The sequence below is a fragment of the Magnolia sinica genome, chromosome 8, assembly GCF_029962835.1.
Source record: "Magnolia sinica isolate HGM2019 chromosome 8, MsV1, whole genome shotgun sequence".
Taxonomy (NCBI): Eukaryota; Viridiplantae; Streptophyta; class Magnoliopsida; order Magnoliales; family Magnoliaceae; genus Magnolia; species Magnolia sinica.
Window position 1 is genome coordinate 40,013,852 of NC_080580.1, and position 72,089 is coordinate 40,085,940.

Genomic DNA, 72,089 nt, shown 5'->3' on the forward strand with positions numbered 1-72,089 from the left:
TTCCTCACTTTCTTCTTCTCTTTTCTCTCTTCTTTCCCTTAGGGTTTGCAAAATTCGTATGGCATATGAGGGAGAGTGTTTAAGGTCCTTATATTGGCCCAGGTTTGATGGGAATGGCCCCAGGGCCAAGGTATACTTAGGTTATATCCAAATACGGACTGTTCCGGTCCAACGAAGCACTTCTGGTGGTCCCTTTTTTACATACGGTCGGACTTAAGCTCCCTGACCATAGATCTAGGTCAGGCTGAGTTTTTGTTCCGATCGGATTTACAGATCAGCCGTGACGAACCAGTTTCAGTTCAACGGTCACGGTCACTCGATCAGGCCACAAGCACATCGACATGTGTGGGACATTTCTCCTGATCCGAGGGTGTATTTGGGTCATATTCTGATGGTTTGAATCCTTATATTTGGCCCGCAAGCGACACGACTCAGATTACTTAAATTCATATTTTTATTTCTAAATATTTTCACGTTTCTCACACTCTTTGCTCCGGGCTCAAGTTGTGCTTTTTTAGACACAATTAAGACTTGATTTTTGAGGGAGTTGTCAAGTCTAGTATTGCGGTCATAACTATATAGTTTTACAGTTATCAAACTTTTGACTTGCGGTCCAGGTCCGATACGAAGTTTCAAGGTGCTTCCGAGAGCAATTGGGTTTTGAGATGGATCCTAAGTTTCAAGATAATGTAGCGTTAATGATTCAACACATTTTAAGTCTTGTAGTTCATATTTAAAGTAGTTCGAGCTAATTCTAGTGATTGTTCAGTTTAACACTTAACTAAATCATGCCCTAATTACGATAGAATAAGGTCTTAGGGCAGTTCTACGTCCCTTTCTGGCACTTTAGTTTGGTATATTATTTTAATTATTATTTTAATATTTTTTTATCAAGTCCACTTCATCCCTACCAAATTTCATTAGATTTCGTGTTGTAGAAAAATTCTAAAAATTCCAAAAGCAGTAGCTGTCCAAACTAATAATTTTCAGATAGTCGTCACAATGACCTATATTTAACTATATAAAGTATTTTATTATATTTTTCAATTATTTTTATATGAAACTAAACTTATCAATATTCAATATAGCTTTTGAATCACCTAAATCGGAGTTATAACGAGGGAGATATGATTTTTTGAATTTGGACATACATTGCAGAATTTTTCTGCCGAAAATGGGTCGTCGGCCCGCTGCGGCCCTACTAGGCCCGCTTGGCGATGAGGCCTTGCCAAACCGGCGAGCCCCTCGCTGGCTGCTGGACTCTAAGGCGATGGCTCACCCCAGGGGCGATGTCCTCCCCCCTCCCTGGGGGTACCGGATACATGTGGGACCCACCTCGGGTCCCCCAGAATTGTGTCGTTTGGGCCCCCGAGTTCGTCGATGCATTATCGGGTCTCATTTATAAACCAGAATGAATTATTTGACATGCAATATATGATTTTGGGGTAGGAGAAACTAATCTATCTAAATAATTTATATGATTTTGGGGTAGCATAATCAAATAATAATAAAGCATAAGTAAATAACAACTTCAAATGTACTAGTCTTAAGTGGTTGATACAAACTTAGTTCTAAGGACAACCTAACACCAAAAACTAAAGGCTTATGATAGGACAACCTTACTAGAACGTTTGTAAGTATCAAAAACCCAAACTAATAAAGAGGTAAAGGAAATGACAAATAAAATAAACTAAGTTATTACAACATTCCCACAAGTGTATAAAATAAATTACACCATTCACTACAAATGTTTAAAATAAATTATAACATTCACGCACATAAGCACATTAAATCATTCACCACAACTCCAAGAATTATAGTGGGTCACTTATGTATAGACCAACTGTTAGAAAAAATCCACACAACTACTCCACTCCTAATATCCACTCCCTCAGGATATTAGCATTCACAATGAAAAAGGTTTTCCAAGGTTTACCTTAAAACCTTCACAATTGTGTCTTTAATTGGGCTTACACAATTCTAAAAACCCCACACTCTAAGATTTTTTGGATTACCTCAGACAAACCAAAAAGAGAATTTTCTAGCACAACCTCAAAAACCAAAAAGAATATACAAAATGTAAATGTACTTATCTGGAAATTCTCCTTTGAAGAAGCCCGGTAGAACTGATCCGATTTAGACGAAGATATTCAATGTCCAGTGTCATAGATGAAAAGGTTCTAGTTGTAAATGATTTTTAATTAAATCAACATGGGCTAGCTTGATTTGATTTTGATCTTAAGAAAGGGGAAAACTCAAATCGCTTCTTAAAGTAAGATTGGAATAAAGATCTTAAAATCAAATAATAAAAGCTAATTAAAGAGAATATTAAATGAGCACAATAGAGTTTTAAAATATCACAAACTTATCTCTTAGAGTGGTGTCTTGATCTTGCTTTTATGAATGAATAATCTCTGAAATTCGTGCTCTATTTATAGGTGAAAATACTATTCACTCGACTGATTTAAGGGTCGGTTCGACTGGTCGAAGGACCAACAAAATTTTAAATTTTCTTGCACGATAAGATAAGGCCGTTACTCGACTGGTCGAGTGGGACCCAAAAATGTTGCTGGACTTTGAGTCTAGCCTGCACAATCAGTCGAGCAGTATCCAGGACTGGTCGAGAGCCCAACAGAAAATTCTAAAAAATAGCAACAAACCTTGGTTTGGTTGACAAAACTCTTAGACTGGTCGAGCCGGTACTTAGACTAGTTGAACAAGGTTTAAGACTAGTCAATAAAAAGACCTATAAACATATGAAACGACCCACGAAGAATATGCAATGAATATGACACAATCTAGGGTCATCCAAACCTGTTTGTGAGTAGGAACACTTGAAACATCATTTGCTTCAAAATCTTGAATACTTGAGATGCTTGAAGTTCGAGTTCAATCTCTTGAACTTGAGCTTGAGTTACAATTGAGTTCTTGAGTCTTTAGCGTACTGTAATTGAACTTCAAACTTGAACTTGATTTCTTGAATTTTAGCTTGAAACCATGAAAACTCTTCGCTTTAACTTGAAGACGTAGGCAAGTTCGATGAAGATCCAGAGAACTTATCTATGAACCTGATCACTTCAACTCAAAGCATGATGCAAATACTAAATGGTTTGACACAACAAAATTTGACAATACAATGGGTGCTAGATTTTCACAATAGCATTTACAACTCCCCTTTTGTCAAATTTAGAACAAAACCAAATAAAGAATTATGCACAATAAAGAATCATGCACCAGTTATATATATGCACAATAAAGAATCATGCATCAATGATCAATGGACACATCTCCCCACATCTCCCTCTCATTCCATTACCCCCCTTCAATACAGGAGAGGTGATTTGCAGATCCTGTAAATATATATATATATATATATATACATACTACACTCCATATTTCACAATCATCACACATCTCTACAATTTCTCCCCCTTTTTGTCACAATAAGACAAAGGAAAGATGTATATAGAGAAGAGAAGTCAATAAAATAAGATAGGAAACATCATCATGATAATCAAAATATCAACTCAAAACACAATATCATGACTAAATACTAAAAAGTAAAAGTATGTCCATGAAATATCCCAACACACATGATCCCAACACAAATCCAAGAGTAGAAAGTATTAATACATGTCCAAAAAAAATACTAATCAGATCCAGAAGGAGCAGGAATAGAAGGATCTATCTGATGAAGTCCCTTGTTAATGCACTTAAGATACTTGCGCATGTATTTAAATTAATTTTTTTGGGACACATGTAGACCCTCTACCTTCTCCTCAAGAGATCGCAAACGTTCATCAAAGTCAGAAGGCTGAAAGTTAGGATCAGCCGTAGAGTCTAACACATCAATCTCATCAAATAAGTCATCCATGTTAACATCATCTAGAGGCAAAGCATCATCCTCTTCAGTTGCTTCAACAGCTCCACCAGCACCCACATCAACTTGGCTAGGAGCCAACCTTAGATTCACCTTATCTATGTTCGAGTTGTTAAAGGGAAGATGGTTAATGAGAGCTTCTCCAATAGGCATAGCCACATACAAGACTATGTATGTCTAGTGCAGTCATAAGATAGGCAAAGAGAATATTACTATGACTCGGATGGAGACGAAACTGAATAATGTTGTAACAAATAAGAGATGGACAACATACAGGAACACCAGTAACAATAGAATGAAGGATGTGAGCCATGAAAGAAGTAAGCTCAGTCTTGTTACCAGACCTAGGATAGACATTAGAAATGAAAATCCGATGGAGAATCTTGCATCTGGGTAGCATATATTTGGAACTGAGCACCATACCTGAGTTCCAATTAGCATCCATGTTGCATAATACTCTAGTAAGCATTCTTTTCTCAGACTCAGATGGTCTTGTTACTAAAGTAGAGATAGAGATACCGTCATCATCAACTGGAAGATCCATCAATCCAAAAATTAAGTGACGGTCCACATCAATTGGACCTTCTCTGGTTGTAATAGTAAACATCAGATTCTTAATAGAAAAGTCACTAATGAAGTAAACATGGCTTGTGCTATGGAACGATATGCCGGACCGCCCCAATGTAAAATGTTAACCTAACCTACAAATTGAAGGATGGGAACAATACCGAAAGGTGCCAAATGATCAGAGTTGACCGTCCGTTCAATAATCACATTGTGTAATCGAATATCCGCACATACTCGGGATCTTTTTCAGGTGACCGAAGATGGCGCACCGTGATTGGAGCAGAATGAGAAGAAGAGAGACCACGAGAGACTCTCTTCTTATTTCTACTATCCATTGCATAAGAAAGACAAGGAATACAAGCAATGCAAGAAAGGAAAGAAGGGTTTCAAGGAAATCATATTTTTAGCTAGAAAACCCAGCAAACCACCATAAACCTTGAAATAAATAAGAAAAATAAGGAAATGAAAGAGAAAAGAACTTAAATCCACAAGGAAATCGAAAAAGATGCACTTACCATGAAGGAATTAAATGTGGGTTCGACTGTTCATGGTAGGGCTGGTTGGAGAAGCTGAAACAAATGAAGAAAAGTGTTTTTGCACAATAAAAAACCCTAAACCCGAGCGAGTTGACTGGTTGAGTACATACTCGACCGGTCATGCCATGATTGGTCAAGTATGTACCCAACTGGTCGTGCACCTCAAAAATTCAGCATATTTTTATAATTAAAAATTAAAAATTTTACAAAAATAAATAAAATAAAAATATGCAATATATTACAAATAAATACATACAAATTAATTCATATTGCACATACCCATATCCATTTTCAACTCAGCAAACCTGTTTCTGTCAAGCGGTTTTGTAAATATGTCTACAAGTTGATTTTCAGTCTGAATATAATCCACAAAAGAAATTTATCTTATATTAATTCACGAATATAATGATACCTAATGTCAATATGCTTAGTTCGTGAATACTGAATTGAATTTTTAGAAATGTTAATTGCGCTAGAATTGTCCCAATACAATGCCATAGAATCTTGCACAAATTCATAATCACTTAACATTCTTTTTATCCACATAAGTTGGGTGCATGCATTACCAGCTGCAATATATTCAGCCTCAGCTATGGAAAGTGATATGGAACTCTGTTTCTTACTACGTCATGAAACTAGGCAGTTCCCGACATAAAAACATCCATCACTGATAGACTTGCGATTATCAATATTACTAGCCCAATCAGCATCCAAATAACCAGCTAATTGAACATTAGTATTGTGAGCATACCAAAGACCAAGTTTGGCCGAACTTGCGACATATCTCAAAATGCACTTTATAGCAATTAGGTGGGACTCTTTATGGTCCGATTGATATCTAGCACAGATTCCTACATTGAATGCAATATCAGGTCGACTTACAGTTTAATATAATAAACTACCTATCATACTGCGATACAACTTAGGATCTACACTCTTACCTGTCAAATCCTTAGAGAGTTTAAGCATCATACTCATAAGAGTATCAAAAATTTTACCACTCTCAAAGCTAAATTTTTTAACTAAATTTAGAGCGTATTTGGTTTGAGAGATAAAGAACCCATCAGGAAGTTGTTTTACTTGTAAACCTAAGAAATAGTTCATGTCTTCAACCATGCTCATTTTAAAATTGGACTTCATTAAATCTGCTAACTCAACAGTCATGACAGAACAGGTAGATCCATAGATAATGTCATCAACATATATCTATACTATCAGTATGTGATCATTGTGTTTCTTAACAAAAAATATCTTATCAACACTCCCCATTATAAAGTTATGACTTAGTAAAAACTTAGTCAATTTCTCATACCATACCCTGGGAGCTTGTTTCAATCCATAGAGTGCCTTTTTCAAGCGATAAACATAATCTGTATGTTTAGGGTCTTCAAAACCTTTATGTTGTTCTACATATGCTTCCTCATGTAGATCACCGTTCAAGAAAGCACTCTTAACATCCATTTGATAAATTTTAAACTTTTTGTAACAAGCAATGGATATAAACAGTCTGATAGATTCAAGACGAGCTACTAAGGTAAAGGTTTGATCATAATCGATGCCTTCTATCTGAGTGTACCCTTGTACAACCAATCTAGCCTTGTTTCTTATAATATTACCAAGTTTATCAGACTTATTTTTAAAGATCTATTTAGTTCCAATTATGTGTTTATCATTAGGTCTAGGAACTGCGTACCATACATCATTTCTTATGAATTGATTAAGTTCATCTTGCATAGCTACAATCCAATTTTCATCAGCAAGAGCTTCTTTTACATTGGCTGATTCAATCTGGGATGTGAAACACACATAATTACAAATATTTTCTAATTATTTACGAGTGTGCACACCAGTGAGAGGATTCCTAAGAATTTGATCAATTGGATGATCTTTAACTGGCTATAGCTCAGTGTCATTTTGATTAGACGAAGAGTCTGGTTTATCAAATAAAGAGACTTCATCATCTTCTGAACTTGAGACAGGTGTATTCAAGTGATAATTTATAACCACATTAATAGATTCTTGAATAACACCGGTCTTCTTGTTAAGAACATGATATGCTCGACTATTTAGAACATATCCTAGGAAAATACCCTCATCACTTTTAGTGTCGAATTTTTCTAGATTTTCCCAGTCACGTAAAATGTAACACTTGCTGCCAAAAACTCAAAAGAATTTAACAGTGGGTTCTTATTGAACCATAGTTCATATGCAGTCTTATTATTAGATTTTCTCATATAAACACGGTTAATTATATAACATGATGTGTTCACAACTTCAGCCTAAATATTTTTAGGAAGTTTCATACTATTTAACATTACATTAGCCATTTCTTGAAGTACTCTATTTTTCCTTTCAAATACTCCTTTCTTTTGAGGTGTCTTGGGTGAAGAATACTCATGTGATATTCCATGATTGCTACAAAACTTCTTAAAATTGCTATTATTGAACTCGGAACCATGATCACTACGAATTTTGGTGACATGTGATTCCTTCTCAGTTTGGATACGCTTGAGTACCCTTTTCATTTCATCGAGAGTCTCAGATTTCTCTCTCATGAAAACTACCCATGTATATCTGGTAAAATCATCTATAATTACTAGAATATACTTCTTACCACCTCGACTCTCTGTTCTAGTTGGTCTAACGAGATCCATATGGAGGAGTTCAATGGGTTTGGATGTGGCACTGGAGTTCACTTTCTTGTGAGCACTCCTAGATTGTTTTCCAATCTGACATTTGCCATAAATTTTATCCAATTTCTTTAACTTGGGTAGACCTCTTATTAATTCACTTTTGCTCAATCTATAAAGATTACCATAGTGTACGTGTCTTAGGCGTTTATGTCATAGTTCGGTCTCATCGGTTTGAACCATGTAACACGATAATTTAGGCAAGCTTGAATCACTGACTATATAGCATTTCTCAGATGTTCTGCGACCAGGTAATATCATATAACCATTCTCATTAGAAATCTCACACCCTTGGTTGGTGAATTTTATGTTATGTTTATTATCACAAATTTGAGAAATGTTTAAGAGATTATGCTTAAGGCCCTCTACAAACAACACATTTTCAAATGGAAGATATTAAAGAGTTGAACCATACCTTGGCCAATAATCCTGCAGTTGCTACCATCACCAAATGTGACTGAGCCATCAGTCATATAAGATTGGTGAACAAATCTTTATCACCTGTCATATGTCTAAAGAAACCACTGTCTAGGTACCACTTTGATTGACTCGAAGCCTTGAAAGTGGTGTGCACAACCAAACAAGCAACCTTATGAACCCATTTCATTACTGTTTTGGGTTTTGGAGTATAGTTGGTCTTTTTATGGTTGTAGTTGTTGTATATTTTACCATTCGAGTTAGATTTTAAAAGTAGATCCACAATTTTCTCAGGTAAGGGGTTATGATTTTGATTTTTATAGTTGATATGGTTGCTTTTAGGTTTCATAGCCTGAAAATTTTTAGAATTTTTTAAACAATTCTAATTCAGACTTTTCCCTTTTGAGTTAGAGGACTCCCCTTTAAGAGGAGTGGACTTACTTTTGGGAGGTGTATTCTTATCATAGCTTAGATCAGATTTATCACCACATTTCCTTGATCCGGTTAGTAGTCTTTCTATTTTAGGATCACCCTGGGCATACCTCCAAGTATCCTTCAAACTTAAGAGAGAAGAGGCTTCTAGTTTTAGTTTTTCATTTTCAGATTTTAGGTTTTCATTTTGAGAAGTTTGAAATCTAAATCATGCTTAGCTTTTTCAAAACAATCTGAAAAATGTGATTTTTCTAAGATTAGATTATCAAAATTTTCTTTTAATTTTAAAAACTTTTCTTCTAGAAGTTTTAATTTTACAGCAATCTTCCAACTTTCCTTGTATAGGGCATCATAGGCATCTTGTAAATCTTCATCATTTTCAGGATTACTTCTCAGATTTTCTTCACTAGTTGAATCACAACTATCTAAGAAAGTGAATTTGGCTAGAGTCCTTAAGGCTTTGACCTCATTAGTAGACTCATGTTCAGAATCATCTGACTCAGAAGAGGCTTCAAAGCAAGACAATTCATCTCATGTGGCTAACATGCCTTTCTTTTTAGATTTGTCCCTTTTTGGACATTTGTTTGCCAGATGCCCGTATTCATGGCAATTGAAACATTGACTATCTTTTATAGATTTCCAATTTTTAGATCTAGTTCTTTTCTTTTTTTGAAGGTTTTTGAAAATCTACCCTCTTTTTACTTTTGAAAATCTTATAAAACTTCTTCGCTAATAATGCCATATCATCTTTAGATTTTTCATAATCAGAATTACTAATATTTTTATGAGAAGTATTTTTAGAAGACTTAAGGGCAATGGACTTACCTTTAGGAGCTTTAAAGTTTAACTCCTAGGTTTGTAAAGAACCAATTAGTTCTTTAACCCTCATATATCTGTATCACGAAATTCCTGACCAGTAGTGACCTTTGAATTGAACCTTTCAGGCAATGAGCGTAGTATCTTTGCACAAACTTTACTTTTTGGGATACTATCACCAAGACCCTACATAGAGTTGACTATGTCATTTAATTTAGTATAGAAGTGCATGAAATTTTTACTCTCTTCCATACGTATCTCCTCAAACCGAGTGGTGAGGATTTGAAGTTTAGATTTCTTGACAATAGTCGTACCCTCATGTGTCATTTCTAGAATATCCCACGCTTGATTTGCAGAATCACAAGATATAATTCTTTTGAATTCATCTAGTGATAGTGCGCTAGTAATTGCATTTAAAGCCTTTGCATTGGCACTACTCTCATTTTTCTAAAGTGTGGTCCAAGAAAAATAAGGCGCAACTTTCATAGATTTGGTTCCATTAGTGCTTAGAACTTCAGCGGTAAGAGAGGTCCATCTAGTCACCGTGGCTTGCCACACGCTCTCATCTATGGACCTTAAAAAGATCCTCATTCTGGCTTTCCAATAGGCATAATTAGAGCCATCAAAAGGTGAAGGCCTAGTGATTGAGAGGCTATCAAAATTTGACATCTTATAAGCTCAAATCGATTAGCTTAGGAATTGAATCGATTAAGCTTTGATACCACTTAAAAAGGCCAAGCTATATGTCCTAGAGGGGGGGGGGGGGGGGGGGGGTGAAAAGGAAAATGCTAAATTTTTTTTTTTTAAATGTGAAATATAAAGAATGATAGCACAATCAAATAATAATAAAGCTCAAGTCAATAACAACCTCAAATGTACTAGTCTTGAGAGGTTGATACAAACTTAGTTCTAAGGACAACCTAACACCAAAAACCAAAAACTTATGGCAGGACAACCTTACTAGAACATTTGTAAGTATCAAAAACCCAAACCAATAAAGAGGCAAAGGAAATGACAAATAAAATAAATTAAGTTATTACAACATTCCCACAAGTGCATAAAATAAATTCCACCATTCACCACAAACGCTTAAAATAAATTACAACATTCATACACATAAGCACATTCAATCATTCACCACAACTCCAAGAATTATAGTGGTTTGCTTATGTATACACCAACTGTTAGAAAACATCCACACAACTACTCCACTCCTAATATCCACTCCCTCAGGATATTAGCATTCACTATGAAAAAGGTTTTTCAAGGTTTACCTTAAAACCTTCATAATTGTGTCTTTGATTGGGCTTACACAAATCCAAAAACCCCACACTCAAAGATTTTCTAGATTACCTCAGACAAACTAAAAAGAGATTTTTCTGGCACAATCTCAAAAACCAAAAAGGATATACAAAATGTAAATATACTTATCTAGAAATTCTCCTTTGAAGAAGGCCGGTAGAACCGATCCGATGTAGATGAAGATGTTCAATGTCTAGTCTAACAGATGAAAAGATTCTAGTTCTAGCTTTTGTTATTTGATTTTGATTTGATTTTGATCCCAAGAGAGGGGAAAACTCAAATCCCTTCTTAAAGTAAGATTGGAATAAAGATCTCAAAATCAAATAACAAAAGCTAATTAAAGAGAATATTAAATGAGCATAATATAGCTTAAAAATATGACAAACTTATCTCTCAGAGTGGTGTCTTGATCTTGCTTTTATGAATGGATAATCTTTAAAATTCGTGCTCTATTTATAGGTGAAAATACTGTTTACTCGACTAGTTTAAGGGTCGGTTTGACTGGTCAAATGACCAACAAAATTTCAAAATTTCTAGCGCGATAAGATAAGGTCATTACTCGACTGGTTAAGTGGCCTGCTCGACCAGTCGAGTGAGACTCAAAAATATTGTTGGACTTTAAGTCGAGCCTGCACAACCGGTCGAGTACTGTTCACTCGATTGGTCGAGCAATATTCAGGACTGGTCGAGAGCCCAACAAAATTCTAAAAAATAGCAACAAACCTTCGACTTGTTGACAAAACTCTTAGACTGGTTGAGTCAGTACTTAGACTAATCGAACAAGGTCTAAGACTAGTCGAGAAATGTAATCATATGAAATGACCCACAAAGAATATGTAATGAATATGACACAATCTAGGGTTAATCTAGGGTCATCCAAACTTGTTTATGAGTAAGAACACTTAAAACATCATTTTCTTCAAAATCTTGAATATTTGAGATGCTTGAAGTTCGAGTTCGATCTCTTGAACTTGAGCTTGAGTCATGCTTGAGTTCTTGAGTCTTTAGCATACTGTAATTAAACTTCAAACTTGAACTTGAGTTCTTGAATTTTATCTTGAAACCATGAACACTCTTCACTTCAACTTGAAGACGTAGGCAAGTTCGATAAAGATCCAAAGAACTTATTTATGAACCTGATCACTTCAACTCAAAGCATGATGCAAATATTAAATGCTTTGGCACAACAAAATTTGATAATGCAATGGGTGCTAGATTTTCACAATAGCATTTACAAGAATAATGTTTAATCAAGAGGGATACACCATCCCATGACCACCATATTTTAACAGGTCTAAGTATGCCTATTAGAAGGTTAGGATGAAGGTCTTTCTAATGTCCCTTGACCATATAGCTTATGCTATTGTCGAACAAGGATGGACGATGTCTATAGAACAAGTCATGATTGTTGGTAGATCCATTAGTGATCCCAAAGATAAATCCAAATGGAGTGCCGATGAAAGAGTGCGATATACCTATAATGACAAATCTCTCAATGTTATTTACTGTGTGGTTTCCCTCGATGAATTTGAATCCATATATACTTGTGAAATGGGGAAGGAAGCGTGGGACATCTTAGAAGTCTCCCACAAAGGAACTAACTCATTAAAAAGATCGAAGCTTCAGCTCTTAATGACCTAATTCGAAACATTAGGATGAAAGAGTCTGAAACTTTCATAAAATTCTACTCTTAACTGGAGGATATTTGCAATTCCATGTGGGGTTTAAGAGAAAGGGTTCCAGAAGGGCGTATATGTAGGAAAGTACTTAGATCCCTACCAGATAGGTTCACTCCCAATATAGCCTCAATAGAAGAGTGTAGGAATATAAATGAAATGAAAGTAGAAAAACTTATATGTTCCCTACAAACTTTTGAACTACACTTTAAGATCTCCTCTAAAGAAAAGAAATTAGCCATCCTCAAAACATCTTATAGGCATTCACAAAAACATAAAGAAATTAAATCTGAAAGTGATAGTGATGAGGAAGATGGTGAGGAATTATCTAAAGCATTTAAGAAATTCCTCAAGCTTTCTAGAGGAAAAAGTTGTGACAAGAAGGACAAGAAGGTGGACAAAGATAAAATCTTTCAAACCACCTAAGCAAGTCCAATGTTATATTGTGAAAGCTATGGACATTGTAAGTGCTTATACTTAAAGCACATTTAGGATTGTCAAATTTCGTAGTCCCGTATAGATCACATGCACTCATGAAGATGTTCTTCGATGACTCATGAAGACTACGTAAAGACTGGATCAACATCTCAAGGAAGACTCATCATCACAAGCTTTAAATTGTCTTAGTTCGTAGTTTGAAGCATCTGTATGTATCAACCATCAGGTGATAAACCTGAGAATGACCCTAGTGTTGAGGGTCAAATATTGCTTATTATCCCCCATTTATTTCTTGATTTTATGGGCATGATAATGCTTAATGTCCTATTTTACTCATATTTGTGTTGCAAGGTGAATTTAAGAGCTTGAATTGGAGAAGATACTAAAAGCATGAATTTGATGCTTAAAAGTCACCAAGGCGAAGAATGGATCTTAGGAGACAAAGATTGAAGATTTCAAGGTCCCAAGATTCAAGAAAACCAAGTGGAGAGAAGAAATGAAGTCAAAATAACAACTGCATCGCTCACATTGATTGTGTCATCGACCACTGTTCAATGACATTGAAGCTACCATTTGATGACATCGAATACGGGTCAATGACATCAAATTTATGGATGAAAATCGAGTTAGTCGCTGGATAAATTGAAGACATTTATCGATGACTCGAGGACTTGTTCGATGACTCGACGATTTGCTCGATGACATCGAAGCTAGGTCTATGACATCAAATTTTATGTGGATTTTCGAAAAAACTCATTGGACATATTAGGCATCATTTTCGATTACTCGAAGTACTCCTCGATGATATCGAAGAATAGTTCGATGACATCGAAGGCATCTTCGATGACATCGAATTTATTGAAGAAATTGAGATAACTTGTTGGACTTTTTTGGACACATTATTGATTCCTTAAACAATTCTCAATGACATTAAAGACTATTTAATGTTATCGAAGGAATCGCGCGGAGTTACGCAGAGTGCGTAAATATGAGGTGGTTTCCGGATTTTTTGAAGTCGGTGTGAAAGGAGGTGTTGCACAACTATAACTAAGAGTCCCCACGGTACTCCTAGGATCATCTAGGGTTTGGAAGAGTAAAGCACAAGGGTGGAGAGCAGTCGCCAAGCATTTTTCTTCCTTTTTCCTTAGATTTTCATACTTTCTTATAGGGTTTTAGATCCAATCATGTCTATGGTTGACTAAACCTCTTAGCTAGGGCTAAGGGGTGAAGCTTGTAGCATGATGGTATGTTTCTCTTGCTTTAATTCATGTTTAAGTTGAACTTACTTTGATTCTAGTTTGATAATTAAGGAATACTTTCAGTTTTTAATGGTTTGTTGTGACTTAAATTACAATAAATCTGCAATAGCTGTGGGTATCTTCTTTTCCTGATTTTTGAGATAATGGGATTGGTAAATCCTATTGTTTGCCATCATCTCATGGGCATGGTTTGGTGATGGAATCCCTGCCAATTATCATAATTCTCCTTTATTGAGAATTAGGTTAAAGGAAGTTCAGATTGACTTAATTGATATATCTTCCAATTGGATAGGATAGGACTCTGATTCCAATTGTGTTATTTCAATCAAGTAAGAGGATTCCCTGATCACTGCAAGTGGATCCTTAGAAACCTATTTCCCACCTTTAAATTCCAAGTTTTAATTAAATAATTCACAATTACTATCTCTATAATTCCAGGTTTAGTTTTACATCTTCTCCTAGTTCTACTGCTAGTTAATTTCAAAAACGTACAAGATAAATCCCTGAGGATTCGACCTTGGTCTTACCGAGATTATTACTACATTGCGACCCTACACTTGGGGTTTTGAATAAGTTTTTGGCGCCGTTGCCAGGGATTGGCGGTTGAGTTTTTTCGAGATTGATTAGTTTTAGAATTAGGTTAAGAGTAGGATTTGTTATTTTCTATTTTTAGGTTAGGTTTTTTTTTTGAATTATTTTTAGAAACTAACTTTCTAATTCTAGGTTTAGAACCTTCCTAATTTGTTTTTAGAAACTTTTCTTTTTCATTTTTAGAAACTAATTCACTTTCCCTTTTCTTTTGCAGGATCCTAACATAAAAACTTCTAATTTGGTAACTTCTTTCTAATTCCCTTACTTTCTAATTTTCTCTCTTTCTATTTCTAGATTTCTATTTCCTTCTTTCTTTTTAGGTTTAGGATAGATTCTGAAATAAAGGGTTGAAAGTTAGATTCTGAAATAAAGGGTTGAGAGTGTTTCATACCCAAGTAGGTCCATGATAACACTCGACGTCTCTTGAGTGAAGGAGGATTGATTGAGGGGTTACCTATCTATTACAGGATTAGACACCACTCGAGATCCACATAATTAACTGAAGTTATGGATGCAAATCAACTGGCCAATCAACCTCTATATCCACCTCAACCTAGGTTTGAGGAAATCTAGGATGAAAACAAGGTGCATGAAGCACCCTCGCCTCGTACTTTATGAGATTATTTACAACCAGTGGGGTGAGCACACCTTCTTGTATGGTTTTTCCAGAAAACATGGAAAACATGGATATCAAGCCAGGGGTAGTCCAACTCCTTCCAAAGTTCCATGGACTTGAATATGAAGGTTAATATTTACATATGAAAGAGTTTGATGAGATCATAGCCACTTTATATTTTCCTAACGTGTTTGAGGACACGATCGGGTTGAAACTCTTTTCCTTTTTTTTAAAAGAAAAAGCTAAGACGTGGTTGCACTCACTATGTCCACGATCCATTGGTAGATGGAATGACATGACAAGGGAATTTATAAAGAATTTTCTCCCATATCATAAAACAAACACCCTTAGAAAGTCGATCATGAACTTCACGCAAAAGGAAGATGAAACATTCTTCCAATGTTGGGAGCGGTGCAAGGATCTTGTCAATTCATGTCCACAACACTGATTTGAAACATGGCGCATAACAAGTTTCGTTTATGATGGACTGACATCTTCCATGTGCCAAATGGTCAAGATAATGTGCAATGGGGAATTCATGAGCAAAGATGTCAATGATGTGTGGGATTATTTTGACAAGCTTGCTGAAAACACACAATCATGGGATATCTCCCTTAGATCCAATATCATGTCTAAGCTAATTCAAACAAAGGAGAGGGGTGGAATGTATGTTTTGAGAGAAGAAGATAATATAAGTGCTAAAGTGGCCAGTCTCACAAGGAAACTCGAGGCCATTGAACTTAGGAAGGATAAGGATAAGGAAGTTGTCTGCGATATTTGTACATGTAACATTCATACAACTGAAAATTTCCCAACAATACCTACGTTTCAAGAAATATTGAATGAGTAATCAAATGCCGTAAACAACTACCAAAGGCCTTTCAAGGGAACCACCTCAAAAACGTACAACCCTAGCTGGAGAAACCATCCAAATTTCAGTTGGAGGAATGGGCAAACTGCTACTCCTCAAGGGATCCTTAACCAGTTTTTGGATTAAAAGAAGCTCAAGAAGATCTGATTTTGAAACGCATTCAAAATCAAGAGCATTTTAATCAAGGCACACTAAAAGCTTTTCAAGATCTTACCAAAGTTGTGCAATGAATTGAGTCACACGTGATGATTGGAGAAAAAGGGGTACTTCCAGCCCAACCTCTCTCCAATCCTAAACCACAATATGAAGTTAGTGACCCAAGCTCTTCAAATCAAATGGAGCAAGTCAAGTCTATCCATACTCTTAGGAGTGGGAAGACCATTAACAAAACCACTCTGGTTAGTGTAGAAAAGCCTAAGGATCCAGAAAAGGACAACAATGATAGACTTAGCACTACTCCACAAGATTTAGAACTGGAACCTCAAGGCAAGCCAATTGTCCCATTCCCCCAACGGTAGGTTACACCAAAACCTCTGTCGAACTCTTAGGATATTTTAGAGGTGCTTAAGCAAGTGAAGGTCGACATCCCTCTACTGGATGTCGTTAAACAAATTACTTCATATGCCAAATTCCTGAAAGATCTATGCATTACCAAAAGATGATAAAATATTCAAAAAAAAATCTTTTTTACAAAAAAAGTGAGTGCGATCCTATGACAAGATGTGCCACAAAAGTATAAAGATCCTGGTAGCCCAACCATCGCTTGTGTGATTGGGAACTATCGGATTGAGGACGCACTTCTTGACTTAGGAGCTAGCATAAATCTGATTCCTTATTCGGTCCATGAACAATTAGACCTTGATGACTTAAAACCCACCAAAACTACATTGCAACTTGCTGATCACTCAGTTCATGTATCGAGAGGAATAATAGAAGATGTGTTGGTCCAGGTTGACAAATTCTACTATCTAGTAGATTTTATCGTCCTAAACACTCAACCCATTATGGATACAAGCACTTAAATCCCTGTCATACTTGGCCGTCCATTCCTTGCTACATTAAATGCAATCATAAATTGTAGGAATGGGGTTATAAGCCTATCTTTTGGGAATATGACAATGAAGCTGAATATATTTTTCAATAGAGGCAAACAGTTAGAGGATGATGATGATTTCCACGATATTAACCTAATTGATTCTTTCGTGGAGGATAGAGCACTCCTGACTCTATATTTTGACCCTCTAGAGACATGCTTGGCCCACTCCCCCGATGTAGATGATGATATGATTAGGAAGATGGATGCCTTAGTTGATGCTACATCGGTACTTGAAGTTAATCGGTGGAGGCCACAATTTGAGAAATTGCCCCGAACCGATGTAGTGCCTCTACCGTCTAGCTTCAAAGCACCAAAGCTTGACCTAAAACCTTTACCCGCTGATTTAAAATATGTTTATTTAGGTCAAGATGAGACATACTCAATGGTGATTTCTTCCCACCTTGGGCAAGAATAGGAGAGTATGCTTATCTCTACTCTCATTGAGCATAAGGGAGCCCTTGGATGGTCGATTGTGGACCTCAAGGGAATTGGCCATTTTATTTATACTCACTGCATTCATCTTGAGGATAATACGAAGACCTCATGATAACCACAACGTAGACTAAATCCAAACATGAAGGAAGTAGTTAAGGCCTAGGTTCTTAAGCTATTGGATGTAGGTATCATATACCCAATATCTGATAGCCAATGGATGAGTCCAACTTAGGTAGTTCCTAAGAACTCTGGAATCACCATCATAGCCAATGTTATTGAGGGTCAAATATTGCATATTATCTCCCATTTATTTCTTAAATTTTCAAACATAATATGGCTTAATGGTATCTTTTACATGTGTTTGTGTTGCAAGGTGAATTTAGGAGCTTGGAATGAAAAGAATACTAAAAGCGTGGATTTAGTGCTCAAAAGTCACCAAGGTGCTCGAATTTATGAGGAAAAATCAAGTTGGTTGCTGGACATATTGGGTGTTTTTATCGATTAATAAAAGACATGTTCGATGACTGAGGGAAGGTGCTCGATGACATCGAAGACCGCTTGATGACATCGAATTTATTGAAGAAATTAAAGCAACTCGCTGAACTATTTTAGACACATTCTCGATGACTCGATGACCCATTTGATGAATCGAAGCTCTACTTGATGGCATCGAAGGACGTTTCAATGACATAGAGACTTATGTAGTGAGAAAGAAGAAAAGGCATGACTTCCACATTTAAACTCCTTCGATGACATCAAAGGGTGTTCGATGACATCGAAGGCGTTACGCGAACTACATAAATTTGATCCAGTTTTACAATTTTGTGGAACTTTGCTTATAAATAGGGTTTTCTAGGAACTTTTTAGGATATCTAGGGTTTGAAGAAGCAGAGTAAAAGGGTGGAGCCACTTCCCAAGAGTTTTTCTTCCCTTCTCTTTAGTTTCTAATGCTTTCTTTTAGGGTTTTTAATCCATGTTTATGGTTGGCTAGAACCCTTATCTAGGGCTAAGGGGTGAAGCTTGTAGCATGATTGAGATGTTTTTCTTGTTTGATTCTTGTTATTGTTGAACTTGTTTGATTTTAGTTTGATATTTAAGAAATACTTTTAGTGTTTAATAGTTTGTTGTGATTAAAATTACAATGGATCTGCGATAGCTTGAAGTATCTTCCGGTTCTGTTTGGAGTTTGTGAAAATAGGAAATCTTGTTATTCTCCATCATCCCTTGGGCATGGCTTAGTGATAGAATCCTTTCTATCCTTCATAATTCTTCCATGATTAGTTGTTGTATCGGTATACCCTGTTGTCTACCATTGTCTCCTAGGCATGGTTACGTGATGGAATCACTTCCAATCTTCACAACTTTCATCCATTGAGAATTAGGTTAATGGAAGTTCAGATATGAGTTTATTGAATATCTTCCAATTCGATAGGATAGGACTCCAATTCCAATTGAGTGCCTTGAATCGAATAAGGAAACATCCTAATAGCTACAAGTGGATCCCTGGAATCCCTAGTTTCCCACTTTTAAATTTCTAAAGTTTCTAAATTCATCATCTCACAATTACTCCTTACTTTCTTGATATAGGTTAGATCTTCTCTTAGTTTTAATTCTAATTACTCTCAGGATATATACACAAGATTAGTCCTCATGGATTCGATCTTAGTCTCACTGAGATTATTACTACATCACGACCCTGCACTTGAGTTTGTGAATAAGTTTTTGGCGCCATTGTTGGCAACTAACAACAGTGTTTTTCTAAGATTGATTAATTTCAGAATTCGGTTAAGATTAGGGTTTTTCCACTTTCTATTTTTAGGTTAGAGTTTTTCTAAATTATTTTAGAAGCTAACGTAGCTTTCTAGTTATGGGTTTAAAAACTTTCTTTTTTTGTTTTTACAAAGTACTTTCTAATTTTAGGTTCAGAAACTTTCCTTTTTATTTTTAAAACTAACTTTTCCTCGTTTTAGAAACTTTCTATTTTTTGTTTTTAGAAACTTTCCTTTTTCATTTTTGAAAACTAGATTGATTTTTTTTTATTATATAGAAATTAACTCATCTTTCTATTTTTGTTTTTAGAAACTTTCTAATTTTAGAAGTTTTGTTTTAGAAACTGATTTGTTTTGTTTTATTTTGCAGTTTGCAGGATCTTAATTTAGTAACTTCTTTCTAATTATCTCTCTCTTTCTATTTCTAGATTTTTATTTTCCTTCTTTCTTTAGGTTTAAGTTAGAATCTGAAATTGAGGGCTGAGAGTGTTTCATGCCCAAGTGGGTTCGTGACAACACTCAACATCTTTTGAGTGGAGGATTGATTGAGGGGTTATCTATCCATCACAGGATTAAACACTGCTTGAGATCCTTAGAGTTAATTGAAGTTATGGCTGCAAATCAACTGGTCAACTAACGGGGAAGACAACTCAACCTCAAGTTGAGGAAGTCCAGGATGAGAATGAGGTGCATCAAGCACCCCCGCCTCGTACTTTACGAGATTACTTACAACTGACGGGGGTGAGTACACCATCATGCATGGTTTTTCTAGAAAATCTGGGACACATGGATATCAACCCAGGAGTAATCCAACTCCTTCTAAAATTTCATGGGATTGAATATGAAAATCCATACCTACGCTTGAAAGAGTTTGACGAGATTATAGCCACTCTATACTTTCCAAATGTGTCCAATGACACGGTCAGGCTGAAACTCTTTCCTTTTTATTTGAAAGAGAAAGCTAAGACGTGGTTACATTCACTACATCCTCGATCTATTGGTAGATGGAATGACATGACAAGGGAGTTCATAAAGAAAATTTTTCATATAATAAGACGAACACCCTTAGAAAGTCGATCATGAACTTCACCCTAAAGGAGGATGAAACATTCTTCTAATGTTGGGAACGGTTTAAGGATATTGTCAGTTCATACCTACAACATGGTTTTGAAACGTGGTGCATCACGAACTTCTTCTACAATGGACTGACATCTTCTATGCGCCAATTAGTTGAGACAATGTGTAACCGGGAATTCATGAATAAAAATGTCGATGATGTGTGGGACTACTTTGATAAGCTTGCTGAAAACACACTTGCTGAAAACACACAGTCATGGGACATCTCCCCAAAATCAAGCACCATGTCTAGGCCGACTCAATCCAACGAGGGGCGGAATGTACCTTCTAAGAGAGGATGATGATATCAATGCTAAAGTGGTGAATCTCACCAGAAAACTCGAGTCCATGGAATTAAAGAAGGGTAAGGCTAAGGAAACTGTTTGCGGTATTTGTGCTTGTAACATTCACATAATTGAAAATTATCCAACAATACCTACCTTTCAATAGGTACTGAATGAGCAATCCAATGCCGTGAATAATTACCAAAGACCTTTCAGTGGGCCCACCTCTAATACGTATAATCCCGGTTAGAGAAATCATCCAAACTTCAGTTGGAGAAACAGACAAACTGCTATACCTCAAGGATTCCCTAACCAACTTTCACATCAAGGGAAACCTCTGGAGGATCTGGTTTTAAAGCATCTTTAAAATCAAGAGCTTTTCAATCAGGGTATGATACAAGTCTTTCAAGACCTCACAAAGGCCATACAAGGACTTGAGACTACAAGTGCGATTAGGAACAAGGGGAGCCTTCCTGCTCAACCTCTTCCCAATTCAAAACCGCAATATGAAGTTAGTGAGCCAAGCTCTTTAAATCAGATGGAGCATGCTAAATCTATCACTACTCTTATGAGTGGGAAGACCATTGACAAAACCATTCCGATTAGAGCTGAAAAGACTAAGGACCTAGAAGAGGACAACAATGATAGATCTAACCATGCTACATAAGAATTAGAATCGGAACCTCAAGGGAAGCCGATTGCTCCATTTCCCCAATGGTTGGTTGCATCAAAACCTCTCTCTAACTCTCAAGACATCCTAGAGGTGTTGAAACAAGTGAAGGCCAATATTCCTTTACTGGATGCAGTAAAATAAATTCCTTCATATGCTAAATTTTTGAAAGACCTATGCATGACTAAAAGATGGCAAAATATTCAAAAGAAGATCTTTTTAATTGAAAAAGTGAGTGTCATCTTGAAGTAAGATGTGCTACAAAAGTACAAAGATCCCGGTAGCCCAACTATCAATTGCATAATTGGGAATTACCAGATTGAGCATGCACTTCTTGACTTAGGAGCTAGCGTGAATCTGATCACGTACTCAATCTATGAGCAATTGGGTTTAGGTAAATTAAAATCCACCCGGACCATGTTACAACTTGCCGATTGCTCAGTCCGTGTACCGATAGGGAGAATTGAGGATGTGTTGGTCCAAGTTGACAAATTCTAATACCTGGTAGACTTTATCATCTTAGATACTCAACCCATCGTGGACATGAGCACTTAAATTCCCATCATCCTTAGTCGCCCATTCCTTGCCACATCAAATGCGATCATTAATTATAGGAATGGAGTCATGATTTTGTCTTTCAGGAACATGACATTAGAGTGGAATATCTTTTTCAATATAGGTAAACAGTCAGAGGATGATAATGATCTCAATGACGTTAACATGATCGACTCTTTCGTGGAAGATAGAACTCTTTTGACATTATCCTCTGACCCTCTAGAGATGTGTCTGGCCTAGTCCCTTGATTTTGACGATGATATGATTAGGGAGACGGGGGCCATGCTTAATAACGTGTCAGTACTTGAAGTTAACCGGTGGAGGCCATAATTTGAAGAATTGCCCCAAACTGATGTAGTGCCTTTACCGTCTAACCTCAAGGCGCTGAAGCTTAACCTAAAGCCTTTGCCCTTTGATTTGAAATATACTTATTTAGGTCAAGATGAGACATACCCAGTGGTGATTTCTTCCGACCTTGAGTAAGAACAGGAGAGTATGCTCATCTTTACTCTCATTGAACATACAGGAGCCCTTAGATGGTCGATTGCGGACCTCAAGGGAATTGACCCTTCGATTTGTACTCACCGCATTTATGTAGAGGATAATGCGAAGACCTCTCGGCAACCACAATATAGATTAAATCCAAACATAAAGGAAGTGGTTAAAGTCAAGGTTCTTAAGCTATTGGATGTATGTATCATATATCTTATATCGGATAGCCAATGGGTGAGTCCAACTTAAGTGGTTCCCAAGAAGTCCAGAATCACCATCATTGCTAATGCCAACTAGAGTTAGTACTGGTTAGAGAATGTGCATTGACTACAGGAAGTTGAATACTGTCACAAGGAAGGACCACTTCCCTTTTCCCTTCATCGATCAAATTTTGGAAAGGCTAGCTGGTCATTCCTACTACTGTTTCCTTGATGGATATTTGAGCTAACTCAGATTAAGATAGCCCGTGAAGACTAAGAAAAGACCACGTTCACATGTACTTTTGACACCGTTGCTTACCAAAGGATACCATTCGGATGGTGTAATGTCCCCGCCACCTTTTAGCGATGTATGATGAGTATTTTTTCTAACATGGTGGGGCAATATCTAGAGGTCTTCATGGACGACTTCTAGGTCTTTGGTCCATCTTTCAGCAATTGCTTAGAAAATATTAAATGTGTGCTGAAAAGATGTGAAGAAAAGAATTTAGTACTCAAATGGGAGAAGTGTCATTTCATGGTTCATATGGGAATTGTTCTTGGATACATCATCTCATCCAAGGGAATAGAGGTAGATAAAGCAAAAATTGATCTTATCTCTACCCTACCTCCACCCAAAAGCATACGAGAGGTGCGATCCTTCTTAAGACACGTTGGGTTTTACATAAGATTCATAAAGGACTTCAGTCACATCTCTCGTCCTCTATGTAATCTACTTCAAAAGGGCGTACCATATGAGTGGACTGGGCAATGCCAGGAAGCTTTTACTAAGCTCAAGGGCATGTTAACCACTGAACCTATCATGCAGTCACCCGACTGGAGCCTTCCTTTTGAACTTATGTGCGATGCATCTAACTATGCTCTTAAGGCAGTTTTAGCCCAAAGAAAAGAAAAGAGGCCCTACATTATGCATTATGCAAGTAGAACGCTAAATCCTGCCCAAGTGAACTACTCTACTAAGAAAAAGGAGCTCTTGGCCGTAGTATCGCTTTAGATAAATTTAAATCCTATTTGATCGAATCTAAGATCATTATCTACACTGATCATGTGACACTCAAGTACCTTCTTTCTAAGAATGATGCTAAGCCCCACCTGATAAGATGGATCCTCCTACTCCAAGAATTTGACTTGGAAATAAAAGTTAAGAAGGGAGTAGAAAACGTAGTGACTGACCATCTTTCTTGGCTTGACCTTCCTGATTCCCTTGAGATGACACGTATAAATAACATGTTCCCTGACGAACAACTATTTAAAGTTTCTTATTCACCTTGGTTCACTGATATTGCTAATTATCTTGCCACAGGTTTCACACCGACACATTGGACTGCGTAAGATAAGAAGAAACTTATCACTGAGGAATGCAAATTCTTCTAGGATGATCCGTATTTATTTAAATATTATCTGAATCAGATTTCAAGGAGATGTGTGCCAGACAATGAGCACCAGAGTGTCATCTCCTTCTGTCATTCTCAGGTCTGTGGTGGTCACTTTTCTGCTAAAAAGACCACGACCAAAATTCTACAGTGTGGCTTTTATTAGCCCACTATGTTCAAGGACATTCATGAGTTTTGTTAAGCTTGTGAGCGGTGTCAGAAGTTGGGAGCATTACCTCGTAGAAATATGATGCCTTTAAACCCTATTTTGATCATTGAACATTTGATTATTGGGGCATCGATTTCATGGGACCATTCCCCCAATCTCATGGAAATTTATACATTCTATTAGCCGTGGACTATGTCACTAAATGGTCGAAGCGATCCCATACCGTAATAATGACCATCATACGATCATTAAATTTTTAAAAGAAAACATTCTTTACTAGTTCAGAACACCTCGAGCCATTATTAGTGATGGAGGATCACATTTTTGCAATAGTCCATTCACAAACTTAATGAAGAAATATGACATTTCTTACAAGGTGGGCACTCCATACCACCCACAAACAAGTGGGTAAGCTGAGATTTCTAATAGGGAGATCAAACACATCTTGGAAAAGACGGATAACCCTGACTGTAAGGATTGGTCAATCCACTTAACCGATGCTTTATAGGCTTACCATATAGCCTTTAAAACTCCCATTGGAATGTCTCCCTTTAGACTTGTCTATGGAAAAGCTTGCCACTTACCAGTGAAGTTGGAACATAGAGCCTGCGGGTTATAAAGAATTTGAACTTTGACTTGGACAACGCTTGGTCACTGCGTAAGCTACAATTGAATGAACTCGAGGAGATCCAGAATGAAGGATATGAGAACTCGAGAATTTACAAGGACATGATGAAGGTGTTCCATGATAAGAACATCCTTCGTAAATCATTCTTACCGGGTCAGAAAGTCCTCTTGTACAATTTTTGGTTACTTCTCTTTCTGAAAAAACTCTGATTTCGTTGGATCAGGCCTTTCACTATTACTAATGTACACCTGTAACGTCTAGGAAAAATCTGTACAAAGACCCGAGTACCACCTTAGGTAGAAATCCTTAAAGACCGTATACTGTGGAAATTAGACAAAAATTAATTAAGTACTAAACTAAACTAATCGATGGATTAGCTTGAACCACTATTTAGACGAACTGCAAGACCCAAAACCATTGAAATCACTAACTCAACATTACTTAGAAACCTAGGAGAAATCTGAAAACTCAGTTGCTCTTGGGAGCACATTGAAACTCCGTATCGGACCTGGACCGCGTGTCGAAAGTTTGATTACCGCAAAACTATAAGGTTATGACCATCTTATTGGGCTTGACAACCATCGTGGGAATTGAGCCCAAATAGTATCCAGAAATGTACAACTTGAACCTTAAGCGAATTGTGTAAGAAACGCGAATATCTTTAAAAAATGAACCAGAACTTAAGTGAATTGGATCGTTTGCTTGCGGGCAAAATTGAAGACTTTAGATCATCATATTCTGACCCAACTACACCCATGCATCAGGAAAAAATTTCTGCCCTTATCGGTATACTGGTGGCCCTGATCGAGTAATGGCGACCATTGATCTAATACAGGTCCTTCACGGGCAATCAGTTTATCAGATCACACCTTAAACATAGTCCTGGCGTAGATCCATTGTCAGGGAACTTGCTCTATGACTTAAGTGAAAAATGGAGCTTCCTAAGGGCCACGTTTGTCAAAAATAGGCACCCTAGCTATAACCTAAGTATACCATGGCCCTGGGGCCATTGACATCACTTTTGGGCCTATTTAAAGACCTTAAACTACCCCTCTCTCATTCCATACGAATTTCTCTAACCCTAGGAGAGAGAAGAGAGAAAAGAGGAGAAAAGAGTGAGGAGAAGAGAGTGAGATAGGGAGATCGTTGTTGGGATTCTTTCCCACGACTCAACACCTCAATTTATCACCCCACCTCGCTACACATTTGTCTTTGACTACGATTTGGGTAAGAAATCCTAACCTTAATCTCATTTTAGGAATCCAAATAGAGGAATCGACGAAATAGCTAACCTATTTTGATGTTTAAGTACCATTGTTTGGTATACAGGAACGTAGGATTCGAACTGAGTTCGAAACGAGGAATCCGACGAAAGGTGCAGACTATAAATGTTTAGGTTATGGTTTTCAAGACTTTTAATGTCAGCGATGATTTATGTCTGACTTGATTGCTGCCATATGATTTTAGTTACGATGTATTCGATAAACTATACATGTGTATGAACTATGTGATTATATGTAAGCCCCGTATCCTAGACCATACTGTTCCATAGACTTCCGCGGTCTTCCCGGTCGAATTTCAGTAACCTTTGACCCTTAACCGGTATTTGCGTGCGACCCTGCATCACATGCCGTCAACCTGAATCGACTCAAACCAAGACTTGTACCCTTGCGACCGCGCCATCACCGCAGTTCCGATGCCGCGTCTCGCGCGTCCATCCGATACTCTGGCTGGAGATACAGGCCAGCGCTCGGTGCGAGGAAAACGCCGCGTGTGCGAATTTTGAGAGATTCTCTATGACTTGTCACATTAATCAATCAATCAATCCCATCATGTTAAGTACATGTCAAGTACACATCACCTTTCACTCATTCCCAAACAACCCCAAAGTCAAAAGCTTCTTACACAAGCCCATACTTTCCTTACACCAAAAACCACAAAAGTCAAAAAGTTCTTACACCCATCACTCACCACATCCATCACTCCATCACTCCATCACCCATCTCTCTTTACAACCCTCTCTATCTCCTTTATTTTTAAATCACAATTCAAGTAACCCAAAAACCTCCATACGTCCAAGCTCTTCCACTCCAAGAGAGCCACAAGTGTGGCCCACCTTTCCTACCCTTTCATCTCTCATCTCAACCATCCAAACCTCATCTCTTCCGTTGGAATCAAAGCTAAGGAGCTAAGGAAGCCTAGGGTGTAAGAAGAAGCTGGTGGGTGATCTTGGATGTTTGTCTTTTATCCTTTTTATTTTATTTAATGGTCCACATATATGGGACCCACCTTGATGTAGGCTTTGTATCAAAAGGGGCCCATAGTGGCGGGGCCCCTCCATCCTCTCCATTCTCTCTCTTTATTGTTTTGTTTTCCTTTTTTATTGTGGGTATGATGGCTTGTGGTCCACTTGATGCGGGACCTTATCCACGCCATCCATTGATGCAGACCCCCACTGTTTTCATGGGTGGTACGCGCCATGGGCAAAACACAAATATCAGGCTAATCCAAAATAGGTGGGCCATTTGGGACCCACCTTGATGAGGCATGCCACCCGTCCGTCAGTGGAGGTGGCTAACAGTGAAGTGTTAACTGACAGTGAGTGTGCACTAACGTAGGTGTGCTAACAGTGGGTGTGCACTAACGTGGGTGGCTAACATGAGTGTGTACTGACATGGGTGTGGAGTGACAGTGGGGTCCATAGGACCCACCCACGTCATCCATCCATTTTGACGGGCCACACCATACTCTATGTGTTTAATCTAAACCGTCCACCGTTTTTAGACGGTGGGGCCACGTTCGTGTGGGGCCCTCCCTGACACACCCAGCCCATAGCTCAACTGGTAGACTGAATAGTGGTACCTCATTGCAACACAGAGGTCTTGGATTCTCTTGTAGGGAGTGGCTAACGGTGTAGTGTGATTGACGGTGGGGTCCATGGGACCCACCTACACCTTTCATCCACTCTGTTGGGCCACACCATGTTGCATGTGTTTAATCCGGACCATCCACCGTTCTTGGACGGTGGGACCCACCCCACGTGTGGGGCAACATCGTGATGTATGTACTATCCAGGCCTTGGACGGCCTAGACGTTTGATACATAATATATATTATATTATATTATATATATTATATATTATATTATATTATATATATGATATATTATAATATATATATATATATATTATATTAGATATATGCTACTATAGTGGGCCTTATGTGGGACCCACCTCTATTTATTTTAGAAAGAAAAAGAAAAAGAAATAAAAATGCAGCCATGTTACTAGTACAAGCAGCCACGTGCTGCTCTCTCTCTCTCTCTCTCTCTCTCTCTCCCTGTAATGTTAGTGGGATGTAGGCCCCACATGATGTATGTGTTTTGGCAAATGTCGTCCATCTATTTTGATGGTGGGCCCCACTACCATCTGGCGACAGCCAGTTCTGTGGGTCCCACTACTAAGGATGCCTCATATAGTATGAATAATATATTATATATTATATTATAATATTATATTATCTGAGAAAGGTGGGCGCTACATGGGACCCACCCCTACTCCCTTTATTTTAATACAACTAAGCTGTACAGTTATAGCTATACATTATATATATATATATATATATATTATATTCTTTATATAATGCATGAGGGTGGGCCCTAGGTGGGACCCACCTCTGCCTTACAATGGGCAGTGGGATGCACATGGAGGCCCGTATGGTGTATGTGTTTAGCACACGCCGTCCGTCCAACGGTGGGGCCCACTCCCTATGTATAGGCTTTATCTACACCGTCCCCTATTTGAACGGTGGGGCCCACCATGATGCAAGTGTTGTATCCATGTCATCCAACCATTTGTCAGATCATTTTACAGCATGGGAAGATAGTGTGAATCATATCTAAAGTTTAAGTGGACCCCGCCATTTAAACAGTAGACAGTGACCTCCACCGCTCAAACTTCTAGGGCCGTGGTGGTTTCTAAATAAGCTGATATTCTTTTTACTTCATTTATCTCTATGTTAACTTATGAATAGGTCGGATCTCAAATATACATAAGGTTGGGCCCAAATGAGGCCCATCAGTGTGGCCCATTTGATATACATGAAGCCCATTGGTGCAACCCATGTAATGCGGCATATGGGATGTGGTCCGCTCGACATAGGAGGCCCATTGAGATATATTTGTGGCCCAGGTGCGAGGTCCACCTGATGTGTATTCGAGACTTGATGTGATGTATGTGAGGCCCATGAACGAGGCCCAATGTAATCTATGAGCATGGCCGTTGCATTATTTATAAGTTCTTTATAAGGGTCACTCCCTGGGAGCAATGATGGTTGGACGTCCACATTAATGGGCAATGATGGTTAGATGTCCTCATTGTAACCTTCCCTTAGGTCTTATTAGGCCCCTTCCGATTTGTCGAGGCCGATTCTGATTATAGATGCCGATTATCGAGGTTGACGCTGGTTATCGATACCGATTATGTGTATGTGACAACATAACATCATGATATATGCCCATACGCATCATCTGCATGCTTGTGATGAGATGAGTGATTGATCATAGCACATGCCCCTGGGCAGATTGTTATAGGACTCCCTGGTGGAGGGAAATGCCCACATGAGCACGCAGTACGCGTATGACTGCTGTATGACTAGATTGCATGATTCATGCATCTCACATTGTGTGACATGCATACCGTACGCCCTAGCGACATCAGGGCCATAGCCGCCATAGGCATATCGTGGTTGGCAGGATTAGATACCGAAAATCTTGTTCTACATGGGGTGCTATAGATATCCGTGGGTGAAAGTCCCTAAACCCTTATGGTACCAAGAGGTTGCTCCAACGTCTAGGCCGAGTGGGTGCATGAGCGTCGAGTACCGATTACTAGACGGTCGCGCTTTCCACTGTGTCTTGGTCAGTTGGAAGGGGGTGCAGCCTTACCCGCCCAAGAGGAGGGGCAATGCTAGGCTGAGATTGACCAGCTCGAAGAATGAGTCCGCTATCGATGAGCCGAGCCTGATATTGGCAGGTGGATAGTGAGGTCTCTCCACTCGCCTTATTATGCGTGATGGGGCGGCAATCTGGTTTGTAGTGTACTAGACCCCTGTGATATTCCAGAGTTAAGCTGTATTAATATGTGGACTTAGATGAGGTTTGCATCTTGAGTTGCATTTCACACTGCATGGCCTTGTTATGGCCAACATCATTCATGCCTTGCACCGCATGACCTTGGTACGGCTAATAGCATTCATGGATACATCAGCATATTCTGTATTACTCTGATACCGCATAATTGTATTACTACCTTACACACATACTTACACCACCCTTTAAGCTTTCTATAAGCTTATGCATGACCGTTGCATGCAGGTGACGTTGGACTGCAACAGTGCTGAGGCAGGAGTGCATAGCAGATCATCTTGGAGCTTTTTGTCCATTATCATTGTATTTCCCTTTATGCTCATTGTACTTGTAAAGTTTTTGATCATAATGGAAATGTGATGGAGTTTTTTATTGTTGTTTGTGGGTTATGCCTTTTGTTATGCTTATTATGAATCAAAATGATGTTGAAAATCCTCCTCGTAGCATCCTAGGATCGGAGTCTGGCGAATGGGCGCTAGGAGATAAGAATGGGATACTATGGAGGCTGTCGGCATCGGATTCGGTGATCAGGATTTTGTGAGCCCGGTTTTCGAGTTTGGGGCGTAACATTATATAATGCATTTCAGGTGTTTGTTGAAATATTTGAATGAACATGAAATTATGATTTATGCTTGCCATGACTATTAAACTAGAATACATGTTTGTTGTATGTATGACAACTCCTTTATGAAAGGACCTGTCATAATATATGCTATAACTAATTTAGTTTATGTATATAGTATTATGTAGTCTAAGTGTTTAATAAAATGTCTAAATGAGAAATTGTTTGATAAATCGCTTCTAACAAGGGTGTTGAGATGGGATTCTCAACTACCTTATCCATATTTGTAGTTTCCTTCATATAATGTAAATTGTAGCTATGTAATTTATGGATGAAATGCATATGTATAATAACCTGTCCAATGTATTTGATAAAATGCTCAAATGGAAATTATGCTTGAATTGTTCGTTAAATGTTGTTATGATTAACATATGTAATTACCTCTTACATTTGAATATGATTGGGACTACTACACAGTCTAGGTAATCGGTAACGGTTCTCGATTGAGTGGCTGAACTAATTTCACCACATTAGATACGTTTGATGAATCCGAGCGGTACGGTGATTGTCCACAGTGGTTAGGCCACACAGAGTGCTTACGTACTCTATGTCGATCAATTCAACGTGCACTCATACCAATTGCACTTTTCAAATAACCCGATTAGCTTATTGTGTGTATACCATGTATGGACGCTACTGCTTGAATCTAAGGTACTACTTACCAATGTAAAACCGATTTCAACCATGGTACTAAGATCCGCTAAGACACATGAGCCAGGCATGGTAGTGTATGGGACACCGTGGTCGAGCTTTCGACCTACGCTAAGGTGACGAGCCTCCCCGTAGTGACCAGTGAGCAACCCAAACTTGTAAGTCGAATATGCTGGTGTATAGGACACCGTATTCGAGCTGTCGGCCTACGTTAAGGTGACGAGCCTCCTGTAGTGACCTCGAGTATAAATTAGGCCTACGCTGATGTGACGAGCCTCCCCATAGTGACCTCGAGTGTAAACTCTTAAACTTGCCTATCCACTGTTTTCATCAGGGGTTATGCCCTATAACTTGCCTATCGTATGTGATTAACTAGGATTGATGACCCTAGATGGATCCTTGCTTGGGTAGATGCTAAAAAGGGAGGTACCTTAACTTCCCGAATCTGCTGTATGAATAAGCCTAATAAATTACTTAGCTAACACAACCAAGCACCACATTGCATGTGCTTTGGTGAGGAAGCGCACTTTTAGGGAGTTTTCCATGCACGATCGCTAGATGAAGTCACTGAGGGAGTGCAGACGAGGGCATGCATCATTACAGCATACCATCCCTGCATTAATAAGAGTACTTAGGATTTGATTGTTGTACTGCTTTATCATCACTGCTTGACTGAATTGATAACATGAAACCTTTGCCTTATAGTACCACTGAGTTGATCACTCACTCCCACACTGGGACGGTGTTTTAAAACACTAACCAGACCCTGATTTAAATGCAGGTTATGGTGAGGCTTACGCGACAGAGCCGGACTTCTTAGACGAGGAGGAGTTCTCTTACGTTCAGCTCTGAGGCGGGTCTATGTAGGCGTGAAGCTGCTCACCGGGATTATAAGGATTACATGGATTAGTCGTACAATCACATTTTGACATTTTGTATATTTTGAAACAAATTATGTATATATTCAGCCCGGTAGCACATTCATACTCTGAAGGTTTTAAAACACGTATATGCCTTATATATTTAGTTTAGTCTTTCACTTGCTCATTTACATTAACTCTGGAGTATGATATGTTGATTTAGTGTAATCCCACTCATGTTTAATACACTAATATGGAAAACAATTAAACATCATTATCTATGTTGCATAAGTGATGCGTTGGAACTCGGGAGTTGAGCTTTGCTTGACCCCCGATTTTCGGGGCGTTACAAGTTGGTATCAGAGCATGATTTGGATTAAACTAGACCTGGGTTATGGTAACATGATGCACTTTGATGCACTATGACTTAGGTGGGGGTGAAAAATGTAGAAATGAATGTGGGATTCAAAGTTTCACCCACGGGCGAGATTGACAGTCGAAATGTAACCCATACATGTCCGAGATCCTGTGAAATGATCTCGATTCCTTCTTAGGCCGTCAAAAGTCGGGTTTAAACTATTACCTGGCAAATCACAAAATTAGAACACACCAAAAGGCATGAATATGCGTGAAATGGATAGAAGAAACGCATTTCACGGAAATAGGGGCCCATATCGTAAAATTCAGTGGGACCTAGGGGGTCCCCCGCACCATTTCGAAGCCCCGAGAGGGGGAGGCCACCGCCATCTGTCTAGGGGACTGCGGCGGCACCACCCTAATGTCGGCGTGCCGCGCCCACCTCCATCGAGCCACGGCCGACCCTCGGATCCGGTGACCCACCGCCCTAACCCACATGTGTGGGGCCTTGCACTCGTGGGACCACCCTATTGGGTCCACTTTGCCACCCTTTGTCCATTCCACCCCCATTCTAAGCTTCCAAACCCTCCAAATTCACATTTCCTCTCTCAAATCTCCTTTCCATACACAAAGATCCTTCTTCTACATTACACACCCATCCTCCACCATTTTCCTCAAAACCCTTTCTTACAACCCTCCATCTTCCCATTTCCTACCTATTTGAGCACAAAAGCTCTCTTGTGCAGCTCATAGCCCTCCAAATCCATAAATCCATCTCACCTTTCAAGCTTTTCCAACCCCAAGGCTCTTTTTGAGCTAGTTGCTACTATTTTGTCCCTCTCCACACTCCTTTCCCTTATGGGGAAGAAGAGGGCATCCGTGGATGAAGCCGGGCCTAGTAGCCCAACCCGTTCGAGGAAGAAGATGGTCACCAAAGCAAACACAAGCACCGAGGGAGAAAGAAGATCAAAACGGGATCTTAACCTGTAGATCCCTATTGAGAGATCACTACCGTCGGGCGTCGAATTAGGTAGGTTCCGTAACCGAAGAGTTGTATTCGAGGCTCATGTGGATGAAAGGCTTTTCGGGTTGTACCCAGTGATGGACATGCTCCCTGGAAAATGGGTGGGGTCCCATATTTGAGGGGAATACCCATGCGAGTGAAGGAGCAGTGCGTGCCTTCTATGCTCATATACGGGACCCACTACTGGAGCCGCTACAGTTTACTATCCCTTTGGGAAGAGAGTAAGCCATAGTCAATGTTGACATGATAGCTCGTATCATGGGTATAGAGCATGGACTTGTACATGTTAGTGAGGCAAACCTTGCCAGTGAATGAGAAATCAATCACCGCACCCGTTTCCTTTGCGGCCAGCTTGAGTGGTGGAGGCGAGGAAATATCCTTGCATCGACCAAATTGACAAACGATTTCCACCTGCTCCACCACATATTCACATATAATGTATACCCCAGGTGGAGTAACCGCACGGAATGTACTCGGCTAATGGTGGATTTCTTACATAGAGCTTGTCAGGGAGACGAGCTATATCTGCCTACATTCATACTATCTTGGATTGTGGGTATTGCACGATCTATATGTGAGATGCCACACTTCCCTTCAGTTGACTTATTTGTAAAATTGCCCGCCACTTCAGTTTTAGACTCCACATGGATACGTTGTCCCAATTCATATCATCAGTGATGTTATGCTCAACAATATGGGCATAGGCCCCAGGCAGCGACAAGCAAGGCTTGATGAGTATGGGGATAAGATAGAGGAAGAGGAAGAAAGTGGTGAAGAAGAGGAGGAAGATGAAATAGAGGAAGGAAGTGAGACGGAAGAAAGTGTGGGGGAAGGCAGTGATGAAGAGGGAAGTGATGAGGAAGAGCATGAAGAGGAAGAAGAGGAGGCCCAAGATGCAGGTAGGGAGCCTCCTACTGTTACACATGACTACCGCCATGATCAGGCTGCCTTAGAAGCCCGCATGGCTCAGATTGAAGAGAACCAGGCCGCCCTGAGACAAGAGGTCAAGGAGAATTAGGCCTATCTGAAACAGAAATTTAAGAGGAAGTCTCGCACTGTGAAGACCCTCCTATGCTGTTTGCAGGATAAGGGTGCTCCTCCACCATCACCAGAGTCAGACGACTAGTCATATGTTGTAGTCGTCTTTAGGTTTTCCTTATTTCTTATTTCTTTTTGTAATAGCCTTAGTAGGCTTAGTTGGTTGTTAGTGTGTTTAGTGTTTAAAGCTTTTGTTAGATTAGCTCACATGCATCTTCTATTATGATCCTCAGCCGGCCATTGGCCCCACTATTGTGGGGGCCATTGCTCAGAACGTGAATATGGTCCCGCCTGCACCACCTGTGTAGCTTGCTGAAAACATGAATACCTGTGGTCTATTTGAACACTTTTAGCATTTTTGACCTCTCACATTTGTGGGCACTCACAAGCCCGAGGAAGCCAAATACTGGCTAGATCGCATCTCTAAGATGCTAAAGCCGTTGCACTGCACTTAGGTAGAACAAGTTGAGCTAGTCACTTATATGTTTGAGAAGGAGGCTAGTCTATGGTGGGACAACGTCCTACTAATAGTTCCTACGGTATGTGTGGACAGGGATGCATTTGAGACCCGCTTCCATGGGAAGTACTTCCCCCTCACTTACCGTAATGAAAAGGAGGGTGAGTTTCTTCGCCTCTGACAATGAAGAATGACTGTGTCAGAGTAAGAAAAAAGGTTTATAGAGCTAGCCAGATATGCTCCTTTAATCTTATCAGATGAGTCGATGAAGCTGCAGTGATTTTCTAAGGGTCTGCGGCCTGATATCCGCACGAAGATGTGTTGCGCTATCATTCCCAACTATGCTGAGCAAGTGAAGATGTCTCGACAAGCTGAGCAGGATGGAGACAGACTTTCTCGCACACGTTTACTAGTTGGCCCTAGGCCTCAACCCGATTTGTCGAATCGATCGTTCCTCGGCAAGAGGCCACATGCGGATTCGCATCTTAGGCTTATGGCTCCACCGACATAGCCTAGGTGATCAGATATGTGGTGCATCTACTGTAAGAGGATGGGCTATTCAGATACATATTGTTTTATTAAGATGAGGGACAATGATTTCACGCCGCCTCAGAAGATTAGTCATCAACAACCGCAAGCTATATTAGGTCTACCTCTATGATCGGCTTCCCCAGTAAAGCCATTTTATCGACCACCTATACCTCAAAATAGGCTGCCTCAACAATATATGGCAGTGCAACCGAATCGTCCTCAATAGGCACATGTACATGCACTAGTAGCTGGTGCATTTGAGACGACAACTGTAGTGCCTTTAACCTTTGAAGTCATTGCCCACATTTAAGGTACACCTATATTTCTATTGGTGGACATCGGGTCCACCATCTCAATAGTATCATGCTCTATAGTTAGGCATTTGGGGTTGAACAGTACCCCTATGATTGGGGTAAGAGTCCTTATCGCAATGGGGACTTTCTCCGACGCTACTAAGTTTTGTAAAGATTGTCCAATAGACCTAGGGATCAAAATAGTGTGCATTGACCTGATTGTCACCCCGCTGCATCATACGATCTCATCCTTAGCATGGATTGACACTCCAAAATGAAGGCGATTGGCTTATCGAAATGAAGGCAGAGATCGATTGCTATACTAGATTGGTGACAACACATGCACCTGAGGGCACAACCTTTACTTTCCTAGTGCAGGTCAGTTGACCCTACCGTATAAGTTGCTACACTTCCTTATTGGAGAATGTTGATGGTCCGACACTTGGGGATACCCCTGTTGTCTAAGATTTCACAGACATATTCAGGACGATACTTAGACTACCTCCTTAGTGCGAGATCGACTTTACTATCCACCTTGTGTATGGTGTGACACCCATTTCCCTACCAACATATCGCATGCCTCCATGTGAAATGGAGGAGCTGAGGAGACAGATCGATGATCTGTTGGATATAGGTTTTATACGGCCTAGTGCATCCCCTTGGGGAGCACCAGTATTGTTTGTAACAAAGAAAGATGGGTCGCTGCGATTGTGTATTGATTACTGCAGGTTGAACCAAGTGACAGTGAGGAACAAGTATCCATTGCCCAGGATAAATGATTTGTTCGATCAATTAAAAGGGGCACGGTATTTCTCAAAGATTGACTTATCGTCTGGATATCATCAGTTGCACGTCAAGGATAAGGACATGCAGAAAACAATATTCAGGACCAGTTTTGGGCACTATGAATTTCTCGTGATGTCGTTCAGACTTACGAATGTACCGGCAGTGTTCATGGATCTCATGAACTGGGTGTTTCGGCTGTATCTGTAACAGTTCATCATCGTATTTATAGATGACATTTTGATATACTCCAAGAGCCGAAAGGATCACGAAGAGCACCTGCGAGTAGTCTTCGATACTCTCAGGAAGAATCAGTTGTTTACTCAATACTAGAAATGTGACTTCTGGGAGGAAGAAGTCAAGTTTCTGAGACATGTGGTGTCCAAGGAAGGCATCGTCATGGACCTTGCCAATGTGGTCGCGGTTCAGGACTGGGAGCAGCCCAGTTCAGTTACAAAAGTGAGGAGTTTCCTCAGACTTGTTGGCTACTATCGTCGCTTCATTAAAGACTTTTCCAAGATGGCCAGACCGTTATCACAACTCACTCGAAAAGATCTTAAATTCACCTGGAACGAGAAAACAGAAGTAACCTTTCAAGAATTAAAGGACAAGCTGACATCCGCACCCGTGCTAGTATTGCCAGAGCAGGGGGTCAAGTACACCATCTACACTGATGCCTCTCATGTTGGTTTGGGATGTGTTCTTAAACAGAAGGACAGAGTTATCGCATATACCTTGCGACAGTTGAGGAAACATGAAGAAAACTACCCCACGCTTGACCTGGAATTGGCAATGGTCATTTTCGTATTAAAGCTCTGGATACATTACCTCTATAGAGAGGAGTTCGAGCTCTTTTTCAACCACATGTGCCTTAAGTACATCTTCACGCAGAGAGACCTGAATATGAGGCAGTGGCAATGGATGGAAACCTTGAAAGACTTTAAGTTTGAAGTTTCCTACCATCCTGGTAAAGCTAACCTTGTGGCAGACGCGTTGAGCCACAAGAAAATAATAGAATTTATAGCTCCGCTGATGATAGAAGAATGGAACATGGTAGAGTTGTGCGAGACTTCGAACAGAGGCTTATAGTAGAGGAGCCGTTCGAGAGCGTCGCACACATCCATGTGCAGCCGCTTATTGATGACCGAATCATTATGTCACAAAAAGAAGATGAACTGTTAGTGAAGATGAGAAGGCGAGCAAGTGATAGTGAAGACTCCGAATGGAGGGTTGGCTTAGATGGAAGTTTGAAATATCGCGCCCCCCTATGCATTCCAAATCTCCATGACTTGAGGTGAGAGGTTCTGGAAGCCTCACATAATTTAAGATTGGCAATGCATCTTGGTAGTACTAAGATGTATCAGGATTTGAAGCGTTCATACTGGTGGGACAACATGAAGGCCTAGATAGTAGATTTTGTATCCCGTTGTCTCACATGCCAGTAGGTCAATGCCGCCTGGTTTACTTCAGCCCATGCGCATAGCTGAATGGAAATGGGACTTCGTATCTATGGATTTCATTTCTGGGTTACTGAAGATAAGGAAGGGACATGACTCCATTTGGGTGATTGTGGACCGATTGACGAAGTTGGCTCATTTTCTCTCGATTAGAGTTTCAAACTCAGCAGCTGAATTAGCCAAGCTGTACATGAAAGAGAACGTACGTCTACATGGAGTTCCTATGGAGATTGTATCGGATCGAGACACACGATTCACGTCCATTTTCTGGACTTAAATCCAGGAAGCAATTGGAGTGAAATTGAAGTTCAGTACCGCATTCCACCCACAGACAGATGGGCAGACTGAACAGGTAAACCAAATATTAGAAGAAATGTTGTGGGCATCTGTGCTTGATTTCAAGGAGAGTTAGGATGATTGTCTTCCCTATAAAGAGTTCGCTTATAGCAACAGCTTCTAAGCGAGCATTGGCATGGCTCCCTATGAAGCATTGTATGGGCGCCCATGTTGAGTACCACATTGTTGGGCAGAAGATGGCGAGAAGAGCCTGATTGACCCAGAGTTGGTTCAGGCAACCTTAGCGCAGATTGATATTAATAGACGCCGACTCCTTACAGTATAGAGCAGATAGAAGAGTTACACCGATACATAACGACGGCAGTTGGAATTCGAGGTTGGGGACCATGTGTTTCTTAAGGTTTCCCCCATGATGGGAGTCCTTCGATTTGGTAAGAAAGGTAAGCTTACGCCGAGGTTCATAGGCCCATTCCAAATTCTTGATCGAGTGGGTATGGTAGCATACTGTCTCGCCTTGCCCACACTACTCGCTGGCGTGCACAACGTATTTCACGTATCAATACTGAAGAAATATGTTCCTGATCCCACTCACATTATTATGTGGGAGCAGGTGCAGCTAAGTGAAGATGCTACATATGTACTTCGACCAACACATATCCTAGATAGGAAGGAACAGGTGTCGTGTAGCAAAGTTATCCCTCTTGTGAAAGTATTGTGGACTCACCACACTGAGGAAGAGGCTACTTGGGAAATGAAGGCCGAAGTCCGTAAGAACTACCCTCAGATCCTCGAGGAGTACGAAAAGGTATTAATTTCGGGGATGAAATTTTTCTTTAAGTGAGGAAGATTGTAATGTCTCAAAAAAATCCATACAAAGACCCGAGTACCACCTCAGGTAGAAATCCTTAAAGACCGTATACTGTGGAAATTAGATGAAAATTAATTAAGTACTAAACTAAACTAATTGGTGGATTAGCTTGAACCACTATCTATACGAACTGCAAGACCCAAAACCATTAAAATCACTAACTCAACATTACTTAAAAACCTAGGAGAAATCTCAAAACCCAGTTGCTCTCGGGAGCACATTGAAACTCCGTATCGGACCTGAACCACTCGTCGAAAGTGTGATTACCACAAAACTATAAGGTTATGACCACCTTACTGGGCTTAACAACTATCACAGGAATCAAGCCCAAATAGTATCTAGAAACACATGACTTGAGCCTTGGGCGAAGTGTGTGAGAAATGCAAATATCTTTAGAAAATGAACCAGAACTTAAGTGAATTGGACCATTCGCTTGTGGGCGAAATTCAAGACATCAAACTGTCGGATTTTGACCAAACTACACCCATGGATCAGGGAAATTTCTCTACTCTTATCGGTATACTTGTGGCCCTGATCGAGTAACGACGACCGTTGATCTGATACAGGTCCTTCACGGCTGATCAGTTTGTCAGATCGCACCATAAATACAGTCCTGTCATAGATCCATTGTCAAGGAACTTGCTCCATGACTTAGGTGAGAAATGGTCCTTCCTAAGGGCCCCGTTTGTCAAAAACAGGCACCCTTTATCTATAACGTAAGTATACCATGGCCCTAGGGCCATGGGCATCACTTTTGGGCCTATTTAAAGACCTTAAACTACCCTCTCTTATTTCATACGAATTTCTCTAACCCTAGGAGAGAGAAGAGAGAAAAGAGGAGAAAAGAGTGAGGAGAAGAGTGTGAGATAGGGAGATTGTTGCTGGGATTCTTTTCCACGACTCCACATCTCGATTTACCACCCCACCTCACTACACGTTCGTCATCGACTACGATTTAGGTAAGAAATCCTAACCTTAATCTCATTTTAGGAATCCAAATAGAGGAATCGATGAAATAGCTAACTTATTTCGATGTTTAGGTACTGTTGTTCTGTATATGGGAACATAGGATTCGAACTGAGTTCGAAACAAGGAATCCGATGGAAGGTGCGGACTACAAACGTTTAGGTTATGGTTTTCAAAGCTTTCATTATCAGCAATGATTTATGTCTGACTTAATTGTTGCCATATGATCTTAATTATGATGTATTCGATAAACTATACATATGTGTGAACTATGTGATTATATAGTGCATTTCAGGTGTTTGTTGAAATGTTTGAATGAAAGTGAAATTATGATTTATGCTTGCCATGACTATTAATCTGGAATACATGTTTGTTGTATGTATGACAACTCCTTTATGAAAGGACCTGCCATAATAAATGTTATAACTAATTTAGTTTATGTATATCGTATTATGTAGTCTAAGTGTTTGATAAAATGTCTAAATGAGAAATTGTTTGATAAATCACTTCCAACAAGGGTGTTGAGATGGGATTCTCAACTACCTTATCCATATTTATAGTTTCCTTCATATAATGTAAATTGCAGCTATGTGATTTATGGATGAAATGCATATGTATAATAATTTGTCTAATGTGTTTGATAAAATGCTCAAATGGGAATTATGCTTGAATTTTTCATTAAATGCTGTTATGATTAATATATGTGATTACCTCTTGAATTTGAATATGATTGGGACTACTACGTAGTTCAAGCAATCGATAACGGTTCCCGATTGAGTGTACGAATTAGTTTCACCACATTAGATATGTTCGATGAATCCGAGCTGTACAGTGATTGTCGACAGTGGTTAGTCCATGCGGAGTGCTTACGCGCTCTATGTCGATCAATTCAACATGTGTTCATACCAATCGCACTTGTTAAATAACCCGATTGGCCTATTGTGTGTTTACCATGTATGGACGCTACTGCTTGAATCTAAGGTACCATTTACCAATGTAAAATCCGTTACAACTATGGTACTAAGATCCGCTAAGACTCATGAGCCAGGCATGGTGGTGTATGGGACACCATGGTCGAGCTGTCAGCCTACGCTGGGGTGATGAGCCTCCTCGTAGTGACCAATGAACAACCCAAACTCGTGAGCCGAATATGGTGGTGTACGGGACACCATATTCGAGATATCGGCTTACGTTTAGGTGACGAGCCTCCCATAGTGACCTCGCATATAAATTAGGCCTGCGCTGAGGTGATGAGCCTCCCCGGAGTGATCTTGAGTGTAAACTCTTGAACTTGCCTATCCACTATTTTCATCAGAGGTGATGCCCTACAACTTGCCTATCATATGTGATTAGCTAGGATTGATGACCCTAGATAGATCCTTGCTTGGGTAAATGATCAAAAGGGAGGTACCTTAGCTTCCTGAATCTGCTGTATGAATAAGCCTAATAAATTACTTGGATAACACGACCATGCACCACATTGCATGTGCTTTGGCAAGGAAGCGCGCTTTTAGGGAGTTTGTCATGCACAATCGTTAGATGAAGTAGTTGAGGCAGTGTAGGTGAGGGCATGCATCATTATAACATACCATCCCTGCATTAATAAGAGTACTTAGGATATGATAGTTGTACTGCTTTATCATCACTGCTTAACTGAATTGATAACATGAAACCTTTGCCTTATAGTACCACTGAGTTGATCACTCACGCCCACACTAGGATGGTATTTTAAAACACTAACCAGACTCTGATTTAAATGCAGGTTATGGTGAGGTTTACGCGACGGAGCCGGACTTCTTAGATGAGGAGGAGTTCTCTTACGTTCAGCTCTGAGGCGGGTCTTTGTAGACGTGAAGCTGCGTCACCAGAATTACAGGGATTACATGGATTAGTCGTACAATCACATTTTGACATTTTGTATATTTTGAAATAAATTATGTATATATTCAGCCCGATAGCACATTCATACTCTGGAGGTCATAAAACACGTATAGGCCTTATATATTTAGTTTAGTCTTTCGCTTGCTCATTTACATTAACTATGGAGTATGATATGCTGATTTAGTGTAATCTCACTCATATGTAATGCAGTAATATGGACAACATTTAAACATTATTATCTGTGTTGCATAAGTGATGTGTTGGAACTCAGGAGTTGAGCTTTGCTCGACCCCCGATTTTCAGGGCGTTACAATACACTCATGGGGCTATAGTGATAAAGAATCTAGACAATGACAATGAATTCAAAGTAAATGGACATCGATTAAAGTCATTTGTTGACAAATTCAATTCAGAGGACATGTCTATACCTCTGTGTGATCCTGTTTACCTCGATTGATATCCTAGTCTGATGGAGGTATAGGTAGGTTTATTGCTTTCATAGGACTAGGATAGTTTATTTTATGCTATTTAGGATAGTTTGCTTATAATCTATTGAGTTTTATTTTGTGCTAACCTATTTTATGCTGAGATCATTGGAAAAGCTTCAAATTTCCTTCCTCCAGGTACTATCTTTCTATTACCATTCCCTTTCTTTTCGTTGCCTCATTTGCATTACATGCTTATTTCTTGTACATTGAGGACAATGTTGATTTTTGTGGGGGGGGTGTAGGAGATTAGGTAACCTAATAAGTGTTTTCTCAGTTTTGAGTAATAAAATTTGAATTTTTTTAAATATTTTCAGTTAAAATCTGTTTGACTTATGTACTTAAGAATGCTTTGAGTATGAGAAGATAAAGATTGAATCTTGAATTGCTGGAGTCTAATCATCTAAGTAACTCATCACATGAGTGCTTGCATTTAATTGATTAAGAGGAAATTGTATATCATGTTAATTTAAATCACAAACACACATTTAATTTATCTTCTGTAAGACATGCTAAAAGTTCTGATTGTTTGTATATGACTCGTTGATAAATGGTGAGAATCGAGTCTGAAGAATTTTATCTACCTTAAAAGAAGAAAAGAACCAGTTAAAAAAAAAAAAACAAGAGATCGACAAAGAGGTCATGAAAAAGAATGAAAAGAATGAAAAATCTGAAAAAGAATGCAAAAATAAAGAATAAAAAATATATATTTAACTGTCGATATATAAAATAAAAAACTGGAAAAAGAAGGAGAAGGGGATGAGTTTGGAATTAGTACTTGAGTTCAAACCAACCTTGAAGTGATGAGCATGAGTGACATTATGAAATTATAGTAGTTGTACGAAAAGTAAGTTGATTTTCATTGAGTACATTGAAAAACATGGTATATAGACTCATACTCTGATTTGATTGACAAAGAACTTACTTGATTGGTTACCTATGTGATTCTGCTCTAGGATTTTCAAAATCTCACCTTCTTATCTTACCTATACTGGATTACACAAAAGATTGTTTTTCGAAAAAGGTTTTGAACTTGAGATTGAATATTATTTTTTGCATATTTTAGTCTGGATTAGCAAAATGTTAGTCGAGGTGTGTTGAGGATCAAATATTGCATATTATCCCCCATTTATTTCTTGGTTTTACAAATATAATATGGCTTAATGGTATATTTTACATGTGTTTATGTTGCAAGGTGAATTTATGAGCTTGGAATTTAAAGAATGCTAAAAGCATGGATTTAGTGCTCAAAAGTTACTAAGGCAAATAATGGATCTGTGGAGACCAAAATTGAAGACTTCAAGACTCTAAGATCCAAGAAAATAAGTGGAGAAGGAAGGAAGTCGAAAGAATAAGCGCAAAAAACACAAATATTGTATCATCGAGAACCGTTCGATGACATCGAAGATCTATTTGATGACATCGAACACTGGTTGATGACATCGAATTTATGAGAAAAAATCAAGTTGGTTTCTGTACATATTAGGTGTTTTTATCGATTAATCGAAGACATGTTCAATGACTCGAGGTAAGGTGCTCGATGACATCGAAGACTTCTCGATGACATCGAATTTATTGAAGAAATTGAAGCAACTCGCTGGACTATTTTGGACACATTCTCAATGAGTCGATGACCCGTTTGATGAATCGAAGCTTCGCTCGATGACATCGAAGGACAGTTCGATGACATAATAACTTACGCAATGCGAAAGAAGAAAAGGCACGACTTTCGAATTTAAGCCCCTTCGATGACATTAAAGGGTGTTCGATGACATCGAAGGCATTATGCGAACTGCGTAAATTTGATCTGAGTTTGCGATTTTGCAGAACTTTGCTTATAAATAGAGTTTTCTAGGCACTTTTAGGATATCTAGGGTTGGAGAAGCAGAGTAAAAGGGTGTAGCCACTCCCCAAGAGTTCTTCTTCCCTTCTCCTTAGTTTTTAATGCTTTCTTCTAGGGTTTTTAATCTAATCATGCCTATAGTTGGCTAGATCCCTTAGCTAGGGCTAAGGGGTGAAGCTTGTAGCGTGATTGAGATGTTTTTCTTGTTTGATTTTTGTTATTGTTGAACTCTTTTGATTCTAGTTTAATATTTAAGGAATACTTTTAGTGTTTAATGGTTTATTGTGACTGAAATTACAATGGATTTGTGATAACTTGAAGTATCTTCCTCTTCTGTTTGGAGTTTGTGAAAATAAGAAATCCTGTTGTTCTCCATCATCACTTGGGGCATGGCTGAGTGATGGAATCCTTTATATCCTTCACAATTCTTCCATGATTAGTTGTTGGATCAGTATACCATGTTGTCTACGTTTATCTCATGGGCATGGTTAGGTGATGGAATCACTTCCAATCTTCACAACTTTCATCCGTTGAGAATTAGGTCAATAGAACTTCATATATGAGTTTATTGAATATCTTCCTATTAGATAGGATAGGACTCCAATTCCAATTGAGTGCCTTGAATTGAATAAGGAAACATCCTAATAGCTGCAAGTAGATCCCTGGAATCCCTAGTTTCCCACTTTTAAATTTCTAAAGTTTCTAAATTCATCATCTCATAAGTACTCCTTACTTTCCTGATTTAGGTTAGTTCTTCTCCTAGTTTTGATTCTAATTACTCCCAGGATAGACACATAAGATTAGTCCTCATGGATTCGATCTCGGTCTCACCAAGATTATTACTGCATTGCGACCCTACACTTAGGGTTATGAGCAAATGCTAACAATGAACTCGTGCCAACTAGGATCACTACCGGTTGGAGAATGTGCATTGACTACAGGAAGTTGAATACCGTCATAAGGAAGGACAAATTTCCTTTGCCCTTCATCGATCAAATTTTGGAGAGGCTAGCTGGTCATTCCTATTACTATTTCCATGATGAATATTTGGATTACAACCAGATCGAGATAGCCCTTGAAGATCTAGAAAAGACCACATTCACATGTCCTTTTGGCACCTTTGCTTACCGAAGGATGCCAGTTAGACTATGTAATGCCCCCTCTAATTTTCAGCGAAGTTTGTTGAGTATTTTTTCTGACTTGGTGGGGAAATATTTTGAGGTCTTCATAGACGACTTCTCGGTCTTTGGTCCATCATTCAGCGAATGCTTAAAAAATTTGAAATGTGTACTGAAGGGATGTGAGGAAAAGAATTTGGTACTTAATTGGGAGAATTGTCACTTCATGGTTCGTAAGGGAATCATTCTTGGACATATCATCCCATCCAAAGGAATTGAGGTAGATAAGGCTAAAATTGATCTTATCTCTAACCTACCTTCACCTAAGAGCACAAAAGATGTGCTATCCTTCCTAGGACATGCCAGATTTTATAGACGATTCATAAAGGACTGTAGTCACCTCTCTCGTCCTTTATGAAATCTACTTCAGAAGGATGTACCATATGAGTGGACTGAGCAATGTCAATAAGCTTTCTCTAAGCTAAAGGGCATGTTGACTACCACACCTATCATGCAGCCACCTGATTGGAACATTCTTTTTGAACTTATGTCTGATGCATCCGACTGTGCTATTGGGGTAGTGTTAGGCCAGAGAAAACAAAAGAAGCCCTACATTATTCATTATGGAAGTAAGACTCTAAATTCGGCCCAAGTGAATTACTCTATTATGGAAAAGGAACTCTTAGCCATGGTTTTCGCTTTTGACAAATTTAGATCTTACTTGATTGGATCCAAGATCATCATCTACACTGATCATGCAGCACTCAAGTATTTCTCTCTAAGAATGATGTTAAGCCTCGCTTGATATGATGGATCCTTTTACTCCAGGAATTTGATTTGGAAATAAAAGATAAAAAGGGAGTAGAAAACATAGTGGTTGACCATCTTTCGAGACTTGACCTCTCTGATTCTCTTAAGACGGCACCCATAAACGAAATGTTCCTAACAATTATTTAAAGTCTCCCACTCACCTTGGTTTGCTAATATTGCTAACTATCTTGCCTTAGGTTTCATGTTGATATACTGGACTGCGCAAGATGAGAAAAAATTCTTTATCGAGGTTCATAAGTTCTTCTGGGATGATCCATACTTGTTTAAATATTGCCTAAACTAAATATTAAGGAGATATGTACCAAAAAATAGACACTAAAGTGTCATCTCCTTTTGTCACTCTTAAGCCTGTGGTGGTCACTTTTCTATCAAAAAGACCACGACTAAAATTTTGTTGTGCGGCTTTTACTGGCCCACTATGTTCAAGGACACTCATGAGTTCTGCAAAGCTTATTAGCTTTGTCAGAAATTGGGAGCATTGTCCCATTGAAATATAATACCTTTGAACCCCATTCTCATCATTGAAGCATTTGATTGCTAGGGCATCAATTTCATGAGACCATTTGTAAGGCCCGTATCCTAGTCCGTACCATTCCGTTAACTCCTGCTATCCTCCCCGACGAATTTCGATAACCTACGATCTGTAGACAGCATTTGTGCACGACCCTAAGTCGTACCCCATAGATTTAAGCCAACTCAATTCGAGACTTGTACTATTGCGACTGCACCATCGTCATAGTTCCAACATTGCGTCTTGCGCACCGATGCGATACCTAGACCAGGAGATATGGGCTAGCGTTTATCTCGAATAAAAATGCCGCACATTGCGAATTCTGAGAGAATCTATACCCAATTCATCACATCAATCAATCAATCAATCAAGTACACAACCCATCAGTCAACCTATCACACTCATACCTCACATGTCACCTCTCTTACACAACCCATACCCCTCTTACACAAGCTACCCCCAAAGTCAACTCTTACATCACTCCATCCATCACTCACACCCACACCTCTCTCTTATAACCACCCTCTTTCTCTCTCATTCTCTACTCACTTTTCCAAGTAACCTAAGAGGTTGGCCGTCCAAGCATTCCATGGAGAGAAAAGTGTTTTGTGTGTGGCCCACTTCCTACCCCTCTCATCTCCCATCTCAACCCTTCAATCCTCATTATCTTCCATCAAAGAGAGAGTCAAGGAGTCTGGCATCCCATCAGACCAAGAACATCGAACGGTGGGTATTTATAGGACTAGATTTGCAGTTTTGATGGTGGGCCAAGTGGGCCTTACCAATTGATGGTATGGATCTCACTTTGGACCTAGGTGTGGCCGATGGCCCACCATGATTCATACATCCATCCCATGATGGGGCCATTCTCCATGGACCCCATCATGATGTTTAATTTCCTTGTATGAAAAAGTTCATCTAGACCTTGCATTTTGGTTGAGAAGGGATCTCCACCATTGATTTTGATTTCGTGGGCTCACATGTAATGGGACCCACTTGATGTATGTTGTATGCATGGAAGGGAGGGCCCATAGTGTCGGGGTCCCTCCATCACACTCGTTCTCTCTCTCTCTCTTGTGTTTGATCGTGGCCCACCTAGCATGTATTGATGGACGGTGGGGACCACAGCTGCACAGCTGTGGTATTGACGTCAACAAATTCTATGGGGCCCACTCATGATGTATGTATTTTATCCGTGTTGCCCAGCAGCATGGGTCCCACACATGTGTGGACTCCACCATGATGTATGGTCACGTAGGACCCACTACCTGTAGCAGATTGGCTGGTGTACGTGTATAGCAACAATAAAGCTGTTGTATTAACATTTGCAAGCTCTATGGGTCTCACCCATGATACATGTATTTAATCCACACCATCCACCCTATTTCCCAGCTCCTTTTAGGTGTTGAACTGAAAAATGAAGCTAATCCAAAACTCTGGTAGGCCACACCATCTAAAACATTATTTTAATAGTGAAAAATTATTTGGGCCCACTGTGATGTTTCTGTGCGTTAAAACATATCCAATATTAGGCTTGTTAGATCCGTCAGGAGCCTAGGGACCCAACTGGCAGGGTAAATCCTCCTGATGTGGGCCCCACCTATGAAATTTCAAAAGAAAAGTAATAATATTAATAATATTAATAAGTCACGTTGCTGCTGTTAGCGTCCAGAGGACGCTGCAGCAAGTAGCATCCTTGCTGCTTCAAACGGGTAGGGACCTTGAGCCCCACCATGATGTATGTGGAACATCAACATCGTGCATTTGGTGGGTCCCCTTTAAGAAGTGGGATCCCCTAAAAATCAGTCGTTCATGGAACTTATGTGGTCCACGCCACCTAGAAAGTAGCAGGGGATTGAATGTCTACCATTGAAACCCCTTTTTGGGTCCCAGAAGTTTTGGATAAATATGAAATTTGTTTTTCCTCTTTATTTAGGTCTATGTGACCTTATCAACAGATGGGGATGGAAAATAAATGTTATGGTGGGCCTCACGTGGGACCTACTTGAGAAAGAGATTGGTTGGTGTATGCATACACCAGCTATATAACTGTTGTGTTGACGTCCTAAGTTCTAAGGGTCCCACGCATGATATATGTGTTATCCACACCGTCCATATGCCGAACAGGTGGGCACACCTTGATGTGTATATTATATCCACACCGTCCATCCGTTGCTGGACGGTGGAACGCCACCATGATGTAGTGTTTTGTCCACTCTGTCAATCTGTGGATCGCACCACGTGGAATGTGTGAAATCCACGCTGTTGAGTAAAGGACGGTGGGTCCCATCGATGGAAGGGTTTTATCTACTCGGTCCATCTATGGGGCCTGCCTTGGTGGCACGTGGCTTCACATGTGGGACCCACATAATGTATGTGTTTCATTCACATCGTCCAGTCCTTGGATGTGGACGGTGGTCCACTGATGTATGTATTGTATTCCACATCGTCCGTCTGTGTGGGACTCGCCATGATGTATGGGTCTTATCCACATCGTCCATAGGCTAGGATGGGTGGGGCCCACCTTCATGTATATATTATATATCCGCACCGACTATTTACTAGGGACTGTGGGCTTCTTGATGTATGTATTCTATAACTAGCCGTCCATCTATTGCTGGACATAGACCTTACCTTGAAGTATATCTACACTATCCATGGGGCGTGGGGCCCACCATGATGTGTATTGTATTCAGGCCCATCTTGCAGGCCCACCTTGTAATGTGTTGTACATTTGCACCATCCATCCACGTGGTCCCCACGTGATGAACATGTTTGACCTAAACTGTCCATCTAATGGGGCCCATTTGGAATGATGAGTTGTATGTGCGACCCATTTGACTAGGCCCGATGTGATGTAATTGGGGCCCAGGCATGAGGCCATTGAGATGTATTTGAGGCCTAGGTGAGAGGCCCATTGTGTTGTATATTAAGCCCATAAGATGAGGCCCTTTTGTGATTGTTTATGAGGCCCATTGGATGTGTGAGGCCACTGTGATGTACGTGCTATATACACACCATTTACTCATTTTTAGGCCGTGGGCCCCACCGCCTTATGCAGGCCCACCATGTGTGAATAATGGGCACACGTTGTCCATCCATTTCCTAAATAGTCGGAGGGCCAATAATCTCGTTATGATTCTGATTCGGATTTCTATACGGACCGCACCATAGGATAATGGTGGTTAAATGTCCACTGTTGTAAACTTTCATAGGGTCCATTGTTAAGCCCATTTCCAACAATACCCTAGTGGGCTAACTCAAACTGTTGGGCCCCCACCGATGATAGTAATACCCATTTTTCCATGGGGCTGCCTTGTGAGACCCACCTAGCAGTATGTATGGTATGCACATGCTCTCCATTCCTTTTTTTTCCAGATTCATATAAGGGTCGTGGGCCCCATCGTGAGTTAAATCCCAATCCCTTAATGGGCTGCACTGCAGGAACAATGGTGGTTAAAGGTCCACCATTGTAAATCTTCTTAGGGCCTATTGCTAAGTCTAATCCCATCTACCCTTAATGGGCTATCCCAAACCGTTGAGCCCCATTAATGTTAGTACTACCCGTCTCTTTTATTAGGCTAACCCAAACCGTTGGGCCCCATTGATACTAGTACCTTCCCACCATGCTCGGTAGGGTCATCCAAACCTTGGATCCCACATTATGTTCATAGCAGGCCTTTCATAGGAATGCGACCCATCTAGATTCATGTTTTGCCTAAGCTTAGCGACCATACCCAAGGTCCACTTAGGGGTTGAGTGGACTACCCAATCCATTAGAGGTCCTAGAAGTATGAACTCCACCAAACCCACTTTGTGAACGTATTGGGCTTCCCATGGGAAAGCCCAGTTTATTACATAATATAGAGATTTAGGAAGCCCAATTGTTCATCCTGTTAGCCCACCTTGTGAACTCACCTTGTCATATACCCACTTGACTCACCACGAGAGGTGCATCTTACTCTTGTACCCATTTACTAGGACCTCGTGACATGAACATATCATTCACATCATCCGTCTCTTTGTTGAGATAAGTCTGAGGTCCATCTTGGACATTAGTGTATCATCTAGGCTATCCATCGCTTACTGCATCATCACCCCTTGCCGTAGATAGAAGAATACGTAGTATCAAATTTGGTTTATCTACCATATAGAGCCTATCTCGATGCATGGGCAAGATCCATTGTCCTTCCTGTGGACCCCATCTTGGAATATATGATATATCAGTGCCTTGGAAAGCTAATGTAGTATAACGTGGGACATGTTGCATGGACTCCTGTAGTTGTAGAAGGAGCATGTTGTTTAGTTTATACTCTGGGTATGTGACATGTCGGTGAAGGCCGATTGTGGATCATTTGTTGTCTGATTTATCACATAATCATGCCTATGTACTTTATTACATCATGCTGCATGTCCATACGCATCATTTGTATACCTGCTATGAGGAATGGGTGATCATAACATTGTCATTGGGCTGAGTTATTTAGGGGATTCCTTAAGAGATGGAGTTGCCCCACATGATCGCGCGGTATGCGCAGGTTTGATGCATGACTGGATGGTATGACTCGTGCATCTCGCATTTGTATGACATGATCACTTGGTGCCCTAGCGATATCAAGGTTGTGGCCTCCACAGGTTCATCATGGATGACCAGATGGGATACCGAAAATATTTCGTTTTAGCACTATGGGCACATAGGATGTCCTTGGGTGAGAGTCGCAGAATCCTCTTGGTATCAGGGGAGACCTCAACGTCTAAACCGAGTGAATACATGATCACTTGGGTGCCGAATACCAGTAAGCGACGTCTCCCACTGTGTCATGATTGGTTGGGAGGAGGTGTGGCCTTATTTACATGAGTGAGGGGGTTATAAGCTAGGCTGAGTTTGACCAGCTCCCAAATAGGTCCGCTATCGATGAGTTGGATAGGTATTGGCAGACTACTGGCTAGGCAGATAGTGAGGTCTTTTCTACTCACTAGTTGTGTGGCTAGGGAGGCGGCAGCCATTGTGGAGTGTACTAGACCCCTATGATATCCCAAAGATGAGTCATACTAACATGTGAACGTACAGAGTATGGGATTACTTGCCCACCATGTGACTCATTCATTCATTCATTCACTAGCCACTCAGGCTGATGGTGCATAACTAGATCATTACATGCACCTTCGCAATGGCTCATGATTTTGGTTGGGTACGCGACCAACTTGAGATCAGGAGTTTACCACATTAAGTCTATCTATCCAAATTTAGGTATGGAACTAGTTTGGATAGAAGTCCCTTGTGATGGACCCCATAGCTTGTGATACTACGTATTATCATCCCAAATTCACACTCTAGATTGGTCATTTTATTTGCACCGCATATTGCATTGCATCCCCAATATATGGTATTTGGCTTACTATGTCTCCACATTGCATAACTGATCTACACTGCATACTATGATATTGTATAACTCTTGGAATTACTAGTATTTCTGACATTATAAGATTTATGGATTTATATTGTATACTTGGCACTTACCTTGCGCACACACTTACACCACCCTCTAAGCTTTCTATAAGCTTATGCATGATAGATGCGTGCAGGTGGCGCTAGGTCGCAGCAACGTTGAGCTTGGAGCATGCAACTATCTTTTGGAACTTTGATTTTTGATATATGTATTTTCCCTTTCAGCATTGTATTCAACCGTTTATATTAGTGGATATGTGATGATGATGTTGCCTTTGTAATTTGGGTAATCTTGCGCTTATGCTTCTTACGAGATAAATGTACATTGGAAAATCCTCCTTGTAGGATCCTAGGATCAGAATCTAGCATATGGGTGCTGAAAGTTGAGAATGAGGTACTACAGAGGCTGTCGGCACCGGATTCGGCAATTGAGAATTTTGTGAGCCCGGTTTTCAAGTCTGGGGCGTGACACCATTCCCCCAATCTTTTAGAAATTTATACATCTTGCTAGCAGTGGACTATGTCACTAAATGGGTCGAAGCGATCTCATGCCGGAACAATGATCATTAAACGGTCATTAAATTCTTAAAAGAAAATATCATTTCCCAGTTCGAAATGCCTCGAGCCATTATTAGTGATGGAGGTTCACATTTTTGTAATAGGCCATTTACGAACTTAATGAAGAAATATGACATCTCTCACAAGGTGAGCACTCCATACCACCCACAAACAAGTGGGCAAGCCAAAATTTCCAATAAAAAAATTAAACATATTTTGGAAAAAAACGGTTAACCCTGACCATAAGAACTGGTCAATCCAATTGACTGATGCTTTATGGGCTTACCGTACTGCATTTAAGACCCTTATCGGAATGTCTCCCTTTAGACTTGTCTATGGAAAGGCTTGCCACTTGCCTGTGGAGTTGGAACATAGGGCCTACTGGGCGATTAAAAATCTTTACTTCAATTTGGACAACGTTGGCTTGCTGTGCAAACCTCAGTTGAATGAATTGGATGAAATCCGCAATGATGCATATCAGAACTGGAGAATTTACAAGGACAAGATGAAGGTGTTTCATGACCAACAATTTCTTCAAAAATCATTCACACCAGGTTAAAAAGTCCTTTTGTATAATTCTCGGTTACACCTTTTTCCAGGTAAACTCCGATCTCATTGGACTAGCCCTTTCACTATTACTAATGTTTATCCTCATAGGGCTGTCGAGATTCGGAATCCAAATAATGGCAATGAATTTAAAGTAAATGGATATCGTTTAAAGCTATTTGTTAAACAATTTGAGTCAGAGGACATGTCAATACCTCTGATTGACCTTGTTTACTAGAATTGACATCCTAGTCTGATGGAGGTATAGGTAAATTTATTTGCTTTCATATGATTTAGGATTAGGATAGTTTATTTTTCGCTGTTTAAGATAGTTTGCTTTCCACTATTTATGATAGTTTGCTTTCTGTTTGTTTAATTCTTGTGCTAATTCATCTTCACACTGAGACCATTCCAAAAGCCTCAAAATTCCTTCTTCAGATATTACCCTTCCATCACTTCCCTTCTCTTTTCATTGCCTCTTTTGTATTACATGCTTATTTCTTTTACAATGATGACAATGTAGATTTTTCAGTTGGGGATGGAGGATTAGGTGAACTAATCAGTGCTTTTTCCATTTTAAGCAATTTCTTTTTAAAATTTTCAACGTTTCAAGTTGAAATCTGTTTGGGAAGTGATGAATTGTGTACTTAAGAATGCATTGGGTATGATAAAAATAGAGATTGAATTTTAGATTATTGGAGTTTGATCAACTAGGTAATATATCATCTACGTTCTTGTGCTCAATTAATTAGGAGATAGTTTAAATATCATGTTAATCTAAATCACAAGACACACTCAACTTGTCTTCTATAAGACATGCTAGAATTTTTAATTGTTAGTATATAAATCTTTAATAGATGGTGAAAATCAAGCCTAGAGAATTTTATCCACTTTAAAAGAAGAAAATAACCAGTTAAAAAATAGGAGATCGACAAAAAGGTCATGAAAAAGAATGCAAAAATAAAGAATGGATAAAAATTGACAGTCGATATAAAATCAAAAACTAGAAAACGAAGGACAAGGGGATAAGTTCAGAATCAGTACTTGAGTTTCAAACTAATCATGAAGTGATGAGCATGGTTAACATTATGAAACTTATGCTCTGAATCAATTAAGAACGTATTTGATTGATTGCTCAAATGATTCGGCTCTAAGTTTCTAAAATCCCACTTTCTCTCCTCAAGTCTACCCATTCACACTTGAGTGTACAAAAGATTGTTTTGCCTAAAAGAGGTTTTGGACATTGAGCATTGAGGTTCATTTCATGCATACTTTACTCAAGACTAGCAAAATGCTGATTGGGAATTGTGTTGAGGGTCAAATATTGCATATTATCCCCCATTTATTTCTTAGTTTTATGAACACGATAATGCTTAATGTCCTATTTTACTCATGTTTGTATTGCAAGGTGAATTTAAAAGCTTAATTGGAAAAGATGCTAAAAGCATGAATTTGATGCTCAAAAGTCACCAAGGCAAAGAATGGATCTTAGGAGACAAAGATTGAATATTTCAAGGTCCTAAGATTTAAGAAAACTAAGTGGAGAAGAAATGAAGTCGAAAGAACAAGTGTAGAGCTCACATTAACTGTGTCATCGACCACCGTTCAATGACATCGAAGCTAACATTTGATGACATTGAACACAGATTGATGACATTGAATTTATGAATGAAAATTGAGTTAATTGTTGGACAAATTGAATACATTTATCGATGACTCGAGGACTTATTCGATGACTCGAAGATCTACTCGATGACATCAAATTTTCTGTGGATTTTCAGCAAAACTTGTTGGACACATTGGGCATCATTTTTTATTACTTGAAGTACTCCTTGATGATATTAAAGAACTGTTCGATGACATCAAAGGCATCTTCGATTACATTGAATTTATTGAAGAAATTAAGATTACTCGCTGGACTGTTTTGGGCACATTATCAATTCCTCGAACAATTCTCAATGACATCGAAGACTATTATTTGATGTCATCGAACGAATTGCGCAGAGTTACGTGAAGTGTTAAATTTGAGGTAGTTTTTGGATTTTTCCCAGTTGGTGTGAAAGGAGGTGTTGCACAATTATAAATAGGAGTCCCCACGGTACTCCTAAGTTCATCTAGGGTTTGGAGGAGTAAAGCACAAGGGCAGAGGGTTGTTGCCATGCGTTTTTTTTAAACCTTTCTTCCTTAGTTTTTCATGCTTTCTTCTAGGGTTTTAAATCTAATCATGTCCATGGTTAGCTAAACCTCTTATTTAGGGCTAAGGGGTGAAGCTTATAGTGTGATGGGGTGTTTCTCATGCTTTGATTCATAATTAAGTTGAACTTACTTTGGTTCTAGTTTGATAATTAAGGAATACTTTCAATTTTTAATGGTTTGTTGTGACTTAAATTACAATAAATCTGCAATAGATTTAAGTATCTTCTTTTCCTGATTTTTAAGATTATGGGATTAGTAAATCCTATTATTTTCCATTGTCTTGTGGGCATGGTTTGGTGATGGAATCCCTGCCAATTATCATAATTCTCCTTCACTGAGAATTAGGTCGAAGGAAGTTCAAATTGACTTAATTGCTATATCTTCCAATTGGATAGGATGAGACTCCAATTCCAATTGTGTTATTTGAATCAAGCAAGAGGATTCCCTGATCACTGCAAGTGGATCCTTAGAAACCCTAGTTCTCACCTTTAAATTCTAAGTTTTAGTAAATAATTCACAATTACTCTCTCTACAATTCCAGGTTTAGTTTTACATCTTCTCCTAGTTCTACTGCTAGTTAATTTCAAAAACGTACAAGATCAGTCCCCGAGGATTCGACCTTGATCTTATTGAGATTATTACTACATCGTGACCCTACACTTAGGGTAGTGAACACCTAGGTTGTGTATTTCACATGGTATCATAATGAACATAATTCTAAGTAAAATACACTAAAGTTAGTTCTGCCCGACTTCTGGTTCAACCAGCTTAACTACCTTCAGCTAACCCAACACATTTTGGGCAAGTATATAGCAAGTAAGGATTTTCTGCATTAAGTTCAGCCAGCCCAACCTTGAGTTTGGCCAGTTGAACCTGTCAGTTCGACTAGCCCAAAGTGTTTGGTCAAGCTTCCAACAATCTTAAAACTTTAGATCTCAGGGAGATCCGGCCAACCGAATTTTAGTTTGGGCCAGCCAAATTTTTGAAAAATCTTATCCTGCGAAATCTGAGTGCCGTTGTAATGATATTGTTGGAATTTCACTAGCCAAACTGAAAATCTGGCCAACCAAATTTCCAAGACCTTTGGCTATAAATAGAGGCCTTCTCTCATTCTTTTCTACAACAAAAAATTGTGAGCAATATACTCCAGCAATAAGAGAAAGTTAGGGGCCATTGTAAGCTATTTGTGCGGTAAATCTTACTTTAATTTAGCTTATTCTATTCTCTTCTCTCAAGTTAGTTTTAATAATTTTCAATAGAGTAATCCATACTCTACTTGAGAATCAGATAATTGAATTTCCAATATTAGGGTTTTTGTTTATTGAAAATACATTAGATCCCTATACTGTTTTTTGGGTTGAACACATATACGTCTTCATTAATATCCCAACAAAGAAGATCACTCAATATGGTCTAGTTAAACTCCTCTCCGAGGTAGGATAATTTTGAAATAGGGCGGGGCGACTTACCGATCCATTGCATAAGGGATATATGCATCCATTAATGAAGCTTCTTCAGATAACTTAACATTTAATATTCAAATTCTGGAAGAAACTATCACTGTAACACCCTCCATCATATCGTCCATTATGGACATTGAGATGGCATATGATAGGGTACCAATTCCTACTCTTTCTGAATATATGAATAATTCAGAAAGAAATTCCTTACCCGGGTGTTATGTGGTTTTGACGCCGAATGACGGTCCGGTAACTCTTTCCCCACTTATAATTTACTTCCACAATACCGCATTCTTCATCGCATCCTCACATCTAATGTCTATCCTAGGGTAAGGAATTAGACTGACCTTACTTCCTTCATGATGTGTGTTATGCATACTCTTCCACCCGGTATTCACAATCGTCTTCCATCTTTGATTTCCTTCCTAATTATTCAATATCGCCTCTATCCACATCATGGCTTTATTCCTTTTGCATTCCACATGACTTTCCTTACTTTGCACTTTAATATTCAAATTCCCACGATCAAAGTACCGGAATCCAAACTCCCATTTGGAAATGCAAACCTGAATATGATTGGTTAAACCCGTGTCCTGAGCAGTTAGGTGATCAGGAGGAAGCTTGTGAGGGCGACATTAACATGGACGATATTTTTGCCAATTTGGATGAGTCAGGAGACACAAATGATTCTGATTTCCATCCTTCTCAATTTTTTGATAGGTTGAAAAGTTTAGAGAAGAAGGTGGACGCTTTACAAGTATCCTAGGACTTACTCCATCAAATTAAAAAATAACACATAAAGTATGTCAAAAAGTACTTTCATCGCTTCAATAGGAGTTTGAGGATTAATGATCCCGAGATGTCTGCATCATCCTCCTCTGAATCCGAATGATTAAACACTTATGGTCTGTAATAACTCTTTATTACTCATTGGATTTGCTGCACTTGTACTTAGATTTCTCTCTAGATTACTTGCATAATTGTCTTTATAGATTTGAATGATCTTATTATCATGACATTTTCTTTGATATTTATGCCTCTATTATGCATCTTTTGGTTTATTTCTTTCTTTGTCAAATTCTGACAAAAAGGGGAAAAAATTATGATATCTAGGGATATATTTTAATCTTTTAATCTTTGATGCATGATGATGTTTAATACATGATATGAGATATATATGGAGATGAATGATATATATGGAGAATTTTTTTCTCTGATACATTATGGGATAATATTTCTGCATTGGATTGCATGTGGTGAAAATTTCAATATATATATTTATCCTTGATCAAGTACTCAAGGGGAGCTACTAATGTTTATTCTAAGGGGGAGCATCATGTAAGAACTTCAAGATATGATACTAAAGGTAGTGTACAGATGATCTTTTGAACCGGAGCATATTTTAGTATGATGAGTTTGTGAGATGTTGTAATGTTGTATGATGAGTTGTGTATGACTATGTTTTGTCACGAAATTGACAAAGGGGGAGATTGTAAGTGCTTATACTTAAAGCACAGTTACGATTGTCAAATGTCATTGTCCCGAATGGATCACAAGCACTTATGAAGATGTTCTTCAACGACTCATGAAGATTACATAAAGAATGAATCAACATCTCAAGGAAGACTCATCATCCAAGCTTTAAAATGTCTTAGTTCGTAGTTTAAAGCATCTGTATGTGTCAACCATTAGGTGGTATGACTTTAGAATGGCCCTAAGTAGGTGTATTTCACATGGTATTATAATGAATATAATTCTAAGTAAAATAAACTGAAGTTAGGCTAGCTCGTCTTTTGGTTCGGCCAGCCAAACTACCTTCGACTAACGCAACACATTTCAAGCAATTATACAACAAGATAAAGATTTTTCGTGTCAAGTTCAGCGAACCCAGCCTGTCAATTCGGCCAACCCCAAGTGTTCAGTTAAGTTTCTAGCAATCTTAAAACTTTGAATCTCAGGGAGATTCGCCTAGTTAAACCCTGTATTTGGCCAGCCGAATTGGAGGTTTGGTTGGCCTAATTTTAAAAAAATTTTATCTCGTGAAATCTAAGTGTCGTTGGAACAATATCATTGTAATTTGGCCAATCGAACCGAAAATCTAGCCAGTCGAATTTTCAAGACCTTTGCCTATAAATAGAGGCCTTCTCTCATTCTTTTCTTTAACAAAAATTTGTAAGTAATATATTCTAGCAAGGAGAGAAACTCAGGGCCATCTTAAGTTATTTGTGTAGTAAACCTTAATTTAATTTAGCTTATTCTATTCTCTTTTCTCAAGTTAGTTTTAATCATTTTCAATAGAGTAATCCATACTCTACTTGAGAATCAGATAATTGAATTTACAACATTAAGGTTTTTATTTATTGAAAACACATTAGATCCCTATACTCTTTTCAGGTTAAACACATATACGTCTTCATCAATATGCCAAGAAAGAAGATTGCTGCAATCAAAGTTATAGTTCCATCTTCAACTCGACATCAGAAGATAAGTACTATGTTTTATTTTATTATCTTTTGGGTTTTCTGAGATAGCCTAAAAATATTAGTGGTTTGTTTTGTGGTGATCCCATGAAAATAACAAAGTGGGTTTTTTTGTGATATCCCATGAAAATTACAAGAACTGTTTAGGTTGTTAAGGTGAACCTATGAAAATCTTGAAATAATGAAAGCCAAAATTACGATGGTAGTAATTTTGGGAGTGGAGTAGGTGTGGGGTTAAGCACTGAACCATTATAACTCCTTGAGCAGTGGTGGTGAATGTTTATTTATTTATTACTTTCCTTGCGATTGATTATCTCTTACTAATTTTGGTATTTTTCAAAGATATCGTGAAATAAGGTTGTCCTGCTTAAATCTTTTAGGTGAAGGTTGTCATATGAACTATTTGGAATCAAGATTTCAATAATCTAAGTGATTGAGAATATTTGTTTTATTATTGTGCATTATGTCGAATTATTTTGTATAGTCCTATTCACCCCCCTCTAGGACATTTATAGCTTGTCCTTTCAAATATTTTACCCTCAATTGTGTTAGTAAAATAAAATCTAAAGGCAAGGCAATGGCAGCAACATGGGATGATACGGAGGAGTTTGAATCTACTCTAGATGACTCCTCTAGTGTGAAAGACCTGAGTCACTTATGTGTCTTATCAACTCACACCATACATTCCCTCCTTAGTAGTTTAGGATACCATAATTCCATGAAAAGGTGACCTTAAAAGGTCCCTTTGGGATAAAGTGGTAAATCAGAGGATCAAGCCTTATCATGAGCTTAATTAATGAATCTAAGGATCAAGCCTCACATATGAGGAAATTGTAATATTTGAGGATTTTAGGCTCTTATATTTAAATCAGAAGATTCTAGCCTTATATTGTGTTTAACTGAAAAATATAAGGGGTTCCAGTCCTTACCTTAGTGTTAGACTCTGAGGAGTTTCAAAACGAGGTCTTAGGTTCAATACCCATGGGTGGTGAAATCCCACTACGACGTGCGTGGGTGTGTGTCGGGTGTGTGTGTGTGTGGAAAAATAAAATAAAATAAAGTAAAATTGGAAAATATGAGGATTTAACCACATTTGTATTGGTAATTTTAGCTTTAAAGTTGTTAAATTCTAAATATCATATGTTTATAGCTTAGATTATCATTGGTCATTCTTATTTTTCATTGATATATCTTTTGAATGACCTCAATAAGCATGCTCCATGATTTTAATGATAATATGCACCCTAAATCCAATGTTAGTATGAGCCTTATAATTGGTAAATCTATGACTTATAGGGTTGTTTCATATATGATTTTATTATTATATTTAATGGAACTAACGCTTTGTCAAATACTGATAAAAATGGGGAGAAAGATCATCCCACCAAAACATGATTTCTATCTTGCAGAGTTTGTTTGTTGTTGTAGGGATTGATAAGATAGGGGGAGCAGTTATGGGGGAGAAATGCTAGTGTTACATATCTTAGTTTATCGAGTTATAAATCATTTGTGTTTAACAAGCAATATTTTGAGTTATTTTGGTATGTCATTGGTATGGACCATGACATGGTCTTAGGTTAGGTTTTTGTCATGTAATTGACAAATGGGGAAATTGTTAGTGCACTGATTTTTGCACCCTATTTGTCAATCACATGAGTCTTTATGTCAAGTAGTCGGTTGAGCCCTTGGAAAGTGAAGACCAAAGACACAAGCAAAGACAGAGCATCAATGAGCAAAGAAAAGATAAATGAGGTGCCTTAGTGAACTTAACCCTTGACCCAAAACAACCTTAAACCTTTAGATGATTTAGGCTTAATGGGAATACCTAATTAATTATCCCTTACCCTTAAAACACCAAGAGAAACATCATAAATAAGGCTAGAAGAGGTGTGAAGCTACTGTGTAAAAGATATCCTAAAATAGTAGTTTTCGATGGTTGTTCGATGGCATCAATCGAGAGTCAGAACTGTTTAGAGACAAAATGACATTTGTTCTAATTTTCTCGATGGTATCGAGGCCATATTTGATGGAAATGAAGGGTAATTTTGATGGCATCAATTGAGAGTCAAAATTGTTAAGTAATAAATCAAATTTATTTCTGACTTTCTTGATGACATCGAGGACACCTTCAATGGAATTGAAGATTAAGTTCGATGACATCGAAAATTGCGTTCGATGACATTAAAGATACCGTAGATATGTCCATCGAGAGATCAACATAAATATCTGGATTTATCGATGGCATCGAGGAAACCTTCGATGGCATTGACGGAGCCATTTTCTGCCTTTTGTTTTTTACTATTGGAGCTCAAACTTTTTATAAATGGTATTAAGTTCTTAGGCTTTTTTATGGGTTTTTGGTGCAATAGAAGCTTAGGAGATTCCATGTTCAAATCCCTCATCCCAAACCTTTATACCATAGAGTTCTAACCCATCTTTCTTGAGATTAACACTCCTATGGGGATTCCACCCTCCACCTTGAAGATGTGCATGAACTCTTCCATTTTCTAGAGATTGGACTTAAGCTATCTTGGCATATCATTGTCAAAATCGTCTTGAAGACTTATCTAGGTGAATCCCCTAGGAAAAATAACTTTTCACTAGTTGTAGGAGATTCAACCAACCTCCCATCACCATTGGCTCTTATGTGGGGCCTAAATCTCTGGGTTCTTATGTAGGACCATGGCTCTTCTGTAGGGCCTAAATCTTTGGGTTATTGTGTAGGACATTGGCTGTTGCGTAGGGCCTAAAACCTCGGGGTCTTAAGTAGGACCTTGGCACTTGTGTATAGAGCTAGGCTAAACAAACTCAATCAGATGGATCTGACCCAATTAGACCCGATCAGAACCGAACTAACGGTCTGGATCGGTGCAGATCGGGTAGCCCCATCTAGATCCAAATTTTTTTCGGGTCGAGTTCGGATTGGCCATGATCCGACCCGACTCGACCCGAAAACCTGATCCGAATGGATCCGGACCGATCCGATCCTACCCGATCTGGAGTAGTTCTTATTAATACTTCTACTTTTTTCCCATGGTATGGCCTACTTGAGCTTTAGATATGCATCAATTTTGGGTTCAACCACTAAAATGATCTGCAAAAATGAATGGATGGCGTGGATAAACTACATGCATTCAAGGTGGGCCCCAACAAAGTTTACTGTGTACAAGTGGAAGAGGATTTGCTAGTGTACTACACAACTATGTAGACAGCTATGTAACTGGCTATGCACCTAGCTGTAGGTATGTGTCGTGCCAAGACGAGCACTAATGCTCCTCGAGCCGCGAGTTGTAGGAATGGTTCAAAGGAGATCAAAGTTATATGGCTCCAGCATGATGTATGTGTTTCATCCATTCTGTTCATCCATTTTACAGATCATTTTAGGGCTTTATACAAAAAATGATAAGGATGTAAGTCTCAGGTGGACCACACCACAGGAAAACAATAATGGTTGGATGTCCACCATTATAATCCTCCTAAGGCCCACTGTACTGTTTATTTGACATCTAATCTATTGATTAGGTCATAAGGACTTAGATGAAGTGGAAAAATAAATATCAGCCTGACCAAAAACTTTTATGGCCTCCAAAACGTTTTTAATGGTCAATGTCCATTCAACACTGTTTCTTATATAATGTGGTCCACTTGAGATTTTGATATACCTCATTTTTTTCTCATAGTATAAAATGATATGTAAAAATAGATGGAGGGCATGGATGAAACAAAGTTTACTGTGTACAAGTGGAAGAGGGGGTAATAGAAGCGTAGGAGATTCCATGTTCATATCCCTCATCCCAAACCTTTATACCATAGGGTTCTAACCCATCTTTCTTGAGATTAACACTCCTATGGGGATTCCACCCTCCACCTTGAAGATGTGCATGAACTCTTCCAGAGCATTGACCACCAGCCATTGGTTGGTGGCAGGGGGAGTAGCCAATCTGTTTCATTGCTGTCGTCTGGCGCTCCTCAAGCTACGGCGCACCTCGAGCCTGAGTTGTATAAACGGTTCAATGGAGATCAAAGTTATATGGGCCCCACAGTGATGTATTTATTATATCTACACCGTTCATATATTTTTAGAGACCATTATATAGCATTATCCAAAGAATAATATCCAAAGATCATCTGGACCACACCACAAATAGCAGCAGAGAATGATTTTTACCGTTAAACAATTTGTGTGGTCCACTTGATAGTTAGACCTGTCTTATTTTTCATCTCAAGCCTTAAGACGAGCTCGCCAAATGGATGGACGATTTGGATATAACACATACCCCATATTAAGGCCCACAGAACTCGGTAACGTCAATCCAAAAGTCACCCGTGCAAGTTGTGCTTGCATGAAAAGTAAGTTACTATGATTTCGTGCAGTGCACGATCCACAGTCTAATAAAAATGTTGATACGGTGGATGGAAAGTTCATTCGAGCTATGTGGGACCCACCTTGATGTATATGTTTTATTTAAGCCGTTCAATCATTTTGACATATCATTTTAGGCATTAAGCACAAAAATAAGGTATATTAAAGGCTGAAGTGGACCACACCATATGAAGGAGTTAGATTAAATTCATGCTATCCGAATCGTACCCAACCCGATCCAACTCGATTTCCTTGACCGAGTCGGACTCGGTTTGGGTTAGCCCAACCATGCATCGGATCGGTCTGAGTTAGGTGACCCGGACTCGGTCCCAGATCGGATCGAATTCGGATCAAGCCATTGAGATTTCGGTTCGGGTCGAGTTGGATCCAATCCAATCTGATCCGGACCGATGCCCAGTTCTACTTGTGTAGAGCCTAAAGTCTAGAGTCCTTATGTAGGACTGCAAAAGGTTAGATGTTAACCTAATTTAAAACCTCCGATAGTGAAATCTGGTACACTCATGGGCTGTATGTGTCCGCTGGGAGTGGAGTAGGCAAGTAGCCGAACCACTATATATGATGGTGTTTATGATTGTCATTTGTAAATTTGTTTAATTATGCTTGTGATTTTAAATGTCTAAATTATGCATGCATGATTGGATGAATGCTTAGCGATTAATACTTAACACATCTCACACACACATATACACTATCTTGATACAGACTAGTTGCTTATTTGCAAATTATTTGTAATCTGTGATTGGACCCTCTATTGGCTTGGAAGCCTTAAAGTTAAATTATCTTACTTATTTTAATTAAAAATTAGTTTAAATTAGATAATTAGGATTTAATTAGGTTCTAATCACGCCCCCCCCCCCCTCTAGGACAGTTTTCATTCCTTAACTCCATCAAGATTCCATACATGCAATCGTGGTAATCCCATTACACCACAAGCACAATTTCACTTTAGACCACTGATCTGAAGGGTACCTCTGTACATCGTTGATGGCAAAAAATGTGGTAGATCCAAAGCTCAAGTGGGTTGCACAACAAGAAACAATGGGGATTGAATGCCCATTTAAATGTTAATGGGGCACAGGATTCTTGTGAGAAATCCATCCTGTCCATTTGTTTTGATAGCTCATTTTATAGCATTGGACAAAAATGAGGCCAATATCAAGCTCAAGTGGGCAACACGAAATGGAATAGTTGGATTGTAGGCCACCATTGAAACATCTTGGGACCATCGTGAGGCTCACTTTGAGCGTTGGATCTCCCTCATTTTTGGGCCCATGTTGTAAAGTAAGCTAGTAAAACAGATAGACGAGGTGGATTTCTCACAACCAATAAGGTAAGGCACGTACAATCAAGGTTAGGTTGGCACGACAATCAGAACTTGTTGGACATTTAAGTCTAAAGGGCAAGGGTTGCTCCACTGTAGGGTCACAGATTGTTTGTGATAAATCTACCTCGCCCATTTGTGTTTCCACATCATTTTAGTAAATGGGCCAAAAAATGAGGCAAATCCAAAGATCAAATGGGTCACATAATAGAAAATAGTGGGATTAAATGCCTTCTATTGAAACATATTAGGCCATTGAGGGGCTTACTTTGAGCTAGGATCTGGCTCATTTTTTGGCAGATGCCTTAAAATGAGTTAGGAAAACAGATGGGCGGAGTGGATTTATATATAAAAAAACATCAAGGTGGGCCCCACATCTGGTCTAGGTTAGGTTAGCATGACAATCTACATCAAACAGTGTGCCACCCAGAGGTTTGAGGTTTGCTAGAAATTCAAAGTCAAGAGGGTGGGGATTGCTTAATCATAGGTTAGGCCCACCATGATGTTTGTGATAAATCCACTCTGTCCATTGGATATTCAAGTTAAGAGGGTGAGGATTGCTTAACTGTAGTTGGGGCCCACCATGATGTTTGTGACAAATTCACTCCATCCATCAGATTTTCCATCTCATTTGAGGACTAGGACCCCAAAATGAAGCCGATCCAAAGCTCAAGTGGCCTAAACAAACATGAAACAATGAGGATTGAATGCCCACAATTAACATATTCATGGGGTTATGGGATGTTTATCACAAATCGACCTTCTCCATCTACGTTTTCAGCTCATTTTATGCCATGGGCCCAAAAACGAGGTTGATACCAAGACCTAGTGCATGGGCCACACAATAGGAAACAATATGATTACAATCCCACGGTTAAGGGTCCTTACTCATGCCTTGGTGATAGGCTCACAAGAGTTTTAACACGAGGTCATGCATTCTAGTACCCATTGTGGTCAAATTATGAGTGCATGGGTGTGTGAGTGCATGTGTAAAAACAAAAAAATTTCAATGTTAAAATAGCTTGGTATTGAGTGTAAAATATTACATATTTCTCCCTATTTATTCTTTGGTTTTATGAACATGATAATGCTTAATCGATCTATTTCTACATGTTTTCTCTTACAAGGTGATTTGAGAGCTTAATGTGAAAATGATGGTAAAAGCATGAATTCGATGCTAAAGAATTATCAAAGTGAGAATTGGATCTTTGGAGGTCAAGATTGAAGATTTCAAAAGTCCAAGATTCAAAAAAACCATGAAGAAGGACAAATTTTGAGATTGTAAAGTGCAGAAATCTAGAAGTGTTGAACTTGATAGTTTGATGACATTGAACACAGTTTTGATGGCATCGAAGGAGACTTGATCCCATCGAAAAATTTGAGAAATTCAAGTTTGGTTGTTGGACATATGGGTGCAGTTCTCGATCCCTTCGAAGACCCATTTAATCCCATTGAAGACACATTCGATGCCATCGAAGCCAGTTCGTTGACATCGAAATTATCAAGAATTTTGGGGTGAACTCGCTGGACAATTTTGTACGTTTCTCGATTCCATCAAGCACATGTCCGATGACATTGAATCTAGTTCGATGCCATTGAAGGTTGGATGATCTCATCGAAAGACTTACGCAAACAGTTTTAACAGTTTCTAAATTTGAATCGAACTTGGCCATGGAACTTCGATGCCATCTAAGTCCCACCGAAGCTCCCATTACAGCTGCGTAACCTGCGTAAATTGAAGTCGGATCTAAAGTCGGTATGAACAAAGTCAATATAAAGTAGTTTTTTAAGTTCTTCTAAGCATGAATTAGGGTAGGAAGAGTAGAGCAAGGAGTGTTGTTGCCTTAAGGAGTTCTTTCTTTCTTTTTTAGTTAGTTTTTCATGTTTTCCTTTGAGAGTTTTAGTTTAATCATGACTATGATTAACTAATCTCTTAGCTAGATGTAAGAGGTGAAGCTTGTAGTTTATTTTAATGTTTATCTTACTTTGATTCATGTTTATATTGAAATTCCATTGATTTTTAGTTTGAACGAAGAAATATTTTCAGTTTACTATGATCTATTGTCGACTATAATCACGGTAGATGCTTGGGAAGCTTTTGATATGTTCTTACTTGTTTTGCAATTGTGTGATCTATAAAATTCCGTGATCTTCCATTATCTCTAGGCATAGTAGATGCTTTAAATTCCTTGCGATCATTACATTGGTACTATATGAGTGAACTAATCCAATGAAAGTTCAAAATTCCATTATGTTTTAACCGATCTATTGCTTGGGGCTCATTTTGCAACAACTTTGAGCTTTGGATCTGTCTTATTTTTTAGCCCATGTTATGCAATGAGTTAGGGAAACAAATGAATGGGATGGATATTTCACAAATATCAAGATGGGCTACATGTATGGTACATTGGGGTTAGTTTGGCACATAAATGAATCTAATGTCTATTGAACGGATATTGTTAATGCCAAGTATGGTTAAGGGAGTAGTTTTCTCAATACGAAAATATAAATATTTATCTGTATAGTAACTAACGGCTGGCGATGCAATGTGTAACCATAGAAACTATGAGCGAGTTTTAAGAACTAGTTTAAAAGCAATAGGCTTTGGGTCAATGTCTTAAAAGGCAAGCCACTGTATTTTTTATGTAGTAAATAAATAATCAGGATCCTCTACTTATCATAAGTAGGAATACTGCTACATTAAATGTAGTGTGTGGTGATGTGACCCAATCAAATTTCAATGGGGAGGATTTTATTGCTAGTTAGAGCTGGGCATCAGTTTGGATCGGATCGGATTGGGTCCAACTCGACCTGATCTGAAGTCTCAGTGGCCTGATCCGAACTCGATCCAATCTGGGACAGAGTCCGGGTCACCCGACTTAGACCAATTTGATACATTGTTGGCCTGACCCGAACCAAGTCTGACTTAGTCAGGGAAACCGAGTCGGATCAGGTTCGGAAGGATTTGGATTGTATGAATTTAATCTAACTGTTTCATGTGGTGTGGTCCACTTCAACCTTTACTATGCTGTCTTTTTATGCTCAAGGCCTAAAATGATATGTTAAAATGGATGGACGGCTTAGATAAAACATATACATCAAGGTGGGTCCCACATAGCTCTGAAAGAACTCTCTATACCATATCCATGCTTTTTATCCGACGTGTGTTGACGTGCATACACGAAATTACAGTGATTTCTTTCACGCAAGTAACTTGTTGTAACAATGTTAGTAAGTTCTGTGGGTCTGATATTGGGGTATGTGGTATATCCAAACCGTCCGTCCATTTAGCGAGCTCGTCACAAGGCTTGAGACGAAAAATAAGACAGATCTAAATATTAAGTGGACCACCCAAAATGTTTAACGGTGAAAATCATTCTTTGGTGCTATTTGTGATGTGGTCCAGATGATCTTTAGAAATTATTCATTTTTCAGATAATGCTTTACAATGATCTCTAAAAATACATGAATGTGTAGATATAATAAATACATCACTGTGGGGCCCATATAACTTTTATCTCCTTTGAACCGTTCATACAACTCGGAGCTCAAGGAGCGTCAGTTTCGTCTTTGCACGCCACTACCTAGCCAACTAGCATAGCTATGGACGTGGATTGCATACTATGTAACTCAGTACTTTAAGTGTATTAAGTAAACTCTGTGGGGTCCACCGTGATTTACATATTTTATCTACTCCATCCATCCATTTTACTAGATAATTTTATGGTTTCATCTAAAAAATGAGATACATCCAAATCTCAAGTGAACCTCACCACGGGAAATAGTGTGAATTGAAATTCTACCGTTGAAAATTTCTTGGGGCCCACAGAAGTTTTGGATCAAGCTGATATTTATTTTTTACCTTCATCCATGTCTGCGTAATCTTATGAATAGGTTAGATGATAAATAAAAATCACCGTGGGCCCTAGCAAGGTTTCAATGGTGGAAGTCATTATTTGCATTGTTTCTTATTGTGTGGTCTACTTGAGCTTTTGGAATACTTCTATTTTAGACTCAACCACTAAAATGATCTCAAAAAACAGATGGTGTAACACCCTGTCCATTCTGTACTAGTTTCTATGCATATGTGCATGATGATCAACACCCTTAGCTAGACCTGGATTGGTCGTTCATAGTATACACCCAACTGATCAGGACTTCAAGACCTCGAAATCTATTTCAAATCGACTACCCCGTCACCGCGATCGTGGAGGTACAACCTGTGCGTCTGTACGATACTCCGTTAGTGAGATACGCCGTGAAGAATCATTAGTGTATCATGTGCGCAAGGTGCCATGTACTCCATTCCACACATGTGCACAACACATGCCATGCACACACGCACATGCCACACATGGGTAAGAGAATCTCTACCCATGTGTGTGATGTCACACACCCATACCTCCCCTCTCTCAAGTGCTCCCCAAAGTCAACATCTCTCCATTCCATACGCTATGTATGACATCATCACACCATGCCATCCCATTCTCCTTTAATCCATCATTAATTACAAATCATGAATTAATTGTCATAATCTTAGTTTAAGCTACCCAAGACCACATTAATTGAATCTAACTAAATTTTAACAATTTCTCTACAAATAGTCCTTCATCCCTTAGCATTTCACCATTTTTCTACACAAGAGAGAGAGAGAGGAGTGATCTTGGTGGGCCATCAACTCCATCAATCCCATCTCTTCCATCCATCTTAACCATCCATCTAATCCATTAAGGTGAGTACACCTCCTCCACTCTTATGGTTTGTTCTCTTTTTTATTATTTGGATGATTAATAGTGGTGATGATTTGATGATAATGATGTGATCAACGGTGTGGATGTACAAGAGAATTCATATAAAAAGATGATTAATACTTGTGATAATATGACGATAATGATGTGATTAATGGTGTGGATGCATAAGATGATTCATACAAAAAAATAATAGAATAATAATTCATTATAGACTTTATGTGGGACCCATTGATAGTGGGCCCCACCAAAACCTTTGTATGCCATCCAAACCATCCAAAGTGTGGCCTATTGGGCTGGCCAAACACACACACTCAGACCCATGCACACATGTGCACACCACACCATCAATAATAATAATAAATAAATAAATTTTAAAAAAATAATAAAACAAAAAGTAAGGGGAGTGGATGTTACTGCCAGGGTCCAGGAGACGCTACAGCAGGTAGCGTCCTTGCTGCTTGAGTTGGGGTTGGGGTGTGGGTCCACAATGGACCCCACCCATGATGTATGTATTTAATCCATGCCGTCCATTCAATTTCCTAGCTCATTTTAGGCATTGAGCCGAAAAATGATGCTAATCCAAATCTCTAGTAAGCCACACCATCAAAAAATTTATTTTAATAGTGATATTTTATTATCAAGTTTGTTAGGGCCCACTGTAATTTTTCTATACATCAAAATATGCTGAATATGGGGTTCATTGGATCCGTCACGAGATAGAGAATCTAATAAACAGACTGGATCATCCTTATGTGGACCTCACCTAGGAAAAACAACTGAAAAATAAAAAAAAAAATATAAGCAGAAATTGACGTTGTTATTAACGCTACAGCAACCAGCGTCTTGCTGCTGTGTTGGCCAGGGACCGTGGGTCCCAGCCATAGGCCCACCATGATGTATGTCGAAAATCAACACCGTGCATTTGATGGGTCCCCTTTAAATGGTGGGACCCCCCAAAAATCAGTTGTATACGGAACTCAGGTGGCCCACACCATCAAATATCATGTGAAGACATGCTAAAATATATAAAAGTACTTTCTGGGGCCCACCTAAAATTTTGATGCATCTGAAACTTGGACTGACCCCTCCACCAAGTGGGACACACACAATAGATGGACTGGATCTCTCAAGTGACCCACCTTGATGTGAAATATAAAAATAAAATAATATAAAAATAAAATAATAAAATAATAAAATAAAATAAAAAAGAAAGGGCGTGGAGGAGGTGACGTCCTCCCTGGACGTCTAGATAGAGGGCGGGCCCACCTTTGGTGTAAAGTTTTGTGAGGCTTATCATGGCCACACCGTGATGTATGTGCTAAATTCAGGCCGTTAATCCATCTTACTAGCCCCATTAATTGTATGGTCTCAAAAATTAGGCCGATTAGAAGCTCATGTAGGCCATGCCACTTGGACAGTGGAAATTGTACTAAAAAAATGCTCAGATTTTTCTGGGGCCCACCTTGGTGATGAAAAGTATATATGGGCCATTCATCCACTCCTTCAGACCATTTTAACTCATGAGTAAGAGATTGAGGTAGATGCACACCTTAGGTGGACCACACTATAAGAAACAGTGGGAATAAAAAATCCCTACCATTAAATCCCTTGAGTTCTAACGTGATGTGTAACTGCCACCAAAGTTGGCTCGGTCATTGGATAGCGGAGCCAACTCATTACATGCATTTTATATCCAGGTCATCCATCATTTAGACCATGCATGTGTTAAGGGCCCCACTCGACACATGTACCTTATAGCTATGCCGTTCATCTAGTGGGTGGTATCAACTATGATGTTGTTTGTTATGCAAACTGTTCATGGGGTGGACTCCCCATTTCAATGGGACCCACAGTTATACAAAATATAATAATAATAATAAGGAAAGGGAATTGCATGCTTACCAATGAAAACTTCCCTGGATATAACGTGATACATGTGGAGCCCACTTAGGTGCATGTGTTGTACACCCACACTACCTATATTTTTTAGTCACTTGGGAAGTGGGCCTACCTCTTGCTCGTAGACACAA

At 39.1% G+C, this 72,089-nt stretch overlaps 2 non-coding genes and 1 pseudogene across 2 annotated transcripts; 1 reads left to right on the forward strand and 2 right to left on the reverse strand.

The window, feature by feature from the left end:
* Positions 1-15,563: 15,563 nt before the first annotated feature.
* On the reverse strand, positions 15,564-15,670 carry LOC131254574 (small nucleolar RNA R71). Its single transcript, XR_009175693.1, has one exon. It is a non-coding gene; the product is annotated as a small nucleolar RNA R71 (small nucleolar RNA).
* Positions 15,671-16,336: 666 nt separating this feature from the next.
* On the forward strand, positions 16,337-46,370 carry LOC131254239 (uncharacterized; annotated as a pseudogene).
* Positions 20,453-20,559, reverse strand: LOC131254644 (small nucleolar RNA R71). The gene has a single exon (XR_009175767.1). It is a non-coding gene; the product is annotated as a small nucleolar RNA R71 (small nucleolar RNA).
* Positions 46,371-72,089: the final 25,719 nt, after the last annotated feature.